This window comes from Magnolia sinica, chromosome 14, assembly GCF_029962835.1.
Source record: "Magnolia sinica isolate HGM2019 chromosome 14, MsV1, whole genome shotgun sequence".
In the NCBI taxonomy this organism is placed as follows: Eukaryota; Viridiplantae; Streptophyta; class Magnoliopsida; order Magnoliales; family Magnoliaceae; genus Magnolia; species Magnolia sinica.
The window spans coordinates 46,269,549-46,341,637 of NC_080586.1; the positions used below are offsets into that span (position 1 = coordinate 46,269,549).

General features: G+C 37.3%; 2 protein-coding genes and 1 long non-coding RNA gene across 4 annotated transcripts; 2 read left to right on the forward strand and 1 right to left on the reverse strand.

Annotated features, from left to right (window-relative positions):
• Positions 1 to 23,439: 23,439 nt before the first annotated feature.
• LOC131225867 (uncharacterized) lies at positions 23,440 to 24,869 on the forward strand. The gene is made up of 3 exons (XR_009161594.1): positions 23,440 to 23,978; positions 24,296 to 24,352; positions 24,682 to 24,869. It is a non-coding gene; the product is annotated as an uncharacterized LOC131225867 (long non-coding RNA).
• A 912-nt stretch (positions 24,870 to 25,781) lies between these two features.
• On the reverse strand, positions 25,782 to 26,648 carry LOC131225537 (uncharacterized). Its single transcript, XM_058221075.1, has 2 exons — positions 26,328 to 26,648; positions 25,782 to 26,200 (listed from the first exon to the last, which is right to left on the reverse strand). Exons 1-2 carry the CDS (start codon positions 26,638 to 26,640, stop codon positions 26,034 to 26,036), a joined length of 480 nt encoding a protein of 159 aa, XP_058077058.1. The 5' UTR covers positions 26,641 to 26,648; the 3' UTR covers positions 25,782 to 26,033.
• A 9,824-nt stretch (positions 26,649 to 36,472) lies between these two features.
• Positions 36,473 to 56,874, forward strand: LOC131225245 (uncharacterized). Of its 2 annotated transcripts, XM_058220736.1 has the most exons (12): positions 36,493 to 36,633; positions 37,345 to 37,385; positions 37,538 to 37,841; positions 39,859 to 39,936; positions 40,053 to 40,651; positions 40,915 to 41,550; positions 42,475 to 42,629; positions 53,485 to 53,696; positions 55,065 to 55,198; positions 55,309 to 55,661; positions 55,776 to 55,879; positions 56,355 to 56,874. In XM_058220736.1, the coding sequence occupies exons 3-12, from the start codon at positions 37,556 to 37,558 to the stop codon at positions 56,423 to 56,425; spliced, it is 2,628 nt and encodes an 875-aa protein (XP_058076719.1). In that variant the 5' UTR covers positions 36,493 to 36,633; positions 37,345 to 37,385; positions 37,538 to 37,555; the 3' UTR covers positions 56,426 to 56,874. The 2 variants fall into 2 exon arrangements, with proteins under 2 accessions (XP_058076718.1, XP_058076719.1); XM_058220735.1 differs by lacking the exon at positions 37,345 to 37,385 and having other exon boundaries at positions 36,473 to 36,633.
• The last annotated feature ends 15,215 nt before the right edge of the window (positions 56,875 to 72,089 follow it).

Consider the following 72,089-nt stretch of genomic DNA (forward strand, 5'->3'; position numbering starts at 1 on the left):
GACTGACCATACCTTGACTGGACATGACCTAACTTGAGTAGACTTTACTGAACTTGACTTGATTAGTCTAGATTGAATTAGACCAGACTTGACTGGACTAGTCTAGATTGAACTAGACTAGACTTGACTGGACTAGTCTAGATTGAACTAGACTGGACTTGATTGGACTAGTCTAGATTGAACTAGACTGGACTAGACTGACACTACTGGACTGACACCTACACACACAGTTTAGGCTCTTAAGTAGTGGAGCAACACACAGTTTAAGCTCTTGAGTAGTGGAGCACACGTAATTTTTTAGACTCTTGAGTAGTGGAGTCGGGTGGTCTTACGTGATGGTCTCTATAACTCTTAAGAGTTCGCTGGACTTCTCACTGCCTAGTGACTTCACAAACCGCGATCCATCAGAGGGGCCCAGTGAAGCTACCGGGGCCATGAACTCGGTTGGAATTACACACAGGGTTGGCTGCGGTAACTCTCTAGAGTTCACAGAGCTCACAAGGCGACCTTTGGGGTACCAAATCTAGGGCCGTCGTCGGTCAATGAGTAGGTTTAAGCCCTTCCTCATGAGTTAGTACTAAATCAAACCAAAGATCTAGGAGGTCTTACACACGGTTGGCCTATCTATGGACATGGCCAAAGAGCTCACACTGTGGCCCTTTTTTCTTCATCTGCAAGGTCGAGCCCATTCACGGGAGGGCATTTTCCTCCGTTCCCCGTGACGCTTTCGGAAAGCTATATAGATGGCATGAGGGTTACGCGTGACTGGCCGTTGAGGACTTTTTAGCCTTTTAGGCTTTTAGTCGCTGGCTTCGTCAGCTGCCCGCATAGGTATGCATACGATGGCCTTCACAGACTTTTTAGGGCCACTGGCTTCTTGTCACTGCCCGAATGGCGATCTTGATGGGTCTTATGCGTAGTTGGCCATATAGGCTTGACTTGGCTGCCTTAGATGATCAATAATTAACATTTTGGATCAATAATTGATATTTTTCTACTGCTAATAATGTTCTGAGAACATTCATATTATGCTTGAAATAGTGTATCACCTTGGTGATGATAGCAATTTTGATAAGCGATTGATAACGACAGCGATAGTTGCTAATTTTGGCGATAATCATTGGTACTTACTGGCAGAAATCTTTCGCGTCGGCGACAGTCGTCAATGCTTGATAGCAATCATCAATGCTTGGCTGCGATCATCCATGCTTGGCAGCGATCATCAACGCTTGATAGCGATCATCAACGCTTTACATTTGGCGATGACTTGATATACTTAAAAGTCTGCATTTCATTCATATACACAAAAGAAATACATTCAATGGTGAGAAATATATTTCACAGTTTTTACTAACCTGTCTTGCCCCCTTTTGATTAGGAAGTATTGCTCTGGGAATCTTCGTAATCAAAATCACGATGTTGCGACCTTCAACAAATATACTAACGTCGCATCATTTCATACTTTTTTGCCCAAGATTAGCTTTGCCCCCAGTCTTGAACTAATCAAGCCTGTGCACTCTTATTTCTTCTTTTATGTCATACACCTTAACAATTTTTCTTTTATCAACCGTCTTCTATAATTTGTTCTTCAAGGCATTCACTTTTCTTTCTTCTTCTATTGTATCTCCTGAATTTCTCCTGAAATCCCAAGTCAATTGAAAATTTACGCTTTTATTCATTTGCATAAGGGAGAATACATGACCTTGTCTTTTGCAATCCTTTCGCTCCTTTACTTGTTGGCGACAATCGCCAATGATTGATAGTAATCATCAATGCTTGCTTTTGCCCCACTTTAACCTGCAAAATTGTTATAGACAATTATTATAAACAACTATCATCTCGGGGAATCAATGATTACCTCAGTTGGGATTCTGAGATTTTGTCATTCTGAGACTTTGCTTCTCTTGCCCCTTTTTTTTATTTTGGAAGCATCAAAACTGTAGCTTATCTTCAAGGATAACGTATTTTGTATGCCCTTGTCTGCCCCCTAAATAATTGTGCCGTAAATCTTCTGAATCAACACGCTGTCTTGCTTTCTTCTTGCCTGTTCTTCTTTTCTTCTTTGCTTTATTTCCTTTAATACTTTAACTATGGTAGTTTGAATACCTCTGCAGTTAACGATTGATTCCTCATAAGTAGTATATCATCCTTATTCAACTGTATGTTTCATGTAATCCTTGAATTGTCCGAACCCTTTCTTTACTTTCTTACTTGTAAAATTACCGATGTTTTCTTTAGCGGAATTTCAACTATTTACCTTCGGCAATCCTTTGTTTTGCTTTCTTTCTTCGGCAGTATCTGTTGCTACTTTTTTAAGACTTTCAAATAGCTGATTCATATGAGAGTTGAGTAGCTTCACTTTGACCCTTTTCAAATTGCAAATTGGACTTGTTCTTCTACTTTGGTAAGTTGTGACGATGCCCCCAGGGTTCTCTATTAACCGATGAATTCGTTAGTTTGTTAACTGATTCATCTACTTATTGGCGAGCAACATCTGATTCAATTGAACTAACTTCTAATCAAAACCAACTTCCCATCTGAAGGCTTTCCTCAAGGTTTACTGTTGTTCACAGTAGTCGCTGTTAGAAGAGTAAGGTCTTCAGTAACACGTTCATTTGATGAAGGATGATGAACACCTTATTGGCGAATTTTCTATTTTCTGCACACTTCAAATGTACTGATATCCATACTCAGCAGGATGATATTCCTTTCACCAAATCTCAGCCATCTCTATCAACTTGATCTAATCACCATTGTTCCTATACGCTAACCACCATTGTCCCTGTACGCACAGTACCCTATAACTTTTGTGCAGATCTCATTCTTCTTTACATATCCTTTCTTTCTAATCTTTTTTCTTCTTTCTTTCTTGTCTCCAATATCTTCTCATTTCTCAAATGCAATGTATGATGGAAACTTCGTATACTTTTGTGCAGTACCACACTATCATCTGTCCTTTATTGTTTCGCCACACTACTGATGGAGCAAAAACTACTTTCGACATTACCTGGCATTGTCTATTTTTTTATCGCAACTGATTTGATCTTCCTTAATACTTTCTGGTATTGTTTTTGATACTTTCGACATTCCCTCACTTCTTCTTCACTAAGTGATCCTACCAGCCATGGCAAGACACGTTCTACTAATTTTAGTGACATCACACACAAGCTTTCATGCAGAAACTCTCGCTATTTTGTAGGACTGAAATGCTCACGAGTAAGAGGAAGAACCTCAACTTCCTAGCCATGAAAGTGCTTCTATATGATGCCCATTATTTGGTCAGCATGTGAGCACATCTTTGCATAACAATCAGTTGAATTTGAATTGGCTCCATTACTCTGAATGCTTTCTATCAAGCATCTAAAATTGTCGAATTGGCTTTCTTCTTTAGCATGCTCCTGAGCAAATAATAATTCCTTATCTACCGCTGGGAATATAACCTTATCCTCAGCAATGCCATGGAAGACGCATACTTTGGAAATGAATTGTAACCTCTCATTACAAGCTGATAAATCCGAGAAATCTCCTGAAAGTTGCATCCTCCTCGCCTCTTCAGCTATATCATTCAACTCTCTTTTTATAGCATTGTGCCAATACAATATTTCATCAATTGGATGTGCTATAATTGAATCAACAGCTGACTCTAGATGTTTCCTTTTTCCAGTCTTGGAAGATTCACAAGTGCAGCACCCTCTCTCTGTTCGATCTAGTAACTGGCCATGTGTGGGATCCACTCAGCATTGCAGTTGAGGATCATCTTCAAGACTTTTAATGACCTTGGCAGTATTTTTCTCTTCCATCTAGATGAATATGACCTTTTAAAGAAGCCTTTCATCTGGGACTATCTTGCACAAGCATTTCAGCATATCTTGATACTCATCAAGTGAAATAGAAGAAGAAAGCCATGAAAGGAACTCTCTTCCTCTTCCTTAGACACGTGCTGACTAACTGATGTTTGAATCGCTCTCATACAAGAAGCTAGCTCTCTCTGGAAACTGTCATCGTTTTAACATTATTTGTCTTTGATCGAAACTGATTTGATCTTCTCTGACACTTTTTGGTGGAAGTCTATTGGATGTGAAGTAAACAACTATATTAGTCGGGAGAAATATCGCTGCGATTTTTCTGTCATTCAGAACAGGGTGCTAGTTAATTTATTAAATAAAATCGTACTTTGTTTTTAGAGATGAAGGGGAGGATGTTCTCACTGAGAGTCATCATTTTGGCGTCTATACAGATGCCAAAAAGTGATAAATGTTCTCTGAATATTTTCTAAGTTACCTTCGAATAATAATTCCCCAGTGGAGTCGCCATTTTGTTTCGACAAGAAAACAAATGCGTTTGATTTGGGGGATTTATTCAATGATAACAAAGAAAGAACGAGAGAATATTGATCACATTTATCTTGAGTTCCTTTACATCCTCGATTTCCCTTGATTCTAAAAACAAAGTACAATTATTGCAATGTAATGAATGAAAGTGTAATGACCCTGGAAATTTTGTGCTTATCTTTTCCTAAGTAGTTGTTTTTGGAGTAATTAGCGCTATACTCGATTGCTTGTGAAATTCGCATCAATCACTTTAAATTCGATCTGCATGACTCAAAACTTGTAGATTAGTTAGCGCTATGTTACTCTGAAATCTGGGATCCATCGCTAAATCTAGTTATTCTGGGGAATTTTTGGAAGTTCTGGATTGGACCTGGACCGCGCATCGAAAGTCTGATAGCGATGATCTTAGGCTATTGCGGTCACTTGGTTAGACTTGACCATCACCTCGAAAATCAAGTCCATGTGATGTTCTGGGTCGATTTGATTGAGTTCGGAGTGAAGAGTGTGAGAACGGTTGGATATTTATGTGATTTTATGAAATCTGAGTCGTGTCGCTTGCGCGATGATTTTAAGCAATCTGACCGTTGGATTCTGACCCAATTTCACCCTCTGATCAGGGAAGGTGGCCCAGGCATGTCCTTGTGCTTGTGGACCTGATCGAGATTCCGTGACCGTTGAATTGAGTGTAGTCCGCCACGGCTGATCTGAAGAGCCGGTTGGTACGAAAACTCGGCCTGACCTAGATCCATGGTCAGTGAGCTTAAGTCTGACCTTTCATGGTATTTGGCCCACCAGAAGTGCTTCGTTGGATCGAGAGAGACTTGCTTTGGTTATAACCTAAGTATACCTTGGCCCTGGGGTTATTTCCATCAATATTAGGCCTATTTATAGTCCTTAAACCCTAGCTCTCTTTTCCATACGAATTTTCTCTAACCCTAGCTTGGAAAGAGAGTGGAAAAGAGAGAGATAGTGAGAGAGAAGTTGGTGAATCATCTTAGATTCTTTCCGGTTCTTCTACATCCTTGAACCTTCACTTTGAATCGTTATTCTGACGATTCTAAGTTCATCTTTGGGTAAGTTAACCTAACCCTAATCTGTGTTAGAGCTTAGAATAGTCTTGGTGTTGTTGTATCTCATTTCTATTCTTGCTTTAGGGTATTTTATCGCCGTTGAAGAAGACAACTCGTCTGAAATCAATTCGGTGTTCTTTTCTGGCTTAAGGTGCGGACTTTAAGTTTATAGGTTATGGTTTTCAAGGCTTTCAATGCCAGTTAATGATTTATTCTTATTATGGATGAGATTTCACATGCCAAATGTTATGTTTATGTTGCGTTCCTGATATGCATGTGTTATATTGAGATTTGTGTATTCTATGTGTATGTATAAAGTACCGTATATGTATAAAATATGCACTTGTGTTTGCCATGATTATATGTCATGTATGTATGCTAGATGTATGTATGACAACTCCTTGATAAAAGGAATTGTTCAAATGCATGTATTTCAACATACGTCATGTATGTTGTGTTATGTATTCTAAGTGTTTGTACAAATGCCTGAATGATCTAAAGTGTGATGTTTCAACCTAGTATGGGCGTTGAGAAGCGATTCTCAACTCTCCAACTAGTGCATATGATTTCCCTCATGTAAGTTACATTTCCTTGTTATTTAATTTCAAGCATTCCTTATGCTTACATTTATGTTAAGTTGATATTCTTCAAATGCTTGAGTACCACATGATTTAAGTTGTTGTTCCATTACTGTTCTACATTCAATACGAATATCTGTTGTAGTGTAATGTGTGTGGGACTATGCATTAGTCCAGGAAATCGGTAATCTACCTTAAGGTTGTGGCTGAGATCGCTTTCGCCACAAAGGACGTGATTAGACGAACCCGAGTCGTATTAAAGTTGTCGGCAGTGGTTTGGCCACGCGGAGTGTTTGTGCACTCTATGTCATTCAACTCAACGTGCGCTCGTGCTAGTCGAGTTCGTCAAGTAACCCAATTATCCGATATATGTTCACCATGTATGGACGCTACTGCTTGAATCTAGGGTACCGAACTTACCGATGAAATCCTATTGACCATGGTACCTTGATCCGCTAAGACTCATGAGCCAGATATGGTGGTATAGGACACCGTGGTCGAGCTGTCGGCCTACGTTGGGGTGACGAGCCTCCCCGTAGTGACCAGTGAGCAACTAAACTTGTGAGCCGATTATGGTGGTATGGGACACTATATTCATGCTGTCGGCCTACATTGATTGGTGACGAGCCCTTTGTAGTGACCTCGAGCATGCCTGGATACCGCATTGAGGTGACGAGCCTTAGTGTAGTAGCGAAGGTGTGATAGGCATGCATTGATTGGTGACGAGCCCTTTGCAACGACCTACAACCATATGATCGTATGAGATGTCTAGGATTGACAACCCTAGAATGGATCACTGTTTGGATGGTGATATGAGGAAGGTATCTTAGCTTCCCAATCCTGCTGTATGAAAAGGACTAATAACAACTTGGTAATCATTTTCATGCACCGCATTTGCATGTGCTTTGTAGATGTGGCGCACTTTGAGGTGGTGTCATGCGTAACGTAAGATGAAGACGCTGAGGGTGTACGCGTGAGGGCATGCATCATTTTGCATACATCCTTGCATTATCAAGAGTACTTAGGACTTGTTTACTTATTCTGCTTTATCATTACTGTTTGATTGAACTGATAACATGTTAACCAGTGCCTTATTGTTCCACTGAGTTGATCACTCACTCCCACGTTCTGGGGCGGTGTTAAACACCCACCAGACTCTGTCTTAGGTTCTGATGTTGCAGATGTGGATGCGACTTCTGAGGCAGAGCGGGAGATGGATGATGATGAGGCTGCTTTCTCTTATATGCAGTTTTCAGACGGGTTCTAGTGAGCTTGTTCTGATGCGCGGGATTCTAGGATTATTTTTGGGAAATTAAATGATGTAATTTATTACTTGAAATTTTGATAGCAACACTTACATTACGACCTGGTTTATGTATGTACTTCAGGGATTTGCACTTATACACATATATTTCTATAAGTCTTCCGCTTGCTTTATTCACTTATCCCTAAATTATATCTGTGCTTTGGCTTAATCTATTCCATGTTTTATGCACTAATATAGACAACATACATCCATCATTAAATATGTTACATAAGTGATGTTTTGGAACTCAGGAGCTGAGTTATGCTCGACCCCCGAATTTCAGGGCGTTACAGAAAGAGAAGATAGTTCGATGGAAATTTCGGCAGCATTTCGACGCTTGTTTCAGTCATCTCCAAGGACTTAGGAGGAATTGTTGAATTGATCAACCAATCTCGGGCTTAAAATCAGTTCTGAGCATCCTTCCAGTCATTCTTCCTTGAACCCTCCTTGAAATGTGGAGCAGTCCGTTAAACGGGCCTGAAAACTCATCCAGAATGTAAGATCACGGGGTTGCCACCATCCGATCGGCTCGAAACCTTATATGCATCCTTGGGATCACAAATCATCTGTACATGTCACGTTTCAGCTCCTGGATCCCTGTGGAAATGGCTAAACTACAGATCAGCCCCTAGAATCTTGATTTAGGGCCCGCCTAGCATCTGGATGCGCTTCAAATTCAGTCTCAACCCCTTAAATACAATGGAAAAACAGATGGACGGAGCAGATTTCTCCTGATCATCACCATGGACCACATGTACATTGCATGTACATGAACTGTACATGCATCAGCCGTGCACCGTTACAGCCAAAGTCAATCAGCACACGCTAACCGACGTCTTCTTCCCAATTCAAAAAAGCACAACAACGTCCATTGCTATTAGTCCAGGTTTCTCTCATTGGGGCCTGATCTTCATCCAAATCATCAATCTGGACCATCCATTCACTTCAGAGGGTGGGCATTACCCTAGACTAGGCGTCCTTTTAACACCATGCAGGCGATTGCAGAATCTCAGTCATTAAACATGAAATGGACAGTGGAGTAAACAACCTCGTGGGCTACCCTTATTTCACTCTAAAAGCACTCCTTTCTGGACGGTTTTTCATCTTGAAACCAATGGACGGAGTGGATTTTCCAAGAAGCTTCAATAGGTGGGCCACCAAACTTCACAAAGTCGACATACGTCGACTCTGTTGCGAAACAGAGGTTCTGTCTTTTTGTTGTGGGCCACCATCATGCAGTGAAAGGTGGATCTGAACCATTCATCAGGTAGAGGGGGAAAAACTCATCAAAACCAAGTTGACCTTTGGTGACCATGTTCTTCTTTATGATCGTTACATCGATCACAAAGAGACTGTTCGGCTACTGTTTCAGCTTGATTGTCTCAGTGGGCCACATCATCGGATGATCAAAGCTCACCTTTAATGGTTAAAATCTTGAGAGGAATCTAGTGAACGGTGTGGATCTTTCAAAGGATAGCTATATTGTACCACACCAGCAACACAGTGAAAGGAAATGACTTTTTCCTCTGTTTACGCACGGCGAAAGATCCTGCCGGTTGCGCGGTTCACGCAACGGGAATCTTCCATCGGATAGCATCACGTGACAGATGGCCCATAGGAATCACTCCTTAGATTCCCTTATCTGTAGCACGGGTCGCACAATAGGCAGACCGCATAATAGTGACTTTCATTACTTGCGCGGTTTGGCGGAACAGCATCTGCATCGTGCGATTCGCGCAACAGCAGCTTTGGTTGCGCGGTCCGCACAACAGCAATTCTCGTTGCGCGGTCCACGCAACAACACCTCTCTCTCTCCTCACTTCTTCTTCTTCATTTCCTGGCCCACCAACTAATCCAAACCGATCTAACCCCTCAAATGAAGTGGGGGAGGGATATTTATAGGCCCCACCACCCTTACAGAGTGTGATCACCACCACTTATCCCTTCACATATGGACATCTTCTTTTCTTAAACCATGGTGTCCACCAAGTGCCCTCTTAAATGGTGGTGTACCTCTTTACCTTAAAATGACACCTATGCACCCTTTTTTTACCAAACTACCATTTTCAATGCCTTTTCCTGAAATACCTAAACTACCCCTAGACATGGAATTTTACCAAAATACCTAAACTACTCCGAACATGGATTTTTACCAAAATACCTAAACTACCCTCGGACATGGATTTTTACCAAAATACCCCCAGACATGGATTTTTACCACAATACCTAAAATACCCCCGGACATGGATTTTTACCAAAATACCTAAAATACCCATGGACATGGATTTTTACCAAAATACCCCTAAAGCTGATTTCTACCAAAATAACCCCAAAGCTGATTTTTACCAAAATACCCTTGGACATAGATTTTTACCAAAATATGGATTGCACAACCCTGGAAAAGATCTGCACCATAAAATTCTCTGACCACTGCAATGGAATATTTTTTATGCCTTAACACCTTCTACAACTATAGGAGTCCGTGTGGTATGTCCCATCTTAAACTAACATTAGCCTCCCAAGGCACTAATATATCATATATCCCAAGATGGGTCCACTAGAAGGATGGCGAATTTAACCCATACATCAAGATAGGCTCTACATAGTGGATATACTAAATCTAATACCACATATTCTTCCATCAACGGCAAAAGGTGATGGTGTACTAAAGTAAGGATAGGCCTCACACTTGTCCCGGAGAAGTAAATGGATGGTGTAGATGATATATACGTAACACCGAGGTCCTAGCAACCGGATAAGATATGTCTCATGGGGCGAGTCAAGTGGGTGTGCCATAAGGTGAGTTAAGAGGGTGAATCTATGTATAATAAGTGGGCTTCCTCACCCTCTCTATGATGTAATAAGTTGGGCTTTTCTACGAGGAGCCTGATACGTACACAAGGTGGCTTGATGGGGTCCATACATTAAGGACTATTGTAAGTGCTATGGTTTCTACCTCCTATAATTGTCAAATTTTGTAGTGCCAAAACCTCTTGGAATCTGTCTTCTGTAGTGCATCAATATATTCAAGACAGTGCAAGGACAATGGTCTTTACTTCAAGATCTTCAAATGCAAGATTACTTGTTCATGTTCAAGTACAACATCAAGTGTGAATTCAAGCTTTCAAGTTTCAAAAGTTCAAGTTTTTCAAGGCTTCATACAAGTTAAGAAAAAGTTTCTATACTTCGATTCTCAAGCTCAAGCTTCAATATGTCACAAATTCAAGCTTCAGAAGTCTGGAGTTTAAGCTTCTACGAATGACAAGATCTCAAGCATTATGAACTTCAAAGAACATCTATCGACTGAAAGGAAAACAAGTTTCAATGTTCATACATCATGGATAAGGTTTGAATGACCCTAGATTGACCATATGGTAGGTTATTTTGAATACATAATTTAAATTGAGTCACTTTATAAGTGCATTTACTGTTTCTCAACTAGTCTTGGACTATGTTCGACTAGTCCTAGCACTAGCTCTACCGGTCCAAGAATTCCTCGACCAGTCCTAAGTTTGTTACTGATTTTCAGGAATTTTTGTTAAAGCCTTGACCAGTCCTGGAGACTGCTCGACTAGTCGTGTGAACAGTGCTCGACCTGTGCTCGACCAGTCCTGCAGCATCGACTCAAAGTCTAGCAACTAAAAATGGTTCCAAACGACCAGTCGTAAACAGGACTCGACCGGTCGTGGAGGCCACTCGACCGGTCGAGCAAAGCCTACAACCAGTCGTGGAACGACTTTATCTTATCGCGCTCAAAATTTTAAAAATCTGTTGGTCCTACGACTAGTTGTGCCGACCTCAGGACTAGTCAAGAGTGCGATTTCTTTACATATAAATAGAGCATGAATTTCAAAGCTTTATATTTGATTCAAGCTAAATCAATACGCCACTCTGAGAGATAAGTTAGTGATATTCTTAAGCTATCTAGTGCTCATTTATATTCTCTTTAATTAGCTTTCTTTGTATTTGATTTTGTATTCTGCATTCCAATTATATTTTAAAAGAGGGATTGAAGTATTCCCATTTCTTGGAATCAAAATCAAATCAAGCTAGCCCAAGGTGCTTTAAATCTAAAATCTATCTAGACCTTAGAACCATTTCATAAGTGAGTGTGGACATTGAACTTCTACGTTGAACTTCTACTTCGATTTAGTTCTTCCGGGCTGCATCTAAAGGAGAATATCCAGGTATTTTACATTATTATAAATTTCTATATTTTAGTTTCATTGAGATTGTGCCAGAAAAATCTCTCTATTTTGGTTTATCTGAGGTAATCCAAAAAACTTAGAGTATGGGGTTTTTGAATTATATAAGCCCACTTGAAAGACATAATTGTGAGGGTTTTAGGTGAACCTTGAAAAACTTATTTTCATAGTGAACGCTAATATCCACTGTGTGAGGATATTAGGAGTGGAGTAGTTGTGTGGCTGCTTTTCTAAACAGTTGGTGTACACACAAGCAAACCACTATAATTTCTGGTCTTGTAGATTGATTATTTATTTCTTTTTGTGGATGTTTGTAATTTTTCTTTTTGCATTTGTAGAGAATGTTGTAATTTCTTTTATGCAAGTGTGGGAATGTTGTAATAGCTTAGATTTCTTTCCTTGCTATTTATTTCTTTATTCCTCTGTATCAGTTTGAGTTTTTGATACACAGACCTTTCTAGGAATTAGGTTGTCCTACCATTAACCTTTGGTTTTTGGTGTAAGGTCGTCCTTAGAACAACATCTGTATCAATCTCTCAATACTCGTACATTTGAGGTTGTATTTTATTTCAGCTTTGTGAGATTGTTTGTTGCTATCAGTATTTATATTTGTTTAAATTCCGCTATTAATTTTTAATTTGGCATAGTCCTATTCACCCCCCTCCCCCCTCTAGGACTTAATAGCTCGGCCTTTTCAAGTGGTATCAAAGCCTAATAGCTCGCTTTTAATTATTCTTTTTGGATTTATTTCCTAAGCTAATCGATCTGAGCTATTTGAGATGTCAAATTTTGATAGCTTTTCAGTTACTAGGCCTTCACCATTTGATGGCTCCAATTATGCCTATTAGAAAACTAGAATGAGGATTTTCTTAAACTCCATGGATGAGAGTGTGTGGTAAGCCACGGTGACTGAATGGACCCCTCCTACCACTGAAGTAACTGGTATAGATGGATCTAAATCTATGAAAGTCACACCTTATTTTTCTTAGACCACTCCTCAGAAAAATGAGAGTAGTGCCAATGCAAAGGCTTTAAATGCCATAACTTGCGCAGTATCACCGAATGAATTCAAAAGAATTATATCCTGTGATACTACAGAGTAAGCCTGGGATATTTTAGAAATGACACATGAGGGAACAACAATCATCAAGAAATCTAAAGTCCAAACCCTCACAACCAAATTTGAGGAAATACGTATAGAAGAAAATAAAACCATCATGGACTTCTATACAAGATTGAATGACATTGTGAACTCTATGTGGGGTCTCGGTGATAAAATCTCAGAAAGTAAAGTCTGTGCAAAGATACTACGCTCACTCCCTGAACAGTTCAATTCAAAGGTGACTACGATTCAAGAACTTCGTGATACGGATAACATGAGGCTAGAAAATCAGTTGGGTCATTACAAACCAATGAGTTAACTTTTAAAGCTCCTAAAGGTAAATCTATCACCCTTAAATCTTTTAAATGTATTTCTCAAGAAAATAGTAATTTTGATTTAGAAAATTCTGAAGATGAAATGGCCCTTTTAGCTAAAAATTTTTATAAGATTTTCAAAAGTAAAAGAGGATTGATTTTCAAAAACCTAATGAAAAGAAAAGATCAAAATCTAAAACCTGAAAATCTTTAAAAGATAGTCAATTACAACTGTCATGAATATGGGCATCTAGCAAACAAGTGTCCTAAAAAGGACAAACCTAAAAAGAAAGGTATGTTGGCTACTTGGGATGAATCTTCTAGCTCTGAAGCCTCTTTTAAATCAGAAGATTCTGAAACCGAGTCAGGTAATTAAGTCAAAGCCCTTATGACTCTAGCCAAGTTCACTTTTTCAGATCATGATGATTCAACTAGTGAAGAAAATTTGAATAGTGATCATGAAAATGAAGAGGATCTTCAAGATGCTTATAATGCCCTTTACAAGGAGAGTTGTAAAATTGTTGTTAAACTTAAACTTCAAAAAGAGAAGTTTTCAAAACTTAAAGAAAATTTTGATTCTCTTATTTTAGAAAAATCTCACATTTCAGATTGTTTTGAAAAAACTAAGTGCGACTTAAATTTCAAAAACTCCCAAGTTGAAAAATTAAAATCTGAAAATGAAAAACTAAAACTTGAAGTCTCTTTACTTTTAAGTTTAAAAGACACATGGAGGTATGCCCAAGGTGATCCTAAGTTAGAAAAACTATTATCTGGATCCAAAAAATGTGGCGACCAATCTGGATTGGGCCATGACAAAAGTATTCCTCCCAAACATAAGAATACTCCTCCTAAGTTTGTAAAAGGAAAGTCTTCAAACTTAAAAGGGAAAAGCCTAAATGAAAATTATCCTAAAAATGGTAAAACTTTTCAATCCTTAAAACCTAAAAGCAACCATATCAACCATAAAAATCAAAATCGTAATCCTTTAGCTGATAAAATTGTTGATTTATTTAAGGAGCTGTTAAAATCTAACTCAGTGGGTCGGTCTTACATCAACTACAAACATAAGAAGACCAACTATACTCCTAAACCCAAAACTGTAATGAAATGGGTTCCTAAGGTTACCTGCTTGGTTTCCCACATGCTTTCAAAGCTTTAATCCATTCAAAGTGGTACCTAGATAGTGGTTGCTCCAGACACATGACAGGCGACAAGGGTCTATTTTACCAACCTCAAAGATATGACTAATGGTTCAATCACATTCGGTGATGGTAGCAACTGCAGGATTGTTAGCCAAGGTACGTCCAACTTTTTAACCTTCCTTTATTTAAGAATATTTTATATGTAGAAAGGTTAAAACACAACTTATTAAGCATCTCTCAAATATGCGATAATAATCATAACGTAAAAATTACCAACCTAGGGTGTGAAATTTTAAATAAAAATGGTTCTGTAAAATTAATTGGTCACAGAACTTCTGAAAACTACTACATTGTAAGTGATTCTAGCTCATCTAATCTATCATGTTACATGGTCTGTACCGATGAGACCGAGTTATGGCATAAACACCTCAGACATGTACACTACCGCAACTTGTATAGATTGAGCAAAAGAGAGTTAGTAAGAGGCTTATCCAAAATACAGAAAATAGATAAAAATATGTGGTAAATACCAGATTGGCAAATAAACTAGGAGTACTCACAAAAAGGTGGACTCCAATACCACATCTAAACTGCTCGAACTCCTCCATATGGATCTTATTGGACCAACTAGAATGAAGAGTCGAGGTGGTAAGAAGTACATACTGGTAATTGTTAATGACTTTACCAGATATACTTGGGTAGTCTTCCTAAGAGACAAATCAGAAACTCTCGATGAAGTAAAAAATGGTACTTAGACGTATCCAAACTGAAAAAGAGTCTCAAGTCTGTAAGATCCATAGTGATCATGGATCAGAATTTGAGAATAGTGGTTTTAAGAAGTTTTACAGTGATCAGGGAATATCACCTAAATTTTCTGTGCCCAAAACACCACAATAAAATGGTATAGTAGAAAGAAAAAATAGAGTGCTTCAAGAAATGGCAAATGTAATGTTAAATAGTATGAAGCTCCCTAAAAATATCTGGGCTGAAGCCGTAAATACTGCATGTTATATAATTAATCGTGTTTATACTAGAAAATCAAATGGTAAAACGGCTTACGAAATGTGGTTTAATAAGAAGCCTACTGTCAAATACCTTCAAGTTTTTGGCAACAAGTGCTACATTTTACGTGACCGAGAAAATCTGGGTAAGTTTGACACCAAAAGTAATGAAGGAATATTTTTAGGGTATGCTCTGAATAGTCGAGCGTATCGGGTTATTAATAAGAGGACTGGTGTTATTCAAGAGTCTATTAATGTAGTTATTGACAATCACTTGAATACACCTGTCTCATGTTCAGAAAATGATGAAGTGCTTCTAATTAATAAACTAATTTCTTCATCAAGTCAAAATAGCTCTGAACTGAGGACTATTAAAGATCATCCAACTAATCAGATTCTTGAAAATCCTCTCACTGGTGTGCGCACTTGTAGACAACTAGAAGATATGTGGAATTACGTGTTCTTTACATCTCAGATAGAACCGGCTAATGTAAAAGAAGCTCGTACTGACGAAAACTAGATAGTTATGATGCAAGAAGAGCTAAATCAATTTATTAGAAATGATGTTGGTACTTAGTTCTAAGACCTAAAGATAAACACATTATTGAAACTAAATGGATTTTCAAAAATAAATCTGATAAACTTGGTAATATCATTAGAAACAAGGCTAAGCTAGTTGTAAAAGAGTATCCTCAAATTGAAGGCATTAATTATGATGAGACCTTTGCTCCAGTAGCTCGTCTTGAATCAATCAGACTATTTATATCCATTGCATGCTTTAAAAAGTTCAAAATATACCAAATGGATGTAAAGAGTTCTTTCTTAAATGGCGATTTGTATGAAGAAGTGTATATTGAACAACCAACAGGTTTTGAAGACCCTAAGAATGTTGCTCATGTATATCACCTAAAAAAGGCTCTCTACGGTTTAAAACAAGCTCCCAGGGCATGGGATAAAAAGTTGACTAAGTTTTTGCAAAGTCATAATTTTTTAATGGGAAGTGTTGATAAGACTCTGTTTGTTAAAAAACATAATGATCATATTTTAATAGTACAAATTTATGTTGATGATATTATTTATAGATCTACCTATGCTAACATGACTGTTGAGTTTGCAGATCTTATGAAATCTAAGTTCGAAATGAGCATGGTTGGGGAATTGAATTATTTCCTAGGGTTGCAAGTTAAACAGCAACCTGATGGTTTCTTTATTTCTCAAACCAAATATGCTCTGAACTTAGTTAAAAAGTTCAGATTTGAGAATGGGAAAATTTTTGATACTCCTATGAGTACGACTTTAAAACTCTCAAAGGACTCTACAGGTAAGAGAGTGGATCTTAAATTATATCGCAGTATAATAGGTAGTTTGCTATATTTAACTGCGAGTTGTCCTGATATTGCATTTAGCGTAGGAATTTGTGCTAGATATTAATCTGATCCTAAAGAGTCACATTTAACTGTTGTTAAGTGGATTATGCGATATGTCGCAAGCTTTACAAATTTGGGTTTTTGGTATCCACATGATACTAGTGTTTAATTAGCTGGTTACACTGATGCTGATTGGGCTTGTAACATTGATGATAGGAAATCAACTAGTGGTGGTTGTTTCTATGTTGGGAACTGTTTAATTTCTTAGAAAAGTAAGAAACAAAGTTCTGTATCGCTCTCAACTGCTGAGGCTGAATACATTGTAGTAGGTAATGCATGTACTCAGCTTGTATGGATGAAAAGGATGTTAAGCGATTATGGAATTGCACAAGATTCTATGGTTTTATATTGTGATAATTCCACTATAATTAATATTTCTAAAAATCTAATCCAGCATTCATAAACCAAGCACATTGACATTAGATATCACCATATCCGTGAATTAGTGGAAGAAAAGACAATTTCTTTAGAATACATTCCAACCGAGACTCAACTTGTTAACATTTTCACGAAACCGCTCGACAAAAGCAGGTTTTCTAAATTAAAATTTAATCTTGGTAAGTGCTATTTGAATTGATTATTCATGCATTTTTGTATCATAATGTATATATATTTGATATTTTATATGTTTAAATTTTCAACTGTTATGAAAATTATACATTTTTTACTATGCACGACCAATTGAGTACATACTCGACCAGTCGTGGATTGCGGGTTTGGCCTTTATTTGGGGGGAAATTCCCTTTTTCTTCATTTTGGGCTTCTTCTTCAACGGGTCTTAGGTCGACCGGTCGAACCCAACTCCTAGTTCTTCAAGGTTAATGCTTTATTTCCATTTTCCTTGTAGATTCAAGTTCATATCACTCCTTTTCCATCTTTGGTGTGATTTATTTCTTGTTTCATTGAGATTTTTGGGGTTTTCTTCTCCAAAATCTGATCTTGAGAAAACCCACTCTACTTCTTATGTAACAACTTGGTTCCTTGATTTCTTAGTTGCAAATGGAAGGTAGAGGCAAAAAGAAAAGTTCTCGTGGTCCTTCATCTTCTAAATCGACACTTATCACAGTGCGCCACTTTCGATCACCCGAAGATGATCCCTCCTATATGAGGGATATAAGGTTGCGCAATATTATAGTTGAACGACCTGTTCATGTTGAACATCTAGCTCCGTTTGAAATCATTCCTCTTCTCCAATCTGTAGGATGGGATAACATTCTACATTGGGGTGTGCCGGCATACCGGTCCATTACGCAAGCTGTATATGCATGTATTTCTAATTTTTCAACTGAAAATCTAACATTTATTATTGCTACTAGAGAAGGTCCAGTTGAAATAGACTGACATTTGATCTCTGGTCTAATAGACATACCTGTTAATGACGAAGGTATTCCCATTAACACTTTAGTTGCTAAACCATCTGAATCAGAAAAACGTATGCTTACTAGAGAATTGCGCAATATAGATGTGCAATGGAGTACTAATGAAAATGCGATTATTTCAAAGTATTTGTTACCCAGATACAGAATCCTTCACAAGATATTCATTTCTAATGTTTATCCTCATTCTAGTCACAAAACCGAACTCACTACTTTCATGGTTTGGATTCTTCATTCCATCATCTCTGGTACTTATGTATGTCTTCCTTCTTTAATCTGTCATTGCATCATACAATTTCGTCTTCATCCTGGACACAGTGATATCCATTTTGCTTATCTGATGACTATGTTAGCCACCCATTTATTAGTGCCTATGTCTGTTGGAGAGGCTCCCGTTCAACATCTAATCTTCAACAACTCCAATATAAACAAAATGAATCTGAGGTTGGCCGTAGGCCAAGTCAATGTGGGGTGTTGAATGAGCCGATGCAGTGAATGAAGAAGAAGGTGATTTACCTTCAGATGACATAAACATGGATGATATTTTTGATGAAATCGAGTCTGATTCAGCAGATGATCCTGACTATCAGCCATCTAACTTTGATGCGTGGTTGCGCTCACTTGAGGAGAAGGTAGAGAATATGAATGTATCTCATGATTTGCAATTCAAATATATGCGCAAATATCTTAAGCGCAAGAACAAGGGACTTCATAAACTTGATCCTACCATACCTACTCCTTCGGGATCTGATTAGTGTTTTCTCATATGGCTTGTAATAACTCTTATGATACTTAGCTTTCTTTCGGTTTGTGGGATTGAATTTGGTTGAACTCTGTTGATGTTGGTTGATTATGCTTGAACATTACTTGCTTATGAATTTATTGTCTTAACTATCTTGATCCATTTTTCCTCATTGCTCATCTTATTCTTCCTAGTTTATCTATCTTATTTCATTATTGGTTTTTTCCTTTGTCATATTGTGACAAAAGGGGGGAGAATTTTTTCATGCTTGATATATGGTGTTTGTGATATATGGCATGTGGATTGTGGACATGCAGTCTTCTTTGTGTAAAGGGGAGGAGTAAGTAAGGGGGAGTATGATGCGAATTAATTAATGCAACCTATTTATAACTGGTGCATGATTCTTTAACCAGGTTGACTAGTTTATATTGATAACTGGTGCATGATTCATTGTGCGTATAATGCTTATATTATTATAAAGTGTGCTTTGTCACAAATTTGACAAAGGGGTAGATTGTAAGTGCTATGGTTTCTAACTCCTATAAGTGTCAAATTTTGTAGTGCCAAAACCTCTTGGAATCTGTGTCTTGTGTAGCGCATCAATATATTCAAGACAGTGCAAGGACAATGGTCTTTACTTCAAGATCTTCAAATGCAAGATTACTTGTTCATGTTCAAGTATAACATCAAGTGTGAATTCAAGCTTTCAAGCTTCAAAAGTTTAAGTTTTTCAAGGCTTCATACAAGTTAAGAAAAAGTTTCTATACTTTGATCCTCAAGCTCAAGCTTCAATATGTCACAAATTCAAGCTTCAAAAGTCTGGAGTTCAAGCTTCTACGAATGACAAGATCTCAAGCATTATGAACTTCAAAGAACATTTATCGACTGAAAGGAAAAGAAGTTTCAATGTTCATACATCATGGATAAGGTTTGAATGACCCTAGATTGACCATATGGTAGGTTATTTTGAATACATAATTTAAATTGAGTCACTTTATAAGTGCATTGACTGTTTCTCGACTAGTCTTGGACTATGTTTGACTAGTCCTAGCACTGGCTCTACCAGTCCAAGAATTCCTCGACAAGTCCTAAGTTTGTTACTGATTTTTGAGAATTTTTGTTAAAGCCTCGACCAATCCTGAAGACTGTTCGACCGGTCGTGTGAACAGTGCTCGACCAATCCTGTAGCCTCGACTTAAAGTCCAGCAACTAAAAATGGTTCCACACGAACAGTCATAGATAAGACTCGACCGGTCGAGCAGAGCCTACGACCAGTCATGGAACGGCTTTATCCTATCGTGCTCAAAATTTTAAAAATCTGTTGGTCCTACGACCAGTCGTACCGACCTCAGGACTAGTTAAGAGTGCGATTTCTTCACCTATAAATAGAGGATGAATTTCAGAGTTTTATATTCGATTCAAGCTAAATCAATATGCCACTCTGAGAGATAAGTTAGTGATATTCTTAAGCTATCTAGTGCTCATTTATATTCTCTTTAATTAGCTTTCTTTGTATTTGATTTTGTATTCTGCATTCCATCTTCGCTTTTCTCATTATTGTGCATTGTATATAGTTAGCTTAATATGTATTACATTAATATGATGATTCTTGAAGATGAAGGATTAGGTCTTGAACATGAAGAGGTGCCCATCGACGTTATTGATACTAGTACCACACAGTCACATGTTGCGAGAAAAATAAAAAAGAGGTTGGCAGTGTGGGATGATTTTGAAGAAGTAATCCTGAAGAACAACCAAGTGAAGATACGATGCAACTACTGCAAGAGTTAGTACGCTAAGATATCAGATGGTTTGACCACAACGTTGAAGAAACATATTTCAAAGTATTATAAAAAAGTGAGAAGTGCGTCAAGGTAACAAACACTTTCATTTTCACAATCTGCAGTGGGTCCGCCAGTGTCCATCTATAATATGACAAAGAGCTGATGAATGAGTTGATGACTAAGTTAATTATTACAGATGAAAGACCATTTCAGATGGTAGAGAGTCTTTCTTTTGTTGGACTAGCCAGATGCCTTAACCTCAAATACGAGAAGGTCTCTCGTACAACAATCAAGAGGGTGTGTATGAAGATGTATGAAACGAGAAGGTCAAGTTGAAAGGAGAGTTGGAAACGATTTCCTGAATTAGCCTGACATCAGATTTGTGGACGGCATCCAATCAACGAAAGGGGTATATGTCCCTAACTGCTCACTACGCTGATGTCGAATGGAGGCTTTGTAAGAGAATAATAAACTTTCATTATCTTGCCCCTCCTTATAGTGGTTTGATGATTCATATACAGATGTCTTATAGAGTGAGAAATTGAGAAGAAGATCTCCACGATTACTCTAGACAATGCCTCTGCAAATGATACCGTGATAACGAATTTGCATAGCCAATTTAGGGCCACTAGTGACCTGTATTTTGGTGGAAAGATATTTCATGTTAGGTGTTATGCCCACATCCTAAAATTGATTATACAAGGTGACCTTAAAACAATCGATCCCACGATCGAGAACATAAGAGAGAGTGTGAAGTATATACGGGGTCACCTTCACGATTACATGCAAGGAATGAGATCGTGAAGCGGTTGAATTTATCAACTCAGAGAACGATGAAGTTAGATGTCACGACACGTTGGAATTCAACTTTTTAAATGTTGGATTCAGCGATAGATTTGATACCTGCATTCTCTCACTATGCGGAGCGTGATAGTGCGTATGTTTGGCTGCCTTCTGAAGATGATTGGTCAAGAGCTAAATCAGTTCATAAGTTCCTTTTTATTTTTTACAATAGCACGAAGAAATTTTTGGGCAGCAAGTATCCAATAACAAATATATTTATGCCTGAACTTTAGAAGATAAAAGATGCCTTGCACAAAAGCAGTAGTGGACAAGACTTTTTACACTTAATGACCATGGGTATGAAGGTAAAGTTTGATAAGTATTGGTCTGAGTGTAGTTTGGTAATGGCTATTGCGGTCGTTCTTGATCCCCAATACAAGATGATTATGGTTGACTTCATATGTAGTAAGGTGTATGGTGTGATGGGTGCTGCTGAGGCCGAAAAGATTTCTGATGTAGTGAGTGAATTGTACAATTTGTATGTGTGCGCCGCAAAAGAACAATCCCCTCATGTGGGTTCTAGTTCTGTAGTTGATGAATTGCAAGAAAACACGGCAGATGATTTCATATCTTACTATGCACAGCGGAAAGGGATTCAAATACAGATGCCTAGATCAGAACTTGAAGACTATCTCAAGGAGGATCTTTTAGTTGTTAAATTCAAAGGTGATGATTTTGATATTTTGTAGTGGAGGACGAGATCTAGTAATTTACAGTACCCTGTGTTCTCATTAATGGCATGCGACATATTATCAATTCCAATTTCAACTGTGGCTTAAGAATTTACTTTTAGTACGGGGAGTAGGGTCATAAATAAGTATAGAAGCTCACTTACACCTGAATCGGTTGAAGCGCTCATTTGTACTTAGGATTGGCTGCGTCCAATGTGGGGGAAAGAGAACTCTGTTGATGAAGAGTTTGATGAAGAGGAGAGTGACAAGATAGATGGGACAGTACTTGCAGCTACAATATGATTTTGATGCCTTCTATTTCTGTTATATCATATTATTTGTAATTTTATTTTGACAGTTACATTGTAATATTATGGTTATGGCTTATGGGTGGATGAATATTCACTTTTTCATTAGTACTATTCAATTAGATAATATTGTTTAAATCTCTTATTATATTGTTGGGTAATTGCGTTCATTCATGACTTTAACCTTCTTTTTTTTGCCCTAAGCTAACCAGATATACATTAGATATGTCATCGGAAGATGATGCATCGACAGATATTTGAGATTATTGAGTCTAAGTCTACTCCTAAGATGGAAAGATCAAGTTGAAATGTAAGTTGTGTGGAAAATAGTTTGTCAACAAAACAAATCGACTTAAATTACATTTGGCTTGTCGGAGAGGAGACACCGCACCATGTAGCAAATCTCCACAGGAAGTCCGAGATTTATTTAGAGTCATTCTCGACTCAAATACGAAGACTTCCTACACCCTTCACCCTACAACTACAACCAATACAACTAACCAAAGAATATATAGAAGTAGGCATATTATAAATGAAGAAGGGTTAAGCAGAGGAACTGCTTCTGGCTATGGTTCCAGGCCTTCCACAATTAGTAGAAAAGAAGAACAAGAGAGAATTTTAAGGGAACAAGAAAAACGAGATTATAAAGAGGCCGTTAAAGAAAGCTTGTAAATGACATCCAGATCAAGAAGTACCAGACAACAACATCCACCTCCAAGACAACATGATGTTAAAGCAGGCACAAGTAAACCATCAAAGTTTCTTAAAAGTCTTGCAGTATTTTATAAGCGGTTGAGAATCCCATACAAATCGGATCATAAAAAGCGTCTGAAAAAACTTCATGCATCCGTGAATGAGGACGGTGGGAAGGGATCTCCACCATCCGATTCAGCAGAGGTGAATGACCATTTTTTGGACACATCCAGCTCGGAGTCAGCTAAGAGTTCTCTTGCAATTGAATCAGTAAAAAGAGAACCGAAGGATGAATCTGGTGACGAAGGTGGATAACTTTAAACAAAGAAATTATATTATATTATATAATATATAAATTTTATTATATTATATTATATAATAAAATTTTATTATATTATATAAATTTTATTGATAACTTCAAACAAAGAAGTTGTTTCAAGTTATCCATTTATATTATATTATATAAATTTTAACAAAACAATCAAGCTACATTAAAAGAGAACTAATTATTATAAACTTCAAATACAAAAATTTTATTGATAAATGAATAACTTGAAACAACTTCCAAGTTATAACTTACAACTTAATTTACAAAAAGTAAGCGCAACTTATAAAATATAAAAAATAAACATACTTGAAATAATTGTAGAGAGATTAGAGTAAGAGAGAGAGAGAGAGAGTAAGAGATTTAGAAATTTGGAGTAAAGAATAGTGAAATTGGAGGGGATATGAGTGCCTATGTATAGGCAAAAGTTCTCCAAATTGAAAAATAAAAAATAAAAAAATTGCTTCCACTTTGGCTATTGGGAAATAAGTGATCGCATATGCAGTATGTGATCGCATATTGGTCACATATAAAAGTATGCCATGGCATACTTACCAAGATCGCATATGCCATCATGGCATATGCGATTCAATCCACATTATGCACATATGCGATCGCATTTGACAACTATGCCTACTGTAGCTTAAAAAGCATCTTGTCACTGCCAGCTATGTTAGTGATACCATGTCAAAGTTGGATGAAGAAGCTAAGAGTGTTGGTGTTGCGATCCTTTGTGAAAGGGGCCTGGATCTTGGAATATGTAATTAATTCTCCAACTTTTGCTGATTTTATTCTATTATCAGAAATCAGGTTTTATGGCTTAATATCAGTTGTGCATACCACCCAACTTTCTTTGTGATTACAGAGGTAGATAAGGGGGTTAAATATTTAGAAGACACAATTTCAATTTAAACTTGAAGCATGTGCAGTAAATCTAATTGAAGAAAATGGAACTACACTGGGAGTAGAGATAAAAGCACGTGAATGATAAATAGGAAGTGTAGTGTCACACCTGTTATGTTTGAACTCTCATATATGTAGAAAAAATATGTGACACCTGAATGATTGATTTTGCAGTGGAGTTCTACCATAGTGGAAGTTACCTTGCAATTTCAGGTTCTGTTATGATATCCGGTTAATCCTTCTTCTTCTTCTTCTTCTTCTTCTTCTTCTTCAATAAATACTTGTAGTTTGCTTTGGAATTACACAAGTGCTTCTATTTTTTATAATGTTATGAAAGTTCAAGCAGTTTTGGCTTCTTTTTATGGATGAACATGTTCAAATTGTCCAATTCTTATTGTTGTTAGAAGGCCCTTGGAATATTAGGAATCATATGGCTTCTGTGTGCTTGTGTGCGTGTGTGTTTCTTAGCCTTAGGAAAATGCACACTTTGTTGAGGTTCCTATTTGTATATATGCACAGTTTTCTCTTAACAGTTTAGGTTGTCCCGTTGCTTCTTTCAGATATTACAGTGTGGTGATGCGAGAGGATTCTGTTGCGGAAATTGACAAAAATGACAGTTGTGGTGAAGTTTATATAATCAATAGAGGCTTCTGTTGTGGTTCGTAGATGTCGTAGAGCATCAAAGATGCCTGCCCTATTGTCTGCTGGTCTCATCTTCTGTTTTGTGGTTGTGATATGCCGAGTAGATGCTACAGCTATTTTTTAGTCTCAGCTGATGTATGGTTTCAGTTGTTTGGCTGCATGAGGCTATTTTCAGTCTTAGTCTCCAATGTTGTCAAATAACATATGCGATCGTGTGCGATTGCATATGCGTGTGCGCATATGCGATCGCACAATCGGATATGCGGTCGCATTTTTATTTTATTTTTCACATTTTTTCAAAAAAAAATCAGAAAAATCAGAAAAAAAATTAGAAAAATCAAAATAAATTATTATGTCATTGGGACATGAAATACATTTAATTTAAGTAAAAATAAAATAAAACCAATTTACATACATATGATAATGATACATTTACAAATTACAATATAGTTAACTTCTTAACAATTAACATTTTACATTTAACAAATATGAAATATGAAATGTCCATATTCAACATTCAACACTACATGATATATAATGTATCAAGTTATCAACAATCAACAACATCAACATCAACACACTTAGACTTGGTAAATATTATACAAAATTAAGAAGTTATGTATTTATTATTTATCTAATCAATAATCAATAATCATATACATTGATCTAGTAGCCATTGTGGCATATCACCACCAGGTCCACCACCACCACCACCATCATCATCATCATTCGAGTCATCTCCTTCTTCCATATACACTTCTTCTTCTTCCGTTTCTTCATTATCTATACATACTAATACTTCATCAACATCCAATGGTGGATGATCTTCAGCTTAATCATCATTATCACAGTATCCTTCTTCATTCTCCTCAATCTCATTAATGGGTTGACGGCTACTATTCGCCCCCCGGCTCCCCCTCGTCCTTCGCCTTCGAGTGGTACCTTCATCTGGTGTCGATCTGTATGCGGCATCTTCAACTTATGCCCATGTCAGTTCCTCTCTAGGAAATACCGGGTCCTCCGTCTCTACGAGCCACTCGTTATCTGCATCCAACACATCTAAGTAGATAGGGTTAAAGAAACTGAGCTTTTCTTTCCTACTTTGAAATCGTTCTCGCAATTTTTAATTGTATTGAACGAAAACCAAGTCGTTGAGCTTTTTTTGCTCAAGGCGATTCCTTTTCTTGGTATGAATCCGCAAGAAAGAAAACGCATTTGGTATTAGCTATTTAGGTAATTAATTTAGCTTAGGCCACTAAAAAATTAAAGTTTATAAAAAAACAATTACTAAACAGTATAAACTTACCGCCTCGAATGTGCTCCAATTGCGCTCGCAACCATTGACAGAACATGTGAGTCCAAGAATCTTCATAGCCAACTTCTTTAGAGCTGGATCCTTCCTGTTCGGGTCCACTACATAAGCAGCCCACCAGTCAACTGAGAAAAACAGTTTTAAGTATAAGTTAGAGTCTTAGTATCTTAGAGACACTTTGTAGAAAAACTTTTTATAAGAGTTCAGTGCACAATTGACAGTACATTAACATTCATTCATAGAAGTACTTACTGGGTAATTTCATTGTCCGATGTCTTATTACGATATCCCTTGAGAATATCCCTTCACTTTTTGTGTAGAAGTCCAGCAAAGTTGAGATCTTGTCCTGTTCTCCTCTATCTGGAATCATTCTTTCCAAGGCATCAATAAATCTAACCATATGCATAGTTAGTGTTTCTGCTGGATCAGCAGAAGCGAATAAACAGGCAGGGTTAAGGATGTAAGCAGCCGAATATAATGGGGATGACATTTGGCTGCCCCATCTTTTATCTATAATATCTAAAATTGGCTTGTAATTACGGTCTCTACAGTTAAAATGGTCCATGATCTTATTTTTCGCCCTTTCCATCTCTATAGTTAGTGCATCTTGTTCCAGATATTCCTCCTAACATAGGGCACTATCGCATTTCTTTCTTGATTATTTTTCCATATACTCCATGATCTCCTTTCGAATTTCTGGAGTAATTTTGTCGCATGCTTTTGCATTTGACCTCGGTAAATGTGCAAGGTGTTGCTTGAGCTTTGCAATGCCACCGGAACTCACATACCCATATAACTCACATACTATGTGAGTCTTTTCAGTAGCACTACGGTAGTGCCCTGGCCCATACTTCCAACCCGGGTCATTTGACTTAGGCTTCAAAGAGGAAGATTGGGAAGAAGACATTATGATGGTGGATGGTGGTGTGTGTATTATTGATTGCCACTTGCTAGTATCTTAGACCTAGTACTAAAAAGTAACTAGCTAGCTACTAACTAGAAACTAAAAAGTAAACTACAAATAAAAAGAAAACTAAAGTAAAGTAAGAGACTAAGAACTAAGAAGTGCAATCTAAGAGAGTAAGTAAGAGTAAAGAGCCTAAAGAGATGGGAGAGAGAGAGAGAGAGAGAGAGAGAGAGAGAGAGAGAGAGAGAGAGAGAGAGAGTTACACTTACACACACACACTAACACACTTACATTTGTAGAAAAGGGAGAAGAAGAGGGAGAGAGAGAGAGTTGAGTTACACACTTACACTTGTAGAAAGGGAGAAGAAGAGGGAAAAGAAAATGAGAAAAAGAGAGAGAGTTGAGTTACACTTGTAGAAAGAAAAGGAGAGAAAGAGAAAGAGATTTACACACAAACAAAATTAAAATTACAAATCTAAAAAAGGTTCCAACTTCCAACTTTCAACTTTCAAATTCTTGTCTAAGTTGTCATCTCTTCACCTTTGCCCCTTGACTTGAGTATTGATCTTGAATTCTTAAGTTTGTAACTTGTACTTGTAACTTGTAAGTTGTAAGATGTAAGTTGTAAGTTGTAACTTGTCACTTGTAAGTTGTAACTTCAAACTTATAAGTTGTAACAACTAACAACTAACAAAGTAACAAATCAATTAACAAACAGACTAAGAAAAAAAAATGATGGAAGTTGTTAGAATTAGAAACTTAGAAGTTAGAAATTAGAACTTAGAAAACTTAGAACTTGGATATTATGAAATATGAAACTCTAAATGAAAATGAGAAAGAAAGAAAGAGAGATAGAAAGAGAGAGTGATGTTATGCATGTTCCCTTGATTGAACTAGAAAGTAAAAACTAGAAAGAGAGTTCAATCAATTTAGTGGATGGAGATTGGAGAGGAGTCTTGACTCTTGAATCTTGATTCTTGAATATGGATGTATCATGTATCTTGGATTTTTGATTCTTGATTCTTGTACCCTTCCTTGATTCTTGAAAGTTGAAAGAAAAGAAAAGAAATATGGAAATGGAATATGGATGGAGAGGAGTGGATGTAGATTGTGAAAAGGCCTAGCTATATGTCCTAGAGGGGGGGGGGGGGTGAATAGGACAATGCCAAATAAAACTTATAACAGCGGAATTAAAAAGAATATGATAGCCAAAATAAATCACAATGCAAGAAAGTAAAATAACCTCAAAATTCAGATCTTGAGAGGTTGATACAAATGTTGTTCTAAGGACAACCTTACACCAAAAACCAGAGTTTATGGTAAGACAACCTTATTTCTAGAAAGATCTTTGTATCAAATCTCAAACCAAAGAGGAATACAGAAATAAATACAAACTGAATTGAAATAAATTGTAATCACAAATGTATTGTTCTAGGGACAGCCATACACCATAAAAATGGCAGGGTAACCTTGCTGGAACAACTTTTAAAGAAAATTGAATATCAAGCTGATAAAGGAATAGCAGAAAATAAATTCTAAACTATTACAAAAATCTCACAATGCTTGAATTAAATGATTACAACATTCACCACCATACATACATCCCACAAAAGAATAATTAAAGATCAGAAGTATAAATCATTCAACCACAACACAAGGGATTATAGTGGTTCGCCTGTGTGTTCACCAACTGTTAAATAATAGCCACACAGAATGCTACTCCACTCCTAATATCCTTACACATGGGATATTAGCGTTCACTAACAAAATAGGTTTTCCCAGGTTCACCCAAAACCTTTACAATTGTGTTTTTGTCTGTGGGCTTACACAATTAAAAAAACTCCACTTCTGAGTTTTTCTGGCTCTCCTCAGATAACCAATACAAAAAGATTTTTCTGGCAAATCTTGAAAGAAACCAAAACAGAAAGGAATTTACAATTAAATGTAAAATACCTGATTATCTCCTTCGTTGTAGCAGCCCGGTAGAACCAAATCAGAGTAGATGATTGAATGTCCAAGTTCAATGTCCAGTACTCAATTACAATGGTTCTAATTCTAATAGATTTTAAATTAAACCAAATAGGGCTTGCCTTAATTGATTTTGATTCTAAAGAAAGGGAATAACAATTCCTCTTATCAAATTAGATTGGAATAGCAGAAATAAAATCAATTAAATAAAGCTAAGGAAAAAGAATATTAAATAAGCACACTTAGCTTAGATGGAGCACAGAATTATCTCTCAGAAGTTCGACGAAGATTGGCTTGAATGGATTAATTAATTCAATGATTTCTTCTGAGATTCGTGCACTATTTATAGGTGAGCAGATTGCGTCTTCGACTGGTCTAGGGAGCTCTTCGACTAGTCGAAACAATAACAGATATTTGAAAAATCAGGCACGATAAGCTTTGACCGTTCTACGACTAGTCGAAGGTCTCCTTCGACTGGTCGTAGGTCACCTTCGACTGGTTGTAGGTCTCCTTCGACTGGTCGAAGAACCTGAAAAATATCACTGGATTTTGAGTCGAAGATTTTCGACTGATCGAAGATGCAGTCGACACTGTTCCTTCGACTAGTCGAACAGATTCCTGGACTAGTCGAAGCCTAACAGAAATTATCCGATTTTTGTAACAAACTCACGACTGGTCGAGGAATTTCTTAGACTGGTCGAAGCAACTCTAGGACTAGTCGAAGAAGGCCTAGGACCAGTCGAAGAACAGACCAAACTTATGTAAAATAACATTCGACTTATACATCTAAAATGACCTACTTCTAAGGTCAACCTATGGTCAATCAAACCTCAACCATGAAGTAAGGACATTGAAACATTAGGAACTAGTGACCTTGAAGTATGAGCCTTGAAGTCTTGATGTAGTTCAATCTTGAAATCTTGATGTAGCTCAATCTTGAAAGTGTCTTGAGTTCTTTACAAACTGCCTTGTACTCTTCTTGAAGTCTTGCAGCTTGAGTCTTGTCTTGTGAGCAGTTCTTGCATTCAAGATTGATCCTTGTACTTGTGAGCTTTGCTTGTTTATGAATGTTGATCCTTGAGAGAGCTTCACTTATACAAGTTATATATAATAGTGATTTTGGCACCACAAATTTGACAACAGACAGGGATATAAACTATAGCACTTACAGATTGTAGAGTGCTTAGAAGTTAGAATTAGAAATATGTAAGAGAGGATGTAGTAAGAGAAATAGAGAATAGAGAGAGAGTTTGAGCTCTCTTTTTTTACATGTAGGAATGCTTAGAATACATATCATAGAGAAAAAATCCGGATTAAAAAAAACAGTCAGAAATATGACCGTTGGCCACTATGCGATCGTATATGCAGCGTGCGATCACATACATCGCATATGCGATCGCATATGCTGGCACATGTGGCATTTGCGATCGCATATGTGCAGGGATCGCATATGCCACTACCGCATATGCGATCTCCCCAAAAATATGCGCATATGTGATTGCGCATGACAACACTGGCAGTCTCCAGCTAGTTCATATTCATTTGTAGTTTATTTTGAAAACTTTAAATAGTCTGTTAACTATTTTATTAGTATTGTGCTGGTTGTTTTATGTTGAATGTTAAATGGCTGAAACATGTACAGGTTTGATCATCGGTTGATTATGATATTGTTAGCTTCGGATGATAGAAACCCAGACCAAAGATTTATTTAGTCTCGATTGACATCAACCGATGTTAAAAACTGAATTTAGCCTCAGTTGTTGAGAACCGAGGTTAAAAACTAAATTTAGCCTCAGTTGATGCCAATAGAGGCTAAATCCATCTTTAGTCTCAGTTTTGCCTCGGTTACCTAAACCAAGACTACAATTCCCGTGGCTAAAGGCTTTAGCCTCTGTTGTTGAGAACCGAGGTTAAAAATAAATTTAGCTTCGGTTGGAGGCAATCAAGGCTAAAATTTGGATTTAGTCTCAGTTGGAAATAATGGAGGCTAAAATTTTGATTTAGCCTCATTTTGAGGCAACTGAAGCTAAAAAGGTTCTTTTAGCTTCACTTGAGGAACCAAGGTTATAAAAGTTGTTTTAGCCTCGGTTGGTAAAACCGAGGCTAAAGCCTTTAGCCACAGGAGTTCCAGCCTTAGTTTGGATAATTGAGGTAAAACTGAGGCTAATGGCTTTAGCCTCAGTTTTTTACCTTTTTAGCCACAATTTCCCTTTTTTGTTATAGTGTCTCCTGCTTCTCCTCCATTCTTTTCATCCCAGCTATACAAAAAACAAAAGATTGGCTAAGCTAGGTTTGTTGATGAAGACGAAGTGGGTGGCAATGACGGATCCCACTCCGAGGCTCATTTCTTTGAAATGTTGCTTTTGGGTGGTCAGGACCTGTCCAAGGGAGCTTGTAGGAGCGAGGAAAGGAAACTCCATTGATGTTCTCTTGATGGGTTCGAGCTTGGAGGATGGTGGCGTGTTTTCTCGGGTTTTCTTGCAAGGGATAGAAAAGAGTCGTTTTCTCTCCCTCCTTATAGCAAAACCTAACTCTCCTAGGTTGTTGGATGAGAAAAACACGATTAGGATTCAACATGCGGAGCTAGGTGTCCAACGACGATTGTTTTCTCCCGATAGTAGATTCCTGCTTCCATGAAGGAAAACCTAGCTCGAAGGGCTATGATTATACCAACTGGAGGGTCGAGATTTGTCTAAATGGAGGGCTGAGATTGGAGGATTCCTCCTCACATGGATTGCCAGTGTGGCAAGGAGAAAACAGTTTTCGTTTCCAGAAATACACCGCACGCAACTCTTCTTTCGCCTGAGATTGTGCACAAGCACATGAGCAACTAAATGCGTAAGTTACGGGGTTCCTTCGAAACTTCATGGCCTAAATGATGGACGGTTTAGATCATCCAAGACGATCTAAGTGGTGGGCCACAATTGATGCAAACACCGTTCGTCAGTTTGAAACCAATGCTGGCGAGGAAACGAGAGAAAGGGAGAGAAGTTCTCTCTATTTCTGGAAAGTCATGGTTTTTGGTTTGGAATTGGGTGCCCCATCAGATGGATGGTTTGGATTTCCAAGTAGGGTAGTGGAGGTGGGGCCCATCTCAATCAAACAGAAGCAGTTCGTTTTAAATGGTTGCAGGCGGGAAATGAAAAAGGGAAGAAGAATCCTTCCTTTTCGAAATTTATTAGGTCAAACCCGATTGACCGAGTCCATGAGCTCAGTGCACCGCCGGTATGCACGGGTTGTGCACATGCATGCCCAAAGTGGGATCCACATAGATGTATTTGACAAATGCACTCTATCTATTATCCTCGACAACTTTAATTAGAATTCCTTTCTAAGAATGAGGTAGATCAAAAGCTTAGGAGAACTATAATTCTTTATTTGGTGAGTCTAACTGGCAATTACCGAAACGGTAATGGTTGGACCACTTTCCGATATGATCAGAATGTTTCTAAACATCCCCTAACTACCCTAGATATACCTTAATTGTTGCTTTCGAGATACGTTGAGTAATTAAGTGTTAAATTGTCACACATGAAGTCAAGAACCTAATGAACGGCAGGCCATAGATCAGAAACAATGGGAAAAATGTTATTGTTGTAACCTCTCTAAATCCACTGTTTGATGAGCTTGGGGTTTGAATTAGATGTGTATAGATCATGATTTCAGGTGGTCCAACAAGTGAATGAATGGTTTCGATTTGTTATGGATTGACGTAGGTATGTTGATTTTGATTTGCTGGTTAGGAATGATTGAATAGTCTAAACCTACTTTTACATTTGTTATTTCGAGTTCGATATTTGTAATGAGTTCAATTGAGCAGCCAAATTGCCCTGCAATTACAACTTGAGTAAATGAATAGTTCATTCTTCATATTAATGGTCAATTTTACTTAAAGCACTAAAATCATGGCTATCCACTATTAGGTCATTTAGATTTGTCTAGATTTAAGGGCAGGGGTTCAATGACCTTAAAATTTCAATTTAAGTGGCACACATGATTTCATAATCTACTTAGGTGAAGATCAATGGTAATTCTCTTCAATCAATGATTGGATGACTTGATCTATGGATAGGGCTGTACATCGAGCCGAGTCGAGTCGAAGTGGGCCAAGCTTGGCTTGACTTGTCCAGGGTCTCCTAGAGCTTGTGTTCGGCCTCAAGCTTACCATTGGAGCCTGGCTTGTATGCCATACCTTTCGAGTTGAGCTCGAGGCGAGCTAGTGGATCGAGTTGAGGTGATCTTACATCGAGTCGAGTTGAGCCTACTCCCTACCCGACCCAACCCAGCACCCAACCCACCCCCGATTCAACCCAGCAACCTGACCTAATCGACATCGACTCAACCTAGCCACCCGACCCAACTAACCCAACCCACATGCAATATTAGATAAAGCTATAGAGATAACTTATTGTCGGTGCTGAGAGAGAGTGGCTGGGTGCAGGTGGTACGGCTAAGACGAGTCGAGCTCTGCGGAGTGGCCAAGTGGAGAGAGAGAGAGAGAGAGAGAGAGAGAGAGAGAGAGAGAGAGAGAGAGAGAGCTCGGGTGCATGCGGGTTGGGTAAGGAAGGGAAAGGGTAAGAAAGGGACGGACATATAGGGTAGGGCTTAAGTTTTAGCTTTATTATTATTATTATTATTTTAAAATATAATATATCTATTCGAGTCGAGTCAAGCCGAGCTCGAGCTCGAGCTCGAGCTTCAAGCTGAGTTGAGTTAATATCCACTATGATCGAACTCGGCTTGTTTTCAAAACAATCTGGGTCATATGAAGCTTGGCTTGCCTCAAGTCGTCGTTCGAGCCAAGTCAAGCCAAGCGAGCTTTTCGAGCTAGTTTGGCTCGTGTACAACTCTATCTATGGATGAAGATTACTCTCAATGGTTAGATCTAGGCTAAAATGTGTGAACATTCAAATGAACTAGATTTGTGTTTATACTAAAATATGTTTTCATGGTAGCACCCGAGTATTGAAATGTACGGGGTGTTACACTCTCTCAGCTCTCTCTTGGAGGCGGCATTGGGTGAAGGAAGGAGAAAGGAAGACTCGAAGAAGGTTGGGACAACTAGGGGGATTGGGCAACCATGGGGGGTGTCTCTCTCATCTCTCTTTACTTTTTTCCCTTTTTCTTTTTTTTCTTTTTCTTTTTTCGCGAGGGAGAAAATGGAGGGGAGAGAAGTAGGAATGTGGGAGTAGGGCTGACCATTACGGTTATGGGTTTTCAAGGAAAATGAAATGAATGTTAGGTGGAGTTCTCAAAGAAGAAATCAATGCTTTGCTTTGAAAATTCAAAAACGAAATGAATGCTTGCATGGGAAAAGGAAAGTGTAATAATGGCGCTTGGGAGAGGGGAAAAACTTAATAAATGAGGGACAATGCTTGAGAGATCATGTTGGGCATGGCCCACTCAGGTGGGCCTCCACAATAGGTGGGTCACATGCAAATTGTAGATTTATAGGGTTTTGATCAAATGGCCATAATTTTCTGCTCGGGTATTGGATTGACCATTTTCGCTATTTCAACCATAGCGACGACACGGTTGAAATGACAGAGGTTTTGAAGGCATCCAACTCAAATCACTTGGGTGTGTGTATGCTAGGTGCACAAGGGTGCAACGTATGGTCTGTCAATGATACAGATCAAGATACACGAGCAATCAGGTCGAATTAGAAAGGACCAGGGTTCCACATTCAATAATTAACCATTACTTGAGCTGGTTCCATTGAATTTGAACACACCTCGGTTGTTGCACTTACAAGTCCAAAGTCTTGGAATTAAACCTTAATAATCACTTTACCATCACTAATACACCCGCTAATACATCTCGAGACATCACTTTACCATCACTAATACACCCGCTAATACATCCCGAGACTTCATTTCTTCACGCCCCCTGGAGTGATGGTTGTAACATCGTATATATAGACGAACAAAGGAATGACCACTTATTAAGTATATAGGCTGCCGTTGTAGCTGCTGTCGGGATAGAGCGTCAAAGTGCAGGCCTATAGGAGGCTTTTAGAAAACAGGCGGTTATTCAATGACCGCCTGATAGTTTTTGTTATTTTTAGGCCCCAACTATTGTATAAATAATTCGAAGATCATGTTCATTATGATGTACGATTGAGATCTGCTCTGCTTGGCCCACTTTTGGGCTGATTAGACCTGATAGTTGTAATTAGCAGGTGTCGAGGGTATGCCCAGATTAAATTTAGGCGGCCCCTACTACTGTTGGAGCTGGGAGATGTGCCCCAATTAAGCATGTTTACTATCGACCCTTTCAGATTGTCAACCGTCAATCGTTTTTGGACCTAAGGACCCATTCTTGTTAAGGCATTTGGGCATCTGGGGCCTCGAGCCTTGTATAGTTTTGATATTGGTACGATTGAGGTTACATCAGTTTTGAAAAACCTTTTGAGTGGATGATCTGGTATGCTTGGAGCTCCCTTGATCGTCAGTCTCATGGAGGCGTTGTCAAGATGGCGAGTAGATGTCTCTCATATTGAGTAGGGTATATACAGGTAAAAAAAAATGAATGCAATTCAATTTTTAGGTAGACCACATCACACAAACAGTGGTTATTAAACATTAAAAACCTGCTGTGGGTGAAAAAAAAAAAAAAACAATAATTATTAACCATTGAAAACTATTGTGGGCTACAAAAGTTTTGGATCAAGCTGATATTTATTTTTTTTCCTTTCATTCAGGTCCTCCGGGCCTCACGAGCAGTTTCGATGGCAAATAAACATTAAGGTAGTGCATAGTAAGTTTTTAATGATGGGTGTTCAATAACCATTGTTTCATGTGTGGTGTGCCTGAAATTGTATTTGTTTTGTTTTTTTTTTTTTTTTTTTGGGACATTCCTAGAATGGGAAATGGATTGGCTGGTGTACCACACACCAGCTACACAGTTGATGTATTTATGTTAGCAAGTTCCGTGGGCTCCATCATGAGGTATTTGTTATATCTAAACCGCCGTTCATTTGGAAAGCTAGTCGTAAGGCTTTAGACAAAAAATAAGACAAATCTAATGATCAAGTGGACCATACTGCAAAAAGCAGTAGGGGATTGAACAGCTACCATCGAAACCCTTTTGGGGGTCACAGAAGTTTTGGATTAATATGAAATTTGTTTTTCCTTTTCATCCAGGTCTTTTTAACCTTATAAGCAGATTGGATGGAAAATAAATGTTATGGTGGCCCTACAAATGTTTTAACAGTGAAATCATTCTCCCCGCTGCTATTTGTGATGTTGTCCATTTGAGCTTTGGATGTGATTCATTTTTTGTCTCGTGATCTAAAATAATCTCGAAATATTGATGAACGGTGTGGATATAATAAATACATCCTTTTGGGGCCATGTAACTTTGATCTCCTTTAAACTGTTCGTACAACTCGGAGATCGAGAAGCTTCAGCACTTGGCTTCGCACGACACGTACATACACCAGCTATATAGCTGGTGTGTGGTACACCAGCCAATCCGCTTCCCCAAAAATGATCTGCAAAAACAGATGGACAGCGTGGATATACAATGCATACATCGAGGTGGGCCCTACGGTTAGGGTCCCACCTGCATCTCTGGTTCCGGGTCTCCAAAAATAAGGCTGAAATGTGTCCCGGTTTCCATCTCCTTTCTCAAAGGCAGGCAGATCTGAAAAAAAAATCTGTCTCCCGGCGAAAGCTGAAGGTATGTTCTGGGAAATCTCACAATTCCGAGTAATTTTCGGGGGAAAATCCCTTATCTAAGAAAAGAAATAAAAAAATTTTTGGGGATTTTTCCTTCATATTTTCCAATTCCGGCCCAACCGAGCTTCAATCACCAATTTCAGCCCCAAAATTTTGCTCGAATCCACTGATTTTGGAAAGGAGTTGTCGATTTTGTCTTTACAACTTAGATTTGAAGATAGATTTTTCGAAATTCTTGGTTTTTCTTGTCTTTTTTTATTTGAATTTTGAGTATTTACGCAAGCTGCGATATCCACTGAGTTTAGAAAATTTCGGTGATAGTTTAGAATATCGACTTTTTCGGGCGATATCTTGGTGATTTCCATAAGAGAAACGATACAAGGGTGTTGATTGGGGCCTAGTTCACATATAATCCACATTTAATCCCTCCAGATGAATGGTGTTGATTGAGGCCTGACTTGCTGAAAATTATACCAGTAGCAAGTAGCCACATTTCATCTTGGTTGGCATTTGGCAATAATGAGAAATTTATTAATGGACTTCTACTCAAATAATGCAATTCTATACTTGTTACACAAAAATGTTACTTGTTATTACTTTGCTAATGATTATTTTGGTTTTATGTCTTGTGATTCTCTTTCACTTTCTAATGCTAAATTATTATATATTATGTTATGAAAAGTCAATTATTTACGCTTGATTTGTTCCACAGCCTTTTCTCTGTGTCCTGACACTGATAGGCTTCTTTTGCTTGTAAGTTGATCTATAAGAAGCATTTGCTGGATAATGTTTTTATCTGATTTGTGAATTCATGAAATTTGTTTTCTATACCCAAGAGCTATAATTTGGAAAGATATTGGAGCTTTTCTTGTTGAGGTTGTGGAATTTTCACTGTAAATCTGCAGATACTTTTGTGAGGAACGATGAATTTTCTGCTGCGGACTGCACATTCTGCAGCTCCAGATCAGCCAACTGTTCAAGAACTCCCTTCGGACACCCAATTGTTACCCAAACCAGCAACTACTCTAGAGGGTCTTATTGCTGAAGATCCATTTCCAAAGTCTGGTACAGAGGAAGATGATGATAGAGACATTGATGGAGTTGGAGTTTCAAATGGAAGTGTTGCTGCTCCAGTTTCAAAGAACTATGTTCCGATTGAAAACCACTCTGATGTTACTGAAGATGAAGGATGGATAACCATTCCATGCAGTATTATCCTCTACCCTCTACCCTCTACCCAATTTTATTATCTCTAAATTATATTTATGAACACATTTTAGAGGAAATATACAGTGATCTAGTAAAGAAATCTGTGTTTTTAATTTGTCCAGCAAACATTCAGGTGGCCCTCACCTTTTGATGTTCTGGACTTTTCTTTTGGTTGGAGTCCTTGGATACATCGTGGAACAATCCTGACCGAAAATATCTATCATATAAGAAATCTTATCTAAGCTTATCCTAAATAGAAGGTACAAGGCTATGGTGATGACAGTGATAATTACGATGAGAATCTTACCCATACAATCTTTGGAAATTTTCCTTGTTAATGTGGACTGATGGCTCAACACTGTGCTTGTATGTCATTTGTTAGACAGTTAACATCTTTTGATGGAGGGTATTTGCATTGCTGGTAAGAGTAGAGGCTACCCAATGAATCATATGGATCACTGAAATGTGGCTATTGAGCTGCTGGGTCGAACAAAAAAAAATTCTATTTGTTTCAACCAATCTGAATGGTCTGTGTGTGCATTGGAGCTAAAAGATGTATTCATTCCAAGAGTTATGTCCCGTTGGAATGTGAACTAGAGCATGCATGTCGGAAAGGGAACTGATTGCCTGCAACCATTTGTATGGTACAAACCATTTTTATGCCTTCAGAATGTTGCTGTCCAATTTTCCCTTGAAACCATCATACATTTCAAGGCCAAAATGCTTGTTGAGAAGGCTGCAAGTTAACCTATGAGTGGGTGTAAGTGGTCAGTTCTCTAAGAGAAATGAGGATGGTGTGCTTTGTCAGTGAGTATTTTACTGGCAAAACAATTGTACAAAGATTAAACAACCTAACAGAATTACAAAATCAGGAATTGACCCAATCACCAAGATTTAGCAGCTTCATCTTTGGTAAGTGAATCTCTCCATGTTAAAATTATGATGAGTGGCAGGTGATCTATAGCTAATATGAACTATATTATGCTGAGCAATTTACATTTCGGACTCAGTTGACCATTGATCTGGGCTGTTCATTTGATGGGTCTAATTCCTGATGGATCACCATTGAAAGTTACAGAAGTTGGATGATCCTAAAGATTTTCCTGCAAACAGTTGATCGCCAGCTGTTACAACTGTCCATGTTCAGGCTACCAATTGAGTGGTTAGGATCATCAAACCCATGCAAATTTTAAGCCTTAAACATTCCAACATGGGTCCTGCTGGATTGTTGATTATGCCTACAATGTGTTCAAGAGCTTGAGATGCTCCAAACAGCGCAAGTTTCCATTGCTCCATTATGGGTTTTATTTTTCTCTCTACTACCAATTGGTTTTGCTCAATAATGATTATTTCCGCACAATGTTTTAAGACCTGGACTAGACCTTGACCTGTGTTTGCGGGTTGTTTGCTCAAACTGCCATTCCAACTGGTCAGCCCTGCTCCGGCCTGTTTCTTCCTGGAAATCTGCTTAGTTGAAAATCGGAAAGAATGAACAACTTACTAGTTTTTGCTCCTAACTTATTGTTTAGAGCATTTAATTTTCATATAGAAGTTGTGGGGTGGAGTTTCAGCTGATGTAGTCACATTCCTTTTACAAAATATGACCGGGTTTTACAGTGACCTGGCCGTTTTGGGTTTTAAAACACTGTATCTGCAGAAAGGGTTGCTGTTCTTGGCATAAACATCTGCTTTCCAGGATTTGAACTTGATTACTATGGCAGGTATTTATTTGAGAGGTTTTGAGACATATGTGTAGAATTCGACTTACCAGTCAAATAGCGGATGATACTAAAATCTAGTTTTCCATGTTGAAAGCAATTTCATCAGATCCTGAAAATTTACAGACATATCTAAGTTTTCTCATGGATGACACCATCTGGTCTTTGTTTGATCTTCAAGTTTGAACTTCTAGCTACTAATTTCTTTGAAGGTTCGATGACCGAATTCAGTGATACTTCTAGCAATCTGACCATTTATTTTGGTTTTCAATTTATGCATCTTGATGATGCACATGCAGAGGAGCTTCCTGAAAATTGGAGCGATGCCGAAGATATACAGTCATTTTGCCACTTGGACCGTTCCTTCATTTTTCCTGGTAACCATATCTATATTGAATTTTTTGGTTCTGCTTTCAGTTTGACATGTACGTATGGCAGTACATTTGGAGTTATTGCTTTCATTACTAGTGAACTTACTTGTTTCTCCTCTCAGGTGAACAGCTTCATATACTAGCATGTCTGTCAGCATCCAAACAGGATACAGAAGTTATAACTCCATTTAGGGTTGCTGCAGTGTTGAGTAAAAATGGCATTCTCGAACACAATGCCAAGCAGCCAAAGGTGATTGTGGGAAGTGAGTCCAAATCTATTGCAGAAAGAGGGGACTTGAATGGCATGCATCAAGGTCCCGCTTGTCAAAGTGTAGAAGATAATGGCGAAACTTTGTTAGCTACAGATAAAGTTGATCCAAAGAAGGATATTTCTGTGAGTGAATCTCTTCTTCGGATGGAAGACCACAAACACCAGACAGAGTCACTATTGCAAAGATTTAAGAACTCACATTTCTTTGTTAGAATTGCGGAGTCTGGTGAGCCACTTTGGTCAAAAAGAAATGCAGCAGAATCATCGTCGCTTAATCCTGAGGTTGTGGGAGAAAAGTTTACTGCCAGTGATGCAGGAAAGAGACAGACTTCAAGAAGGGATTCTCATCTTAGTGCAGTTATTGATAAAGGACATTTTGATGGCAATGCATCTGGTGGAATTGCTAGAAATACTGTCAGATGCTGCTCTCTACGTAATGGAGATATAGTGGTATGTTTCAGAAGACTTATTACTGCCTATGGAATTAGCTGTTCCATTTGAGTTGAAAGATATTTCGTGAGTGTTGGGAAATTTCCTTTGGACTTGTTTGATTATGATTTCAATTTAGTGGAATTAATTTTGGAGTATGCAGGAGCTTCTTTGGCATTGCATGCTTTATTTTGTGATATTTATTTTCTTATAAACAATGGCTGGAAGCACCAGTTATCCATGACACTGATTCTCACCTGATTTCTGTTGTTGCTAGGATGCAGGTACTTTTACAAGTAAATGTTGGGATTAATTTCATGAAAGATCCTGTTCTCGAGGTTCTTCAATTTGAGAAGTACGAGTACAGTAATAGAGCTTCTGAGAAACATGAAAACCTAGTTGATTCAAATTATGAGGATCCATGCGGGGAGCTTCTTAAGTGGTTGCTTCCTTTGGATCATACCCTGCCCCCTCCAACTCGTCCACTATCTCCCCCTACTTTGAGTTCAAGTTTAGGTGTAGGAAGTGTATCTCATAGATATACTGCCTCTTCCTCGTCGGGTTCCCAGCTTTTCTCTTTTGGTCATTTTAGAAGTTACTCTATGTCTTCACTTCCTCCAAATAATGCACCACCCTCTGCTGTTGCTTCCTCCCCTGCTACACCCACCTTTGAACTTGAAGATTGGGATCGCTTCTCATCGCAGAAACCTGTAAAGAGTCAAGAAATAGGGAGTGAGGGGTTGCTATCTTTTCGAGGCGTCTCACTTGAGCCAGAGAGATTTTCTGTTCATTGTGGGTTGGAAGGCATCTATATACCTGGAAAGAGGTGGAGAAGGAAACTTGAAATTATCCAACCTGTAGAAATCCATTCTTTTGCTGCTGACTGCAACACAGAGGACCTCCTTTGTATTCAGATAAAGGTATCACTTCTTCTTTTCCACATTATGAACTCCATGTGAGTTGTGAATATTTTTTCAGTAGTATAACATGTTATTGGAGGTGGTGTCTGGTTTTAGCGCCTGTTTGTTTTGACAAGTTCCACGGTAAAGTAGTGTAATGCATAGTAAATGAGTAATAATTATCATTACCTCGGTAGTTGGAAGTAAACAAGTTTTACTACCGTACGCAATATGCCTCTCATAGATTCCCATCCAGACATGGAAAGTAATTTTTCTGATTAGATGCACTTGGATGTAATTTCATCAATACGTGTTATATCTACACCGTCCATCCATTTTGTAATATCATTTTAGGGCATGTCCCCAAAAATGAGGAAGATCCAAAGCTCACGTGAACCACACCACAGAAAACATTGGGATAATAATGCCCATCTTTGAAACCTTCCTATGGTCCACATCCCAGGATGTTTATTTTCCATCCAACTAGTTCATAAGGTCAAAGAAACCTGGATGAAGGGAAAACACAAATATCAGCTTAATCCAATGTTTCTGTGGACCCCAAAAAGTTTTCAATGGCAGGCATTCAATCCCCACTGCTAGCTGTGGTGTTGTCCATTTCCGCTTTGGATCTACCTCATTTTTTGTCTCATACCATAAAATGATCATGCAAGATGGATGGACGGTGTGGATATAACACATTCATAATGGTGGGCCCCACAAAACTATGCCAGGTAAACGTCTTTATGCCTATCCATGTCCAGCGGGATTCAGAAGGATTATAGTGATGTGACAGTTGGCAATATCCAACCACAGTAAAGATGTAATGATGTGAGTTTTATTATACATTACCGTGGTAGTCCATGGAAACAAACAGGCCCTCAAGTACATGGTTCTTCATTCAAATTCTTTCATAGTTGCCAACAACGATGTCACCTTGTTTTGCAGAATGTATCTCCTTCACATATGCCAGATATTGTGATATTTTTAGATGCTATAACCATCGTCTTTGAGAAGGCTCCAAAAGGTGGACCACCCCTATCTTTACCAGTTGCGTGCATTGAAGCTGGAAATGATCACAGCTTGCCAAATCTTGCCCTCAGGTTATTGCCGGGTCTCCTCCCCACCATTTACAGTTTTTGGTTGTTACCCTGGATATTATGTACTGGCATTACTGTTGCTTCTGTGGCCTGTTGATTATAACAAATGAATTATATTTTAATGGAAATCTTGCTTCTTGATATATGAACCACACCATGTGTTGGCTGTTGATCTATTTGATAGGGGGGGGGGGGGTGTTGTGTTGGCTGTTGATCTATTTGATATATCGTTATTCACTTTTTAATTATTCTACTTTGAATAGTGTTGGCTGTTGATCTATTCTTTGGTGTAATGCATAAAAAGTCCTGTAATTGGCTTATCTTGAATACTATTCATTAAGAAATTAGTGAATCCCAAGTTTTGTTCGTAAGGATGCATATGGATGGACTACTGAATTCAATTCCAAGTTTGCAATCACTAATCCAATAAAAGTGTTTATAATCAAATTTATCGAAAAAAGGTTACATAGCCAAACTGTGATTTCCTATTGTGGATATGGGCTCCAACTCCAAATTGCTGTGGTTGATTTATAAACCACACCATGTGTTGGCTGTTGATCTATTTGAATAGTGTTGGCTGTTGATTTATAAACCACACCATGTGTTGGCTGTTGATCTATTTGATATATCGTTATTCACTTTTTAATTATTCTACTTTGAATAGTGTTGGCTGTTGATCTATTTCTTTGGCGTAATGCATAAAAAGTCCTGTAATTGGCTTATCTTGAATACTATTCATTAAGATATTTGGGATTCCCAAGTTTTGTTCGTAAGGATGCATGTGGATGGACTATTGAATTCAATTCCAAGTTTGCAATCACTAGTCCAATAAAGTGTTTATAATCAAATTTATCGAAAAAAGGTTACATAGCCAAACTGTGATTTCCTATTGTGGATATGGGCTCCAACTCCAAATTGCTGTTGGATTAATTTCAAATTGGACTTGGAAGAAAGAGTCAATTCCCTTTATGAATGCTAGGAAATGCCATTGATCTTTTGCATTTCCTCTTGATTGTCATATTGTTTGGTTTCATGTTGGAAGTTATGGCATAAGTTTGACTTCGGCTGCCAACCAGATGCAACCCTCCTTTATCTGGGCTGGGAACCAACAATGACAGCATAAAACTCCCACATGTGCAATGTAATAGATTATTACCTGGGTAGATTACAATCAAGCGTTATCTAATAGTCTATTAGTTGGGATAGATTTAGAAATGAATGCACTCGAGGGCAGTGTTCGAAATATCGGTATCGTGTTACGTATCGCATCCTTGGGATACGGATACGTATTGGTTATTGCATGGGATATATCGTTTGTATAAGGTAATTTATTGCACTTTTTGAGAAACATGGGGAAACATTGGGAAAATGGTTGATTTTTCAATGAAATGTAAGAGATTGTTAAAAAAGACCTTAATATATACTTTTAAATCATAACATCTCAAAAAAGAAGTGTACATAATAGGTTTCCTTTGTATAGGGTCCTAAGCTTTGCACTGTTTGATTGAACTAATGCAACTATATTCAAATTGAATGCATAACATTGTATGTGATGATCATTTCGTCAAACACTCCTAAGTACTTCGAAATTAGTCTCAATTTACAACTAGTTGAAGGGAAATTTTGAAAAAAATAATATTTTAATAATTTGTAATTAAAAAATAATTTTTATTTCTCAAAAATTGACAAAGATCTAACAAATCAGTAGATCAACCCTCATACATGCTTGATTTCATGTTTGGAGTAACATTGCAAGCAATTGGGAGAAATTGGATTTTTTTTTTTGAAAATTTCCAAATTTCCCCAAATCTGACCAATTTTCCCCAAATCAGACCATCTACACCCAAATTTCGAAACGAGAAAATATGTTATGATCATTTCATCAAATACTCCTAAATACTTCGAAATTAGTCTCAATCAGTGTTCGAAATATTAGTAACGCGTTAGGTATCGCACTCTGGGGATACGGATATGTGTTGATTATCGTATGAGATATATCGGTTGTATCGCGTAATGTATCGCTGTTGTTGGAAACATGGGGAACATTAGAAATTGGTCGATTTTTTTTAATGAAATTTCAATGATTGTTAAAAAAGACATCAATACATACTTACAAATCAAAACATTACAAAAAACAAGTGCACAACATTGCAAGCAATTTGGGAGAAATTGGGAAATTTTTGAAAATTTTCCAATTTTCCCCAAATCGGTCCTACACTAAAAATTCGAAATTAGAGTGTATGTGATAATAATTTCATCAAATACTTTTAAATATTTTAAAATTAGTCTCAATTAACAGCTAGTTGAAGGAAAATTTTGAAAAAAAAATGGAGAGCATAAAGAAGCAATGGATATCGAAATCAAAGCTCCAACTCTATGATTTTTCATGCAAAACATGAAGAACCAATGGATTTGTAACCATTTAACATTGCTTTAACATAATTTCAATAAGAAAAAAAGGGATTGGAAATCAAAAATGCTCACCAGATCGAACGTGTGGGGATATATCGGCACTACATGTGCGTTTTGTATCACACAGGTGGGATACAAGATATATCGTGGGATATATCGGCCAATATTGTCGATATTTAAAACATTGGCTGTGAGTACTGCGTCACTAAAAAAACTCTTCGGAACATTCATGTGAATTAAGAGAGCATAAGTTATCTCATGCAGGTGATGATTTTTTTATTCTACAATCCCATTTTGTTGTTGGGGGTCACATGATGTCTGATGCAGGATTTCTGTTAAAAAGAAGAAGAAAAAAAACTGACTAAAAGCTTGAGACATGTACTTGGTATTATTAGAGTGAAACACATACACCTTCGAATTGAACTGATCTTGCACTTCCATATGGAAGGTAAAAAAAAATAGAAAATAACTCAAATTTATCTTTCATTAAATGAAGTTAATAAAAATAGAAAATAACTTAGATTTATCTTTTATTAAACAAAGCTATGTCATTCTCGATTCTCGAATAATAATCAACAAATGTAACAAAATACTTAAACCCATACCTACTAGATAGTTTAACTAGACCTCAAGCATCTAAATGAACTAAATGATGCTTCACAGCACATGGTGGAAAAGTAATACGGTGATGCTTACTCAACTCACACATCACACTTTAGACATAATATGGACAACAAGGAATGAATGACACCCTTAAGAATCTTCTTCTATGATACTTGACAGAGACGTTTGTGCCACTAATAAGTTGAGATGTCTTTTTTAGTTGTTGCGCCTATAATGTCACAATCAAGATGGTGTAGCCTATCATGCTCATGTCCTCCACTAATCTTCTTCTTCATCTTTGGGTCACGGAAAACACAATGTGAAGGGTAGAAAGTGATGCAACAATTAAGGGATTTGGTAAATTTGCTAATAGACACAAGGCTTGAAGGAAATTTTGGAACAAATCAAAATAAAGGATAATGAAAGAGAGGGACTTGTATGAATGGTACACATGTCACATACTTTGAATTGGGTACCATTTGCCAAAGTGGCAGAAGAGCCTGTTAATGAGCCATCAATAGATGAAAACACACTAGACTGACCTATCATAGGGTCAGATGCTCAAGGCTAACGAATTACGAGACTTGGATCCTAAACAAGCCACATATGTGGTCACGAATATAGCCGTAGGGGTGGAAGTAGCTGCAAAAGTAGTAGGAATTGATTGATTCTATAGATCCTTCAACAACTTGAAATATTCTTATTGAGTTAGAGTAACCATCTCATCAGTCATACATGTCTATGGAGCAGTAGATGTAGAATTATTAAGAAGAGGCCTGCTGTCGTCTCTAGTGTCGGAAGCTTGATTAGTCCATGTAGGCTCCCTGTAGAGATCCTAACATTTTTCAACAGAATGATTGGAAAGCCCACAATATGTGTAGTTCCTAAGTTTGGGACCTGTGTTATGGCCAGTGTTCGAAATATTGGTAGCTACGTATCACACCCTTGGGATATAGATACGTATCAGTTATCGCGTGGGATATATCGTTTGTATCGTGTAATTTATCGCACTTTTTGGAAAACATGGGGAAACATTGGGAAAATGTTTGAATTTTTCAATGAAATTTGAAGGATTTTAAAAAGACCTTAGTCCACACTTTTAAATCATAACATGTCAAAAAAGAAGTGCACATAATAGGTTTCCTTTATATAGGGTTCTAAGCCATGCACTATCCGATTGAACTAATGTAACTATATTCAAATTGAATGTATAATATTTAAAATGTATGCGATGATCATTTCATCAAACATTCCTATATACTTCGAAATTATTCTCAATTGACAATTGGTTGAAAGAAAATTTCAAAATAAAATTAATATTTTAATATTTTTTAATTAATTTTTAATTAAAAATTAATTTTATTTTCTGAAAATTGACAAGGACTTAACAAATCAGTAGATCAACCCTCATACATGCTTGATTTCATGTTTGGAGTATAACATTGCAAGTAATTTGGGAGAAATTGAGGAAATTTCAAATTTTTTCCAATTTTCCCCAAATCAGACCACCTAATTCAAATTTCGAAATTAGAGTGTATGCGATGGTCGTTTCATTAAATATTCCTAAATACTTCGTAACTAGTCTTAATTGATAGTTGGTTGAAGTAAAATTTTGAAAAAAGGAAAAACATAGAGAACATGAAGAACTAATGGGTATCGAAATTAAAGCTTCAACTCCATGACTTTTCATGCAAAACATGAAGAACCAATGAATTTGTAACCATTCGACATTGATTTAACATAATTTTAACAAAAAAAGGGATCAAAATTGAAAATGCTCATCGGATCGAACATGTGGAATATATTGACACTACCTGTGCGTTTCATATCGCACAGGTGGGATACAAGATATATCGTGGGATATATTAGCTGATATCGTTGATATTTAAAACATTGGTTATGGCCAGTGTTCAAATTATCTCCGATATTATTTTTATCTCTAGCTCACCGATACCGATAACACTGGTAGCGATACCAATAACGCTAGTAGTATCAGAAATTCCAGGCATTAGCAATGTATCGCTAAGTATCGCCAACGTATCAATATCGCTAATGTAATTGTCAATATTTTCAACTATGTAAATTCTAGGTGTCGCTTGTATTGCCAATGCATCAATATCGCCAATGTATCGCCAATATTTTCGACTATGTAAATTCTAGGTAATGCTTGTACCATAAGTGTATTGACGATATTTCAATAATATTGCCAACTATAGATATCATCAAAATTTTGTTTATTAGAAAAAAATTTATTTCATTTTTTTTTTCATGGGTACATGGTTGTATGCAGTGTTGAATTTTCCATTGATAATATTGATAATATCTTGATATTATCGATATCACAACATGTGAGATATTGAGACCACAATCTTTTGTTTCCTTTTCAATTGTTGATGATTTCTTTGTGAAATATCATGTGTTGTTGATATTTTGCAATATCGATGGATATTTGGATGGTTAAATAGGCCGGAGGGGAGGTTGGACTGATTTCTCACACTAACACATGCTTTTAAGGCCCCATTAAATGGAAACTTGTTATGTATGCATTCTTTTTGCAATTTTGTTTTATTTCTAAATATGCAAATATGTACATTTTAACATCTTCTGAAGTTTCGCTGAAAATTCCATCGTTTATCTTATGTTTCCCTGCATTTCCGGTTATCAACAATATTATCGGCGATGTCGATATTGTTTCCATATCCATGGCTAGAGAAACTTGTAGTGATACCGATACTTTGAACATTGGTTATGGCTACCTCCCATTTCATCATGGCCACTTCTTCCACCATGGCCACCATCGTAGCCTTGTCCAGAGAATGATGCTAGAGCTGAGCTGTCATTTGCTCCACTTGTAGAGCCCAGAGATACACGATGGAGGTATGCATACACCTCATTTAAAAATGACACATCTTTGCCACCCAAATTTGTGCACGAACTGGTTCATACTCATGTTTCAACCCAAATAGGAACTTGGCCACTCGGAACTTCTCATGTTACTGACATAGTTTTTCTAAAGTCAGGGGCTGATACACATTTAGTTCTCTCCACATTCCTTTGAGTTTGGAATAGTATTGAATCAACAATTTATTTCTTTGTTGAAGACCGAATATTTCTTTATAACTGATAAGTGCGAGAGATGTTTTTATCAGGTGAATATTTCTCTTGTAGGGCATTCCATACTTCTTTAGCCGTACCCAAAAACATGACATTTACACTTATTAAGGGTTCTATACTCTTTCATAACCAGGTCATAATTTGGGTGTTTTCTTGGATCTATTTATCATAAGTACTGGATTCTTCATTAGGCTTCTCTATGGTCGGATATCTTAATTGTCCTTTGGTCGTGAGAAAAACTTGGATGGACTTAGACCAATGTAAATAATTATACCATTTGACTTAATAGTGGTTATGTGGACCCCTAAAAAATCAAATGGGTTTATAAATACAACTTTCGGATCACTTTTTATCTCCACAATAAATAAACGAAAGAGTACTTCACAAGCATAATCATTGGCTGACCGAGCACAATTGATGAGCACCATACTTGAATGCTTCACACGATGCACATGTTACCTCAGGCAGAAGAATCAGCGACACGTCCACTACTTCCAACTGGCTACGAAGAAATATAGTCAGGAATATTGCATCCAACATGAGTAAACAACCCGTATTTGGCAACGGTCACACATGGGGTGATATCATTCAAGAAGCCGATGCCTTCATTCTCCCACGCATAGATGGATCATTATGAAAAGTTCAACAAACAAAAGAAGTAAAAAAGAAACCCTAGGTTTCTTAAAAAAATTTCAACACAAGCAAGATAAGGGACACCAAGGGATAAGAGAAAAGAAGAAACAAGAAGATTTGGAGAAGAAAATGTCATCGCATGCTAAAGGCACGACATGAACCCCTGAATACTCCCTCACTGCCATTGTTGCTCCCCCAATCCCACTACTCCCAAGTTATGAATTGAATCGGTCCTCCCAAACGTTCGATGTCGCCATTCATCATCATGAGCAATTTGTATACTTTCCCTCTTCGCCATTGTAATCTCTCTATTAGAGCCCTTTCTTGACTTAATGTCCTCTTCAACGTCTTGTGCAGGAACACCAAACATTTCTGCTTGACATGCATCAAGGGTAGTCGTCTCCTTTTCCCTCACTGCCTTTTTTTCCTTTAATTTCTTTTATTTATTTATTTATTTTGTCCATTTGTTTTGTTACTTCTTTAGGGACACTTGGACACCTAGAAACTTAAACCTTTTTTATGGTCCAAGTGTTGTTTTAATCAAGTTATGCCCCCGCTCTTATTGTGGTACTTGCACATACTTAGTTGTCTACTCCCACCTATTCTTACCCTACGTTGCTATCCTATATCTTTGTTTCATTTTCGGGCATTTTCCTAAAGTCAGGTCATCAACTTCCAAGCCCAAGGTCCTAATCAGGAAGTCACCAACCCAAATCTCCAATGGACAACAGTCCAAGCTACCCTACAAACACAATAACCACTAATAAGCCCACACTCCATGACAATTGCCCACCATACTAGTAATCCATAGCTTACAGTCCACTCTTCAAAAACACCGAAATAAAGTGTGTCACAGATTTATGTAATAAACTAATGAATCAAACACATGAACTCATAAAACAACCACCATTCAATAAAAAACAATAAAAAAATCCAGTGAAAACATCCAACTTTAATAAAATAAAAAACAAGAAAAAATTACAAAAAATGATAAAAAAACGAAGAAGAGGTGAAAATGAATGTATTCATCTATCATTTCATCCATATTTCCATTTCCCCAAATTGATTTTTGAAAAAAATAGAAAAAATTATGAAATGGTCGAAAATACATAAAGAACAAAATTATTGATGATAGAGTTATGTCCAAACAACATAGATCTATGTTCAAACAACAACAATTTTTAGATTTCCTTAATTTAATTTGAAAAAAAAAAAAAACAAAAAAAATTTAAAATTGCCAAAAATTGGTAAAAAAATATATGTTAAAAATAATTATAGCTTATAAAATGTTAGTCTATGTTCAAAGAATTTAGATCTATCATTCCCCCAAAGAAATTTTGGAAAAAGAAAAACAGATTTTTTTTTTTTTTTTTAATGCCTAAAAAAAGGTTCAGAAATAAGAAAATAATTTAAATTTAGTAATAAATTGTAGATCCATGTTCAAAACAAATATAGATTTTACCTATATCTATCATTCGATTCATTTCCCTAAAATTAATTTTGCATTTTTTTTTTTTTATAACTTCAGAAAATGCCCAAAATAATAACTCGAAAATACCAAAGAAAAAATGTTGATGCATGTGTAAAATCTTTAGATCCATAGTATTGAAAGATCCTTCGTGCATCAGTACAAAAATTAGGGGAGTGGATTAGGTGAGACCCTGGATCCATGGAGGTGGTTGGGACCCCTGATTGTGGGGCCCTTTGTGATTTATGTGACTAAATCCATGCCGTCCATCCGTATTTAAAGATCATTTTAGGGCATGATCCAAAAAGTGAAGCAGATCCAAATCTCAGGTGGACCATATATAGGAAACAGTCGTAATCGAGCATTAAAAACTTCTCATGGGCCACAAAAATTTTGGATCAAGCTGATATTTGTGTGGTCTCCTCATCCAGATCGTTGCGACCTTATCAATAGGTTGGATGGCACATAAACATTCTGGTGGCCCTCATGAAGTTTTTAATGGCAGGGATTCAATCACTACTGTTTCCTGTGGTATGGTCCACTTAGGATTTGGATCTCCTTCATTTTTGGTATCATGCCCTAAAATGAGCTTTCAAAACGGTTGGACGGTGTAGATTTAAGGTACATAAATCACTGTGAGCCCCATAGTCAGGGGTCCCACCCACCTCGGTGGATCCAGGGTCTCACCTAATCCATTCCCAACAATTAGTTGATTTTTTTAAAAGAAATTTTCAGACAATTCTAGCATAAATTGACAAAAAAAAAAAGCAAAAAATTCCCAAATTGAAAGCAAATCATGCATGATTTGATCTATTTGGTGTTATAGTGATGATTCGACTTGATTTCATTAAGAATAAAAAGAAAAAGTTTTTTTCAATCTTAAATTTTAATTTTCTCAAATTGGATATCCAATTTAATCCTTCGATTCGATGCAAAAAACCTTGTTTTGATCAAAGGTACTATAGATCTGGTCAGAAATGGGCCTAAAAGAGTCCCTCACTTAAAAATTTTTTGAAAGTAGAAGAAAGGAAGGTGGAAAAATGGAAAAAGGGGACCAGCTGGGGCTATTTACGCCCGTATCAGTTTGGCCGATACGGGTATGGCATGGCGGTGCCCAATGTTTTAAATATCGTTATTGCATAATGTATCGCACCCTTTGGATACGGATACATATCGGTTATCGCATGAGATATATCGGTTGTATCGCATAACGTATCGTTGTTGTTGGGAAACATGGGAACATTGGGAAATTGGTCGATTTTTTCAATGAAACTTCAGGGATTGTTGAAAAAGACATCAATACACACATTACAAAAACAAGTGCACATAATAGGGGTTTCCTTTGTATGGGGTCCTAATACATATGCTTTCCAATTGAATTGTTGCAAGTATATTCAAAGTCTATTCATATAATTTATAAACGTAAGAAGACATGTATGAAAACACAAGCAATACATTCAAAAGCAAAAGAAGAATCACTAGATCAGGTTACATACATGTTTAATTTTGTGTTTGGATACAAAGATTTCAATTGATTTGCGAGAAATTGAGAAATTTCAATTTTTCTTAATTATACACAACTTGAACAATCTCCCCAAAATCTTGAAATCGAAGTTCCAAATCCATGATTTTTCATGGAAAACATGAAGAATCATAGATTTGTAACCATTTGACACTGGTTTAACGTGATTTACAATAAAAACATGGATCGAAAATCAAAAATGCTCACAAGATTGAATAGGTGGGATATATCGGCATTACATGTGCGTTTTGTATCGCATAGGTGGGATACAAGATATATCGTGGGATATATCGGCTGATATCGTTGACATTTAAAACATTGGCAGTGCCAATACGGTATCATTTTTTCCAACACGGGCCAATATAGACCCTTGTTGCATATCATAACGTGTCAATACAAATAGGATATGACCGTATCGGTTGATACGATAACGGTTTTTAAATCCATGGTCTTCACATGCCATCGCAAGATCTAGTTCATCTAGATACCTCTCAACCAGTCTTTGGGAGGATTTTGCATGCGAGTGATGGTTTGATGGCTCAAGGTTGCTGAGTTTTAGAGGAGTTTGGGAATGTAATGTGAACTTGGTTTATGATGTGTTGTCTTATGTTATTACCTTGAGAGTTCAGTCACACATAGGGTATCTGTGGGAATGTGTGTTCTCACTCTTATCCTTGTAAATGGACTCATCAGTCATTTAATCTAAAAGAATAGAGGTGTAACCATTTTGAATACCTTGGCACTCTAATCTAGCAATAATGCCCTAGCCCGCCCTTTAATGTAAGCCTCTTTGGTTTTTTGTTTTCCATTTATTTAACATGTTGGCAATGCAAACTCAACTTTTATTGTGTTATGCATTATGGTATTGCCTTTGTCCCATGTCGGATAGTTGTGGGAATGTGAATTGTAACTCCTATGTATATAAAGGGGTTCTAGTCGTCTATTCTATTTGAGGGATAGCTGGGAGCTTTAATATAGTAAGATTGCCCGGCACTTCTTTGAGTATAAATATTGTGTTTATCTCTCTCTCTCTCTCTCTTTTTTTTTTTTTTTTAAAAACTTTTATTAACACAAATTATGAATGCCTATTTGATTTTCACTGCCAGGAGAGGCGAAGAACATTCTTTCATTCTAAAACCAGCAACCTCGATGTCGAAGGATCTTAAGGCTCATGGTGAAAGTTCTTTGCCAACATCTTCCCAGGTGGCAAGTGCAACATCAAATTTGCATCCGATTACAAGGATTGGTGAAGGAAAAAAGGTTCCTACTAATGCTGATCAGTATGCAGTACTAGTATCATGCCGCTGCAACTACACTGGTAACCTCTCTCTCTCTTTTTTTTTTGAAAGATTAGACTGGTAACTTTTTAACTGGGTACTGCAAATAATCCTGAAATGAGCTTTGCTAGGCCCACATGCATGTGCAATAAAGGCTCATGTACACGCCACACGTGCCAGCATGACACAAAAGGTCCAAGATCAAATCCATCCATCAGAATGGCTCCACTATCTTGATGCCCTAGCCCAAGAATCAGGTCGATCGAGTGGTCAGGCAGGCGACAGTTTGCAAAACAAATGTATGGCTCTGAAAAACTTGGATTAAGTTTTCTAACCACCTGCGTTTCCAGTATTGGGGCCCACGTGCTGATTGGACCAAAATTTATTTTTGGGAAACAAGTACAAGGTTGGACCAACTTGATGTATGGATTAGATCTCGAACTTATGGGCCATGCCGGCATGTGTGGCGTGCGCATGAGCTTTATTGCACAGAGTGTTCGAACTTCGAAATATCTCCGATATTATCTTTATCTCCAGCTCAATGATACCGATAACATTGGTAGCGATACTCATAACGCTGGTAGTATCAGAAATTTTTTGTATTAGCAATGTATCGCTAAGTATCGCCAACGTATCAATATCGCTAATGTAATCGCTAATATTTTCAACTATGTAAGTTCTAAGTGTTGCTTATATTGCCAATGCATCAATATCGCCAATGTATCGCCAATATTTTCGACTATGTAAATTCTAATTAATGCTTGTATCATAAGTGTATTGACGATATTTCAATAATATCGCCAACATATTGATATCATCAAAATTTTGTTTATGAGAAAAATAAATAAATTTCATGGGCACATGGTTATATGTAGTGCTCAATTTGTCATTGATATTAATAATATCTTGACATTATTGATATCGCAACATGTGCGATATTGAGACCACAATCTTTCGTTTCCTTTACAATTGTTGATAATTTCTTGGTGAAATATCACGTGTTGTTGATATTTTGCAATATCGATGGATGTTTGGATGGTTAAATAGGGCAGATGGGGTGGTTGGACTAATTTCTTATAACAGTACATGCTTTTAAGGCCCCATTAAATGGAAACTTGTTATATATGCATTCTTTTTGTATTTTTTTTTTTCTTCTAAATATGCAAATATGTACATTTTAACATGTCCTGAAGTTTCGCTGAAAATTCCATCATTTTTTTCCATGTTTCCCCGCATTTCTGGTTATCAATGATATTATTGACGATATCGATATTGTTTCCGTATCCCTGGCTAGCGAAACTTGTAGCGATACTGATACTTCAAACATTGATTGCACACACGTGTCTGCTTAGCAAAATTCTCCTGAAATACTTCAGTAGAGGATATTCAATCTCATCTTGTGCTTTCAGAATCGAGGCTTTTCTTCAAGAAGCCTACTAGTTGGCGTCCTCGTCTACCTAGGGATCTCATGATCTCTGTCGCATCAGATATATCTGAACAAACTTTTGGACCTAATGGAGGGATATCTCAACTTCCAGTTCAGGTTATATCCCATCTGAGAAAGTGATTCTGTTTCTTTCTTAAGCATAAGAAATTTAGGCCATTTCAAGTTTAAACCTATTCTCTGACTGGCACCCCTTGTTAAATGTTCAGGTGTTAACCCTTCAGGCTTCAAATTTAACATCAGAAGATTTAACCTTAACAGTTCTTGCTCCGGCATCATTTACTTCACCCCCTTCAGTGGTTTCATTAAATTCCGCTCCATCAACCCCAGTGAGCCCGTTTCTTGGTTCCTCCGAGTTCACGGCAAGAGTGAGCGGGGAGAGACGTGTAACAGGGATGCAGAAGCTGAGTTCAATGCCTGTTGTACAAGAGAATCAAAAGGAGCAGGGCAGCAATGGGGGTAGATCCATTTCTCTCAATGAGCAGATTTTTTCCTCTGATGTCATTCCAAGTACTGATTTGGGCTGTACACATCTTTGGTTGCAGAGTACAGTTCCTCTAGGGTAGTATCCCGTACTGCTGTTTGCTTATTTATCTTAAAACAAGACATGATTTCGTACTACTAAAATATCATCTGAGTTCTTTCTTTTTTCTCTTGTCCTCTCTTGTGGCATCAGATGTGTTCCTTCTCAATCAACAGCTCTTGTCAAGCTTGAGTTACTGGCACTGACTGATGGGGTAATCACACTTGATACTTTGCAGATTGCTGTTAAAGAGAAAGGTGTGCTTCTGTGCTCGGTCTCTTCATTTATTTTGCATTTCTGTCATTATTGTATATGGAAATAATATACAAGAGTCATCAATTTGGTCAACTACTTGGAAGCAAGGTATTCAATAACGGTAACGGTGGCCATAACGGCCTTGTGACAATCATTCTTTTTCTAAAGGAGGAAAATGTATGCTCCCCCCCCCCCCCTCTTATGTTCAAGAATGGGCATTATATCCTTGTATTGCTTAACGGGTCCCACCATTATTGTTATGGCCATTACATACCATTTTTGAATACCATGCTTGGAAGTATAATTTTTTTAATCCAATAATTAAAAAAAAAAACATTAATAACCACCAATCATAGCTGTGGGACTGGGTCTTGATAAACATAGATCCCTCCAAATTAGTCAGCCTTACTGTAACGCATTGCGTTGAAACATAAAGGATGTCTGTTCATTTTTCACTTGTGGTTTGGAGCATGACAGGTCTGACATATATTCCCGAACATTCCCTAAAGATCCATGCAGCTTCCAGCATTGCCACAGGGATTGTGTAGGATACTCCAAACACGATTCTCATTTCTTTTACATTGTCTGGTTGACACGTCTCGACTTCAATGAGGCAGCTTATTGAGTTCTTTGAGTTTGATGGGCCGTATTGCCAAGGTATGTCATCTCTTCGTTCTTTAGCAGTGTGGAAGTAATTAGCTTGTTGAGTTATTTTCATTTTGGAAGCAACTTATGCATCATTCTGTAATGTACAAGCTATTGGGGACGGTTTCGATGTCCCTAGTTGACAAGCATTTCATGTTCTAAAGCATCATCAACCAATCCTTAGTCTTGCTTCCATTCCAAAAGATAGGAGGAACTTAGAAATGTATACGATTCTGTAGGTGCAGTTCTTTTATTCTGGAAAAAAATGTTTGTACTGCCAATGTAATGCTTCTTGAGATTATTCTTTTATTAGGAACCGAACAATGCAACGGAGACCACCATGTTTTAAATATTTCCATTCATCTTTGTTGCTTATTCAAATAATAATAATATATAAAATAAAATAAAATAAAAAAGGCAAAGTGTATCGTTGGTCTTGAGTCTAAGCAATGTGATTTTGGGTTTGTACCTCATGGTTAGTGCTAATGGGACCAACTGGATTGAAGTGTATGTATGTCACCGCTACAGTAGGAGGTTGCATGCGTACAGCTAGGGTTTGCAACTGGTCCGAGACAGTAATGGGCCTCGGGCCTGCGTGTATTCTGTTTATATTTGGGTGTAGTGGCTTACTTCTTGGTTGCATGCATCTCTTGTTATTGTGCCTGTAGACCAGTGTGCCCTCTTTGTATTTTTTTTCTTGTTAATAATAAATATTTTAGAGTGTGTTTGGTTGCGCTAAGTATATGCCATTTTGCACCGCTTAGAGTGATTAATCATGAAATTTCATGGTATTTGGTGCAAGCAAACAGACCCTTACCTATGAAAAAAGAAAAATCAATTTTCACTTTTTCTTTAGGTCCTGTTTGGATTCATGGAAAGTAGAGGAAAGAAACATTGTTTCCTATAAAACTCCATTCCCATTGTTTGTCAAGCCTTCCATGAGGTAATTTGTGGGAAACACCATTTCCCGCTTTCGATCTTTGTTTGAAAATGAACAAATTTATTTCCCCACCTCCACCTCTAAGAAAGACATTTTCCTACAATAGAAGATAGATTTCTCAAGGATTAAGCACAAATGTGCCACCATCTCAATTCGGTCACCCCACGAGTGTCACATTTGTTTGTGCCAAATGTGCCATTTTCCATCTTCGGTTATGCCTTATAAGTGCCACTATGCCACATGTATCACCATCCATCTTCTCTTGCACCCTACATGTGTTAATGTGCCGCGTGTAACACCATCCATCTTCTTGTGCCCCACATGCTAATGTGCCACATATACCACCATTCTCCTCTTGTGCCCCACGTGTGGAAAGCACTCCATATGTGCCATCATCCATCTTCAATTGCTCCAAATATGTGTGCCAATGAGCATAATTGTTGCCATCTACCTTCAAGTGCCACATGTCAAATGTGCCAATGCGTGTTTTGTTACAACTTCAAGCAACTCACATGTACCACATGTGCCACAATTGAGCTTCTAGAACCCACATGTGCCATGTGCTACTATTCATTTTCGAGCATCCCACATGTGCCACGTGCTAATCTGACACATGCTAGCAATTACCTAGATTTAAAAAAAAAAATAAAAAAATTTCTGTAATTTTTTGTTTTTTGTTTTCTTTTTTGGTTTTGCCAAACAATAAAATTGAAAATAGATCCTAGATTTCTAGGAAAATCTTTTTGAAAAACAAACGAGGAAAACATTGTTTCCTTTCCCACAGTTTCCAAGAAATAAGGGTTTCCTTTCCTATCCTTTCCATTAATCCGAACAGGCCCTTGATTGATATTTTGTTGTAATTAATGTTGTTTTAACTATGGTGAAGCGAAAGTGGTGGAAGAATGCCCATTTTGGTTGGTGCAGAAAACTGGAACCTGATTGGGTGGGATGTCATGTCCCACCTTTTATAAATCAAATCAGTTAGGTACCTTAAACCATTGGGTATCTTAACATTCCATGATCTGCAACATCCACAGTTCCGTGGTGGCACTCTGGACTTTTTTCCTTTGTTTTTTTTCCCAGGTAGATTTTTCCATCAATGGCAATTACACTCTGGTTGTCCAGATAGCCGTTTCAAGACATTGTGGCCATAGTCTAAGTTGCCCTTCCAGAGACGTAACAGGACATTGTATTGGCTGTGATACCAAACGCACAGAACCTAACCTATGCGCCAAAAGCCTTAGGACTGGTTGAATGCATCAAGCTGCCTTAAACAATTGAGGATCATTTCTTGGAAGTACCCCTTGGTGATCTCAGATTTACACGTGATAGGTGTCTTCAGAAGTTTGCTCCAATGCATCGGGACTTCTTTGGTCATTGAATGTGGGTCATCTTCCAACGCTCGAAACTATTTATATGATGAGTCTCAGTTATGCTGTTGAAAGTCAACTAACAAAAGCTCTTAATCGAATTATTTCAACCCTTAGATAATTTGACCCTTTTGCTTTGAAGATGAATGGTGACTATAGACTTTGCATAAGCAGAGGGTTGAAATATTCAATATGGGAATTTTTATTTATATCGATCTGAAACACCGTAAAAATTTGAGGAGCTAACAGCGCTGTTGTATATACATGTGAAACTCATAGCTTTTAAATTTTATTTTATTTTTTATTTTATTTAAAAACAAAAAACACCTGGAGTTGACGTTCATTCCAGTTGGGTAAATTCGAAGACTTGACCCAGTTCAACTCGATTTTTAATAATTATCAAACCCAAAAAATTTACTCAATGTTCATTCCAATTGGGTCAGCTTGAAGACTTGACCCAGCTCCAACTTGATATGATAATTACAAAACACAGATGTTCATTCTGGTTGAGTCAACTCGAAGACTTGCCTGGCTCAACTTGATATTAAACAATTTTAAATCATTATATTTGTTACCATGTTTAAAAGAGAGATGGTGAGTCGACCCGAAGACTTGCCTGGCTCAACTCGATATTTAACAATTTTAAATCATTATATTTGTAACTATGTTTAAAAGAGAGATGGTCGAGTGCTTTCAGAGAATTACAAGGCATGGTGCTCCTAGTTGCATTCGGACTCTTGGGGTGTGTTCGGATGGTAAGTTACGTAACATCAGCTTAATCAGCGGATAAGTATATTTAGTTGGTATGGTTTTAAAACATCTTAACAAATAGCCTCATGTAGCCATGTTGAAACACCAGTTCTAGCCCACCTGTTAACACTCACTTTTAAAAACCGCCAATGACCTACTGTAATATTTATTTTCCATCCAACCTGTTCATAAAGGTCACATAGACCAGGATGAAGGGAAACACAAATACCAGGTTGATTCATAACTTTTGGGGCCCCCGAGAAGTTTTTAATTTAGGCCTTTCGTTCACCATGTTTCTTATGGTGTGGTCCGGATCTGCTTCATTTTTAGGCTCATCCCCTAAAGTGATCTGGCAAAATGGATGGAATGCATGGATATACAAGACATGCATTAAGGTGAGTCCACAGTCACAGCCTAACTGAAGAGTTTTTTTCCCGTTTGCTATGCTCCTCTCGCGGAATGGTGAGGGAACCCAACTCCACGTCCATCATGATGTTTCTTAGAAATCCACCCTGTCCATCCAATTTACCAGATAATGTTAGGAGGTGGGCCCAAAAATGAGGCAGATCCAAAGCTTGGGTGGGCCACGTTGAAGGAAACATTGGAGATTGAACGACAACCATTGAAATCTTTTCAGGGCCCACTATGCACATTATATGCCATCCAAACTGGTCATAAAGTCATTCCTACACCCATAAGATTATATGAAAAGAGGTGGACAAGTGGATATTTCAAAAAATCAATGTAGGCCTCATGACTAGTTCAACAGTGAGGTGTGGCCCACTTGAGTGCTGGATCTGTCTAATATTTGGCTCTACAGCATAAAACGAGCTTCTTTGTTTTTTTTTTTTTTTTTTTTTTAAAAAATAGTGGATAGGGTAGATTTCTCAAAAAAATCATGGTGGGACACTATAGTTTTTTTAGCTCCTCTATTCCCATGGTGGGGGTTCAATAACACAGTCTCAAGTTGCCTGGTCTGTTTTGGATCTTCATTATATTTTGGCCCACCGATTAAAATCAACTGAAAGCTGGTGAACAGGTTAGATTCTAAGAAACATCGTGGTGGGCCACACAATAATGATTGTGGTTTAATGGTGGGCATGCAATACCACTTTCATAAGTCATGTGGCCCACTTGAGTGTTAGATCTACATCATATTTGGACTCACTTCCTAAAATAAGGTGAATAAAATAGTTGACAGGATGGATTTCTCAAAAATTAGCGGCTAGATTTTACAACATGGCACATCCATTCATGACTATAAGAGCTATACTTCCTACGGGGATGGTTGTTTAAGTTATTTTTCGTAAGTTAAAAAACAATAAAAATTAACTTATGAAAATAGATTACTTTATTTAATAAACTACTTATTTAAGTTGATTAATCAAATTAACTTAACTAAGAAAAGTAGATTGACTTGCATAAGTTAATAAGCTCTACAAATCGAAGGTTGGGATGGTCATTGAAGCCCGGTTATGGGACAGTATCATCTTTATGGTAGGAATGGCAATGTAGACGGCTGAAATCAGCTGACCACCTAATGGAGTGAACGGATCGGTACACCAGTAGTGTGCTGATGCACGGCTGAAAGTAGCAGTCATGGGCCTCACCGCGCACTATGGGTGGTGAAGAAGAGACCGTCCACATTTTCCCCATGTGGCCCTTGGGACTCATAAAATAGAGTGTTCTCAAGGGTCCCTCCTCATGGCTTAGTGGTAGACTCACACGAATTTCGACACCAAGGTCATGGTTCGAGCACCCCCATTGTGGTGTGTGTGCACGTACGCACATTACATAGGAATCAAAGACTCATAAATATATATATATATATATATATATATATATATATATATATATATATATATAAAAACCTATTGTATACGCATGTATGAATCATGGACTTGTAATCCAACACAAATATATATATATATATATATATATATATATATATATATATATATATATATATATATATATATATATATATAAAAACTGTTAATCACCATATCTCATGCCGACTCTATCCACATACTAGTATGGAATGGGTAGGCATATGAATTATGGAAAGTGCACAGGGTAGCATATGAATTATGGAAAGTGCACAAGGATTAAGTACTTGGTTAGTATCATATCGTACACGGGGAGAAAACTTTTGGTTTATAAATTACTGGGTGTTGAGTATTCTTACTCTGGAGAAAGGAAGACAGACATGCTCGTGCTGCGTATGTAGTGGAACATGCGCACGCACATGCTCGAGCACAGTGGCAATGTGGCTGTAGTTGATTCACTTCACATATGCAATCTGGTCGCTCCCTCGCGACCTTTTGCAAGACGCTGTAAGAGAGGTGTGAAGAGTGAGAGGTAGCTTGGCTTTATAAGCTGCTGGAAATGGTCACTTCAATGATTAGTGGAAGCGATTCACCTGTAATAAGCAATCTCAAATCAACAAGAGAGGGGGCGAATTAAGCTAAGAGTGCGAATTAAGCTAAGAGTGAGTGGTGGCTTGGCTTCATAAGCTGCTGGAAATGGTCACTTCAATGATTAGTGGAAGCGCTTCACCTGTAATAAGCAATCTCAAATCAACAAGAGGGGGTGAATTAAGCTTTAAGGTAACGTATCATTTACGTGTTTCAGCTTTAAGGTAGCGTATCATTTACGTGTTTCAGCTTTAAGGTAGCTTATCAGGGTGTCATTTTTTATTTTTTATTTTTGGTTTCTAAAATTATTTCTGAGCAATAATCTCAAACTATCTTAAAGCTATTATACCGAATGTTTGGCCACCTGCATTAAGTGGGATTAAAGTGGATGAAATTGAAAAAGTTGCAATTAATGCATGTGTAAGGTATTGTTTATGGATTGACTTTATCCCATGCTTTGTAATGCCATGTTTGGAAGATACAGGAGTATCTTTAATCCTGCGGTATTAAAAGAAATCCATGTTTGGAAATAGACTCGGAATTACAACAGTTGGATTGTATATGACCCACATATGTTATTCATAATCCACACCATTGATTCACCTCGGTAATTAATTTATATTAACATCCAATTAATGAGGGAGATTTGAAGAAAAATTGTGCCCCATCACATGATAGATCGTGGATTGCTCTCACCTATACTTGAACACTACATGTAACATAACAGCGAGTATTGTGGTCCAAGTTAAAAGTTGCAATAGATAACAATAAACATGCAGATAGCATAAGTAAAGTTCTTATAGTTTGATTACAAACATACATGCGAAAAAAAGAACTAGGATCGAAACGAAAAAGAAAACAAATGTTGTCTCAATAGTTGGATTTAAGTCATTTGTGGATGCACCCTTTGAAACCGTTGTGAGCATCCTGAATGTCATATTCAAGTCTTCCATTGTTGTACCCTGTGGAACCATTGTTGACGTCTGACGTTGGGGTTGGGTTGAGATGTCTGAGTTCGGAGTTTGAATATTTACGTAGGACTCTATGTCGGCAAGGGGAAATGTCTCCATCACTCGTCTCTTGCCTGATCTAATTGATGTACGGGAGCTCAAAAAATTCTCTCATTCCTCCGTCGCATCCTTCAAACGTGTGAACAAGTGATGATTATTGTCACTAAATCCTTCAACCTGCAGTCGTGCTTCCTCCCATGAAGTATATATCCCAGACCGACGACCAACTAATACAACATTATACTTTTTCTTTGGCATCTGCATTAACAATTAAAACATACAATATTAGTGATACAAGGATATACGCATATGACATACCAATAGGCATACAATTAGTTTAAGTAAACAAATAGTAAAAAACAGTAAAATGATATAGTAAATCATACGAGTCCAAAAGGTATAAATGTCATATCCACCACATACAAAAGTAAAAATATTACATGTCCACATATGCTAATAACATATCCAAATATCAAAATAACATTTAAGCAAATCTTAAATAGTTGATTTACTCAAACACATGGCTACTAAACTTCAAATTGCAAATTGTCTTCTACGATATAGAGAAAATGGAGCGTGAAGGTCCAAAGTTGAGTAGTGTGTGAAGTTAAGACGGATTATTTCCACCAAGCGGGCCCCATACATTTTGAGCAACTTTTTTAAGCCTATCATACCGATCTTGTCCTCGTAGGTTAACGAATATGACAATAACCCACTCATCCCTAAAGAGTAATTCACCGACATTAAATAGGTCGGTTTGTGTCAGTCCTTCTACCTCTTCTAAGGCACTTAACACTCTAACTATTTGATTGACTTCCATACCATCACCCTTACGAATGCCAAATTCACTCATTGCATTAACAACAATATATATATATATGCATCGAGTACTTCATAGGGACAAGTGGGTCGTGTCCTTTTCTTAGAAGAGCTACTGTTACGAGTATTGTCAGAAGCTGAAGGTGGGGTTGACTATTGTGAAATGATCGATTTAAATTAAAATGGTGGCCGTCGATTGAGTAGCGTAAATCTGGTCTCGAATCACCCAAATTATCTGAAGATAGATCAATATTATCATTATCATGTCATCCATGTCCGACCAAGCCTCGTTTAAATCCAGTTATACTCGAGAAGATGAGGCACCCAAATTCCTACTTCCTTTCATGTATCGTCTAGTGGCTTGATTATCCCCGACGATTATAGCTAAATCGTCCAAGCGATTTATCCTCTTGCCCCACAAACGATCCGCACGTGGATGAGACTACGATAAATAAAGATGGATTAATGATTAGGAAACAAACGATCAGTATATAATAAGATAATTTGTAGAATTCATGTTATGCAATGTGCGGTGACCTAGATGTTACCCTTAGCCATCCTTCCTAAACATCATCTGGCGCCGTCACAACCATTCGCTTGCTATCCCATCCAAACTCGCTCGCAGAAAGCATTTCTTTCATATCATTGTATTATCTTTTGTGATACCTCATCTGATTGGAGATATTCGTCCATGTGACACTCACATTTGTGTGTTTTATAATTCAGTTGTTATAACTTTTTATGCCGACTTTTTGAACCCATTATCAGACTTATGTCTCAGTGCAATTTGTTATAGTAAAGTAGAGAATAACACTTCGTCCATTTCAGGTGTTAATTTCACTTTTTTTGCTCTACCTAAAGGCTTAGCTAAGGACTTTTGAGTCCTATTCAATGGTGAGCAACAAGTTGGTTCATGTGCATTTCTAGCAGGCGACGGTGAAGGTATCTTCTGAGGTGATCTCCATGACTTGACCATTTCACCTACGAAAAGTAGATATGCATATAAATTAAGTCGACTCTAAGTGTGGCAAGACAGCAATTAGAAAAGGATTACATGAAAATGTGCATGCAGATGTTATACATTTTGATAAAAAAAAAAGTTTTTCATAGTGTAGCAAAGGAGATTCTGAAGTTATACTACATATTGCCATCACTAACTATATTAAGAACATATTGAAAACATCCTATATATTTCTACTGTTGGTTTCGGAGTTTGCTTACATCCGATCGGCAATTTCGTCGCGCACTATAATCCATGCATCCTTCTGGCGTTGGGTTACTTGAACTAGCCACCGTCTCTCATCGTTTAATGAAACCTCAATCATCGCTGGGTTAGTTTTTATATCTTCTTCAGATTTCCCAACAGCATGAAGTCTTTCACCCAACTCGTCCTTCAAACGTATGAAATTATGTAGCACAATGCACGCTACTATAATTTTAACTTGCGTTTCGAACAAATATGGAACTGTCTTCAATATAGGAAAATGAGCTTTTACAACACCAAAACAATGTTTAATTGCATTCCGGAGTTGTGTGTGATGATAGTTTAATAATTCATTGTTCGCGGGAGCTCTCCCAATCCAATACTCTTGCGGGTGATAACGAACACCACGGTATGTGTTGAGGGTCAAATATTCCATATTGGACCCCATTTATATCTTGGTTCTATGAACATGATACTTCTTAATGTCCTATTTTACTCATGTTGAAAAGGTGCTAAAAGCATGGATTTGACGCTCAAAGATCACCAAGGCAAAGAATGGATCTTAGGAGACAAAGATTAAAGATTTCATGGTCCCAAGATTTAAGAAAACTAAGTGGAGAAGGAATGAAGTCGAAAGAATAAGTGTAGAATACACATTAACTATGTCTTCGAGCACCGTTCGATGACATCGAGGATACATTCGATGATATCGAACATAGGTCGATGACATCGAATTTATGAAGGAAAATCGAGTTGGTCGCTGGACAAATTGAAAACATTTTTCGATGACTCGATAACTTGTTCGATAACTCAAAGCTTTGCTCGATGACATCGAATTTTCTATAGAATTTTGGCAAAATTCACTGGACACATTGGGAACCATTTTGGATTACTCGAAGCACTCCTCGATGACATCGAATTTATTGAAGAAATTGAATAAACTCTTTGGACTGTTTTGGACACATTATCGATTCCTTGAACAATGCTCGATGACATCGAAGGCCTCTTCAATGACATCGAAGGTAGGTTCGATGACATAAAAGGTTGCAGAGTCCGGATGAAGCTACAAAAGTGTGAAAAAAATACATACAAAAGACACCTTTGATGACATCGAAGGCCGTTCGATGTCATCGAACGGATCACACAAAGTTACGTGGAGTGCGTAAATTTTAGGTAGTTTCTGGATGTTTCCAAAGAGGTGTGAAAGGAGGTGTTGCACAACTATAAATAGGAGTCCTCAGGGCATCTCTAGGCATATTCTAAGGTTTGAGGAGTAGAATAAAAGAGTGAAGAGTCATCGCCAAACGTTTTTCTTCTTCCTTAGTTTTTCATACTTTCTTCTAGGGTTTTAGTTCCAATCATGATTATGGTTGGCTAAACCTCTTAGCTAGGGCTAAAGGATGAATCTTGTAACGTGATGGGATGTTTTTTATTGCTTTGATTCATGTTTATGTTGAGCTCTTTTTAATTCTAGTTTGATATTTAAAAAATACTTTCAGTTTTTAATGGTTTATTGTGACTCAAATTACAATAGATCTGCGATAGCTTTGAGTATCTCTTTTCATGTTTTGAGATTGTGAAATTAGTAAATCTCATTGTTCACCATCGTCCCTTGGGCATGGTTGGATGATGAAATCCCTTCTAATCTTCATGATTCTCTTATGTTTGGTTATGAGATTGGTAAATCCTATTATGAGCTATTGTCTCCTGGGTATGGTTTCATGATGGAATCACTTCCAGTTCTCACAACTCTCATCCATTGAGAATTAAGTCATAGGAAGTTCAAATTTCATTTTACTAAGATATCTTCCACTTGGATAAGACGGGACTCTGATTCCAGTTGTGTCCTTGAATCAAGCATAGATCTCCTTAATCTCTACAAGTGGATCCTTGGAAACCCTAGTTCCCACCTTTGAATTTCTTAAGTTTTAGTTAAATAATTCACAATTACTCTCTCTACACTTCCAGATTTATGTTTACATCTTCTTCTAGTTTTACTTCAAGTTGCTTTCAGAATTACTCACGAGATTATTACTTATGGATTCGACCTCGGTCTTACCGAGATTATTACTACATCGCGACCCTACACTTAGGGTTGTGAACAGTAAGGAGCCATAAAACCCGGCGAATGTGCATATCCAGCATCAACAACATAGTATTTTCCTACAATTATCAGTGCATGAACATTCTTAGGTGCAAATTTAGAAGTAAAATATCAGAGAGATATTGTTATTGGTTTTCATTCGTGAATGTTGTAAATGCTATATTGTAAATCTAGTACCCAGGGTTGTCAAATTTTGTTATGCCAAATCATGTAGAATCTGTATCATGTATTAATGAGAGGAATTGATCGACTTCATGCATTTTAAAGTTGTTCTCGTCTTTGTCGAACTTCTCTACTTATTCAAGTTGAAGAGCATTGTCGAAGTTCAAGATTTCATGCTAAAAAATAAGTACAAGTTGAAGGCTCAAGTTCGAGTTTAATCTTCAAGTTCAGTACCTTAAACAATCTCAAGAACTCAAGCCTTAACTGAAGCTCAAGTTCAAGATTTGAAGACAAGCTTCAAGTATTTCAAGTATATGAGTTAGCAGAGTGAATGATGTTTCAATTGTTCAAACTCATAAATAATGTATGGATGACCCTAGATTGACCATATGTTAGGTCATATTCATTGCATATGCTATGTGGGTCATTTCATAAGTTTATATGTCATTTCATCGACTATTCCTAATCTTTATTCGACTAGTCCAAGATCTGGGTCGACTAGTCCAAGAGTTTTTCAACCAGTTCAAGATTTGTTACAAATTTTCAAAATTTCCTATTAGACTGTCTACCAGTCGTGGAGACTACTCGACCAGTCGAGTGAACAATACTCGACCAATTGTGCATGATCGACTCAAAGTCCAGCAAGGTTTTTTGGTCCTACTCGACCAGTCGAGCAAGCCACTCAACCAGTCGAGTAACAATCTTATCTTATTACGCCAGAAATTTTGAAAATTGGTTGGTCCTTTGACCAGTCGAACTGACCCTTAGAGTACCAGTCGAGAGAACAGTATTTTCACCTATAAATAGAGGACGAATATCAGAGTTTTTCATTCATTCCAAGCTAAATTAAACCATCACTCTGAGAGATAAGTTCCTACATTTCTTAAGCTATATTGTGTTCATTTTAAATTCTCTTAAATAACTTTTTGTATTTGATTTCGTGATCTCCATTCAACTCTATTTCATTAAAGAAGGGAATTGTGATTTACCCTCTTTTGAGATCAAAATCAAATCAAGCTAGCCCAGGTTGATTTAATCTAAAAATCATTTAGACCTAGAATCTTTCGTTAATGAGACTGGACATTAAACATTCTCGTCTACATCGGATTGGTTCTATCGTGCTTCATTAAAAGGAGAATTTTCATATATGTATCATTTGTATTTTGTGTATCTTTTGTGGTTTGTGAGGTTCAACCAGGAAAATCTCATTTTTAGTTTTGTCTGAGGTAAGAGAGAAAATCTCAGAGTGTAGGGTTTTTGTAATTGTGTAAGCCTATTTAAATACACAATTGTAAAGGTTTTAAGGTGAACCTTGGAAAACCGTTTTCATAGTGAAAGCTAATATCTCGTGGGTGTGGATATTAAGAGTGGAGTAGTTGTGTGGCTATTTTTCAAACAGTTGGTGTACACACAAACGAACCACTATAATTCTTGGAGTTATGGTGGATGATTAGATTTATTTATGTGCGTGAATGTTGTAATTTACTTTATGCACTTGTGGTGAATGTTGTAATTTACTTTATGTACTTGCGGTGAATGTTGTAATAACTTAGTTTATTTCCTTTGCCTCTTTATTGGTTTGGGTTTTTAATACTTACAAATGTTCTAGTAAAGTTGTCCCGCCATAAGCCTTTAGTTTTTGGTGTTAGGTTGTCCTTATAACTAAGTTTGTATCAACCTCTTAAGACTAGTGCATTTGAGGTTGTTATTTACTTGTGTTGTTTTATTATTTGATTGTGCTATCTATCTTAGTATTTTACATTTATTTTTTAATTTGACATAGTCCTATTCACCCCCCCCCCCCCTTTTAGGACTTTAAGCTGGGCCTTTTCAAGTGGTATCAGAGCCTAATAGCTCTTTTTTATTATTTGGATTTATTTCATGAGCTAACCGATCTTAGCTTATAAGATGTCAAATTTTGATAGCCTCTCAATTACTACGCCTCCACCTTTTGATGACTCTAATTATCCCTATTGGAAAGCCAAAATGAGGATCTTTTTGAGGTCTATAGATGAGAGCGTGTGGCAAGCCACAATGACTAAATGGAACCCAACCACATTTGAAGTTCTAGGCACTGATGGAACTAAATCTGTAAAAGTTACACCTTATTCTTCATGGACCACTCTTTAGAGAAATGAGAGTAGTGTCAATGCAAAGGCTTTAAATGCAATCACTTCCGCACTATCACCGGATGAATTCAAAGAATTATATCTTGTGATACTGCGAAGCAAGCCTGGGATATTTTAGAAATGACACACAAGGGTACGACTATTGTCAAGAAATCTAAACTTCAAATCCGCACCACTCGGTTTGAGGAGATACGTATGGAGAAAGTGAAAATTTCATGGACTTCTATACTAAGTTAAATGACATAGTCAACTCTATGTGGGGTCTTGGTGATAGTATCCCAAAAAGTAAAGTCTGTGCAAAGAGACTGCCCTCATTGCCTGAAAGGTTCAATTCTAAGGTCACTGTCATTCAGGAACTTCGTGATACAGATAATATGAGGGTCGAAGAGCTTATTAGTTCTTCACAAACTTACGAGTTAAATTTTAAGGCTCCTAAAGGTAAGTCCATAACCCTTAAGTCTTCTAAAAATATTTCTCAAGAAAATTCTGAGTACGAAAATTCTAAAGATGATATGATACTATTAGCCAAGAAGTTTTATAAAATTTTGAAAAGCAAAAAGAGAGTAGATTTTTAAAAACCTTCTGAAAAGAAAAGAACTAGATCTAAAAATTGAAAATCTATTAAAGACAGCTAATGCTTCAACTGCCATGAATATGGGTGAAAAGGCCGAGCTATATGTCCTAGGGGGGGGGAGGGGCGCGGTGAACAGGACTATGCCAAATTAAAATGATAACAACGGAATTTAATCAAATAAAGGAAAGATAGCACAATAAACAATCCACTATATGGAAATGTAAATCAACCTCAAAATTCTAGTGTTGAGAGGTTGATACAAATGTTGTTCTAAGGACAACCTTACACCATAAAAACCAAGGGTTTATGGCAGGACAACCTTACTAGAATAATTTGTGTATCAAAAACTCAAACTGAAGAGGAATAAAAAGGAAATAAAAAGAAAGGAAATATAAGTTATTACAACATTCCACACAATGCTGAAATGTAAAGATTATAATATTCACATCCACAAATACATCCCCCAATCTTGAACCACAAAGAATAAAGAAAGGAAACCACAAAACCACAAAACACAAAGAATTATAGTGGTTCACCTGTGTGTACACCAACTATTAAACAATAGCCACATAGCTAATCCACTCCTAATACCCTCACACAGTGGATATTAGCGTTCACTATGAAAACAGATTTTTTTAGGTTCACATAAAACCTTCACAATTGTCTTTCAAGTGGGCTTACACAATTCAAAAAACCCCACACTCTGAGTTTTCTGGATCACCTTAGATAACCAAAACTGAGAGATTTTTCTGGCTTAATCTCAAAGAAACCAAAACAAAGGAAATTACAAAACTGTAAAATACCTGGATATTCTCCTTTTGTTGCAGCCCGGAAGAACTAAATCGGAGTAGAAGTTCAAATATAGAAGTTCAATGTCCACACTTATGAAATGGTTCTAGGTTCTAAATTGATTTTAAATGAAATGAAGTTGGGCTATCTCTATTTGATTTTGATTCTAAGAAGTGGGAATACTACAATCTCTCTTTCAGATTAGATTGGAATGCAGAATACAAAATCAAATATAATAAAGCTAATAAAAGAGAATATTAAATATGCATAATGTAGCTTAAGAAGTTTACAAACTTATCTCTCAGAGTGGTGTATTGATTTAGCTTGAATTAAATGAAATACTCTAAAATTCATGCTCTATTTATATATAGTTGTTGAAGTCATGTTCACAACTGGTCCTGTGGATGCTACGATTGGTCGTAGGACCAACTGATTTTTGAAATTTTGAGCGCGATCGGATAAAGCCGTTCCATGACTGGTCGTAGGCCATCCACAACCGGTTGAAGGACCTCCACGACTGGTCCTATGGAACCTGGAATAGTTGCTAGACTTTGAGTCGTTGCTGCAGGACTGGTCGTGAGCGAGTCGAGCACTGTTCACGCGATCGGTCAAGCAGTCTCTAGGACTGGTCGTGGCTTAACAAAATATTTCAACAAACTTAGGACTAGTCTTAGAATTTCTTAGACTGGTCGAGCCAGTGCTAGGACTAGTCGAACAAAGTCCAGGACTAGTCAAGAAATAGTCTATTCACTTATAAAATGAGCAATTGAATTATGTATTCAAAATGACCTACCTTAGGGTCAATCTAAGGTCATCCAAACCTTGTTAGTGAAGAATGAACATTGAGTCTTCTTTTTCTTCAGTTGATGGTCGCTCTTTGAAGTTTACGAAGCTTCATATCTTGTCATAGGATGAAGCTTGAACTTGAGACTTTTAAAGCTTGAAATTGACAACCATTGAAATTTGAACTCGAGATTCAAAGACTAGGAACATCTGTCTTGACTTGTAAGAAGCTTTGAAAATCTTAAATTCTTGAAGCTTGAGAGCTTGGATTTTTTCTTGATGTTGTACATGAACAGAGCTTGAATTCTTTCTTGATGTTGTACATGAACATGAACAAGTACACTTGCCTTTGAAGTTCTTGAACTAAAGTCCCTTGTTCTTAAGAGATGCATAAACTTTATTATGAGCTAGATAAGACAGATTCCAAGAGAGATTTTGACACTACAAACTGAGAGGTTTTGACACTTTAAAATTTGACAATCATAGGAGGTAGAAAACGATAGCACTTACAATCTC

Excerpts from the sequence above, each read along its gene's own strand:
- LOC131225537 (XM_058221075.1), bottom strand. The coding sequence starts at position 26,640 with ATGGACCATTTTAACTGTAGAGACCGTAATTACAAGCCAATTTTAGAT. Across the intron at positions 26,201-26,327 it reads TCGGACAATGAAATTACCCA|TTGACTGGTGGGCTGCTTAT; the intron begins GTAAGTACTTCT and ends TGTTTTTCTCAG.
- LOC131225245 (XM_058220735.1), top strand. The coding sequence starts at position 37,556 with ATGAATTTTCTGCTGCGGACTGCACATTCTGCAGCTCCAGATCAGCCA. Across the intron at positions 39,937-40,052 it reads CCGTTCCTTCATTTTTCCTG|GTGAACAGCTTCATATACTA; the intron begins GTAACCATATCT and ends TTCTCCTCTCAG. Across the intron at positions 42,630-53,484 it reads TTGCCAAATCTTGCCCTCAG|GAGAGGCGAAGAACATTCTT; the intron begins GTTATTGCCGGG and ends TTTCACTGCCAG.